The sequence below is a fragment of the Ischnura elegans genome, chromosome X (assembly GCF_921293095.1).
Source record: "Ischnura elegans chromosome X, ioIscEleg1.1, whole genome shotgun sequence".
Lineage (NCBI taxonomy): Eukaryota > Metazoa > Arthropoda > Insecta > Odonata > Coenagrionidae > Ischnura > Ischnura elegans.
In genome coordinates, this window is record NC_060259.1 from 26,519,631 (window position 1) to 26,591,719 (window position 72,089).

General features: G+C 36.8%; 2 protein-coding genes across 2 annotated transcripts; both read left to right on the plus strand.

Annotated features, from left to right (window-relative positions):
- The first annotated feature begins 23,700 nt into the window (after positions 1–23,700).
- On the plus strand, positions 23,701–39,304 carry LOC124171579. The gene is made up of 4 exons (XM_046550758.1): positions 23,701–23,902; positions 24,393–24,589; positions 27,406–27,620; positions 38,876–39,304. Exons 1-3 carry the CDS (start codon positions 23,848–23,850, stop codon positions 27,559–27,561), a joined length of 408 nt encoding a protein of 135 aa, XP_046406714.1. The 5' UTR covers positions 23,701–23,847; the 3' UTR covers positions 27,562–27,620; positions 38,876–39,304.
- Positions 39,305–66,323: 27,019 nt separating this feature from the next.
- LOC124171794 lies at positions 66,324–70,797 on the plus strand. Its single transcript, XM_046551114.1, has 2 exons — positions 66,324–66,882; positions 70,686–70,797. Exons 1-2 carry the CDS (start codon positions 66,445–66,447, stop codon positions 70,770–70,772), a joined length of 525 nt encoding a protein of 174 aa, XP_046407070.1. The 5' UTR covers positions 66,324–66,444; the 3' UTR covers positions 70,773–70,797.
- Positions 70,798–72,089: the final 1,292 nt, after the last annotated feature.

Genomic DNA, 72,089 nt, shown 5'->3' on the forward strand with positions numbered 1-72,089 from the left:
TTATTATACTTTTAGTACCTATTTTAGGTAACCTATTTGTTTTGATAGAAGAATAAGGATATTCTTTTAAATTCGTTGGCTTAGTTCAATATTTAGTTGTTTATGTTTATTTAGTAGGAAGTAGCTCATTTTGTTTCGAAAGTAGAAAATACTCCTCTCGTTGTTATTCATGTTGTACTTTCCTAAAGACGCTTTCCACGCTTTGAATCATGGGAAAAGGATGCACTCGTCGTTTCCCAAATCTGGCACCCAAGGTGAGTGTACTAATCCCCTTCCTTATGCTGCCTAACGAATTGCGACACATATCCAAGATGGCGTCCTGCCCAAATCCTGGATTTGGGGTACCCAAATGGCTAATTGGGACACGACTTTTGCCTTCATATTCTCGGAGAATCACTCTCCTCCTCGTCTTTGTCTTTTCTTTCCTCCGCTTTTAACAACACGTCCACCGATATTTCTCCTGCCTGAATTTGTTGCTCAAGTCCAGCGGTTCTCTACCTTTTTTTTCCTCCCGTACCCCTCTATATGTATGTAACTAATATTCTACCCCCAAAAATGTAACGTGCACATTTTGTATACATATTTCCCGGTTAAGAGATACATAGTTTCTGTCGTCCGCCATTTCCGATTATTTTCGTCGTCCCCCCAACTGGCTCGTCGCGTTCTCCCAAGGGGTACGCGTACCACCGGTTGGGGACCGCTGCTATATCTCATGCAGTAGACTCTCCATTCTTTTTATTCCTTCCTCTTGGCTTCCCTCTCATTGTTTTCCTGTCTTAGCGCCCGCTCGCAAGAACTCCTGTCCAGTTTTTGCTGTCTTTTGATACCATCTCCTCAGAATTATTACCAACGTGAAATATCAGCAAGGAAATTGGCTGTTTATTTTTCGAAACGTTTAATACACACGAATTCAATAAAGGGATCGAGTTGGTGTGGTGGTTAGAGTGTTGGCTTCCCACCTCGTGGACTCGGGTTCAAATCCCGGTGGTGGCAGAGAATTTTCAGACACTGCTCAAGACCTGCTTGAATGCTGTGTGGAGGATATTTCAAGTGCAACACTCCGTCCGTTGGAAAGGACGCTAAGCTTTGGCGCTCTTGTTGTCTCTCGTTAAGACCTGGCTTTCCTGGCTGGGAAACTTAAACTTGAAACAAAGATAACGTTTTAGATAACGTTAACGACATAAATATTGTACACTGTGTGGAATTTGAAGAGTTTAGTTCATCATTTGTTCCAATAATTCCATATTTCTCTTGTTTTTCATTAGCTTCGTGCCCAACAGATGGCAACCCTTCCCTCGTGGAACAAATACCTCAGCTTTCAGTGGCCTCCTTCAAATACCTACCTACGAGTTTAATAACCTTATTAAACGGTTACATATAAGAGAGAATAGACAAAAGTATCTCCTTGAAGAGCATTCATTCGGCAAAATTTATAGGGAATTACTAAATTTTTATTCATTTTTAGATTTTCAACCCCTTCCCCATGAAAGGCCATGGAGTGAGATGTGAGGGTGGCCTTATTTTGGTTACTTTGGTGGGTTTCTATAAAGATTAACTACTCTTACAACTTCGTTTTTTAATGGGCCTTGTTTCGAAAGCGACAGAAAAATCGCCCACAAGAGAGAAAACAGCAACGGTCCTCGTTGATACACGACCCTGAGGAGTAGCTACGAAGTGGTGAACTTCTCGGCTTGTGCTTGTCACGTCATTAACTTATCTTCGAAAGGGAGGTGAACAAGCTCATGTACAAAATATAGCACCAAGCGTCAATTGTTGGCACTATTAAACCTGGTCCTCTTATATCAAGAACGGTGATGTAACTGATTTTTCGCAAGCAACCGCAAGTAAGTATAATGTTAACACTGTAAGAAGGCAAGTATCGCACACCTGATAAATTGCGATGCACAGCAGGCTTGACAGCTTTGCACACGCTTTTTCTGTAAATAGAATACTCATATGTTTCAAAATTTTGAAATGGAAAACTTAAACTTGAAACAATATGATTTTGAATAAAAGTGCTTTTATTAGAGGAGGAAATAAGCTATGTTTTCGTTTCTATAACGCTTAACGCCATAAATCCTCTTTTCCCCTTCAGCTTTTCGTGCTTCTACAAACCCTTCTGCCTTTCTTTACGCTCGCTTTTTTGTTCCTTCGTATGTTGATGATTCGGTTGCGGGAGATTCTTCGAAAGGAAGGCTTGAGGAGTACTTTGCTGAGGAAAAAAAGGAAAAATACAGGTCTCTTTATTTTTCAAACTCTACCACGTTCGACTAATTAAAAAGTTGATGAACGACCTCAAAAAGGGTATACATGATGTTAAAAAGTAGTTCCTGTGTGAACAAGAGAGGCGCAAGGCTGGTTCGTTAACCAACATTTACAAAGAACAAAATATTTTGTATAATTATTGCTATATCATATACCAAGACCCGGCGGTTTATTTTCGTGCTGTTGTTCATGTAGAACACTTGGATTTTCTGCTAATGGATGAAGTCAGCAATATACCCAGTGCTGAGAGGGTAGAGGGAGTAACAACGAAAACGTTGGAGTAAGAGTGACGTTTATGGCTTGTAAAGCGGGAGACGATCGAGGGTGGTAACATCTGCCGCACGGGAAGCGGCTGGCATTAAAAATGCACACGATGCAGCGTACGGAGTTGAGATCTATTTGGGAAGTGCTAAATATGGTTAGGCCAAATCCCATTACATTGGTCCAAACACGTTCTTTTATACAAAATTGGAAGGAGCGGCAAATTGATTGAAATGAAAGTTAGAAGTGTACGCCTTAAAGCCAATTAAAATTAGAATTCGTCTATTGAGTGTAATCTTGCGATGAATATCTTGGCGACGACAGACTCAATATTTAATATCATTTTTTAGGCGAAGATCGTGCGTAATTTCGGTGTGTTTTTGTTTCATTTTTAAGTTGAGCAAAATTCCCATGCGACTTGCGCAAACTTTTTACGACGTTGAGGTTGTTTGGTGCTTTGATACGCATGAAAATGGGGAGGGTTTGTTGTTGCTTGAAGCCTATGTCTTCTCTTGAGTGACTCTCTTAATTTTAAGTGTTTGTAATATATTAAGTTCGAAAGGGTGGATTGCCATTATGAGACGAAATTGGCTGCTGATTAGCTGAAACGAAATTTTATTGCTTATGTCCTTAAGATCAGATAAAATAGGTATTTTGGCCCCCCATATTTCATGCCATGAGATTATTCCCATATTTCATACCTTGAGAGATGTGCTTGATCAACAAGCCACCGTACAGTGGGCTAGAATCGAAAAAAGCTGGCCAAAACCTCAAAAACGATTTTTTTCAGCTAGGAAGCTGAAACTTCGCATACATATTCTCAAACAAATTTTGCATAGCTTACCGGATTTTTTCCCTGATAAAAATAAACTCCTCCATTAAGGAGAGGTTTACCCTCCATTGAGGGTACAGGAAGGATAGGTGTACCCTTCCTGTACCCTTCAGCAAGGGTACACGAAGGGTATTTTAGAACATTGGTGGGTACGCCCTCTCCTTCCTGGAGGGTACGGGAAGGGTTTGGCCAGCCTCAATGAAGGGTACAGGAAGGGTAGGATAAAATAAAAACTAAAAATCCATAAATTAACATAAAAATTTAAAAAATCGCTAATAAACTAAATTAAACGAATGGGGATGAGTTGCAACAGTGATTTCTAAAGTTATAGGGCATAAAAAAATTAGCCTTCTCGTAGTCTTGAACCCATATTCCAGGATCACGAACTAGAGATTTAACAACCTCGGCTATCGAGGTTTCTCAACGGATACTACAAAATCTTAAGATGAGAATCGCACCCGGGCCTATGTGGAAGAAAGCTGTGACTTTTTTCTACCACACCTATTTCGTTTCAGAAAATAAGATCGGCATTCTAATACTGAACATCACTCTAGCGATGTCTCATTGTCAGCCACACAAATAGGTTACATCCTAAAACGTGAATGGAAGAACTTCTAAATGAGCTTTTTTCACACAATTACAGAAACTATTGTGTACAGTGGCGTAGTCAGGAATTTCGTTTGGGGGGGGTCCAAAACCAGGTGGGAAAAGTTTTTAAAAAGAGGATAGTAAGTATTGGAATTCAACTTATTCAAACACTTTTCATAATCGAAAAAACTTCAATAGTCAAAGAAATATTTTTTAAATTCATTATTTTTCAATATTTTGATTTCTATTATGAAGGAAAATGATTGTGTTTTTATACTTCGGAGGGGCGGAGGGTCCGAACCCTCCGGACCCCACCCCTGGATACGCCACTGAATATGTACGTTATTGTTTTCCTTAAGGAAATTTTAAAGATTAGTTGTGTAGCCCGTCTATCTTTGCTTTCAAAGACTGCTTACGTTCTTGTACGGAACTCAATACTCTTTAGCAGGTGAAAGTAGCTAAGGAGACTCTTTCAGGATATGTTTTCTTCAGTTATAAATGCTAAGTCCCAAGGAAGGGTAAACGAAGGATTTTTCTCTCCTTCCCTTACCCTTAATGGTGGGTAGAGGAAGGGTTGACGGATGGTAAGGGAAGGAGCTCCAAGGAAGGGTACACGAAGGATTTTTCTCTCCTTCCCTTACCCTTAATGGTGGGTAGAGGAAGGGTACACGGATGATAAGGGAAGGAGTTCCAAGGAAGGGTACACGAAGGATTTTTCTCTCCTTCCCTTACCCTTAATGGTGGGTAGAGGAAGGGTACACGGATGATAAGGGAAGGAGTTCCAAGGAAGGGTACACGAAGGATTTTTCTCTCCTTCCCTTACCCTTAATGGTGGGTAGAGGAAGGGTACACGGATACTAAGGGAAGGAGTTCCAAGGAAGGGTACACGAAGGATTTTTCTCTCCTTCCCTTACCCTTAATGGTGGGTAGAGGAAGGGTACACGGATGGTAAGGGAAGGAGTTCCAAGGAAGGGCACACGAAGGATTTTTCTCTCCTTCCCTTACCCTTAATGGTGGGTAGGGCGTGGGTTGCGCAAGGGTAACTACCCACCATGAAGGATGCCACCCTTCCTGTACCCTTCCTGTACCCACCATGGTGGAGTTTATTTTTGTCAGGGTTTTCCTGTGCCCTCACATTAACAGTATATTTGAGGTCAAAGTAGAACAAATTTAGCGAAAAACGACCACCCTAGATTTTTCCTGAAAATAGCCAACTTTATCCTCGTGCACTGGTTTTATGAATAAATTCATTGACAAACTGTTATAACATCTTAATAAACACTTCTTTTTCTTCCATTTAGAGGGCTTCTAAAGATTTTTTTTCATTATTAATCATAGATATATAACAAAAATGCGGAGCCTGTTTTCAGCCCCTTTTTTACATAAACGGAGAGAAAAGGTAGATACTTCCGCCGACTTCCGCCAAGTGACTTATGCCACTTAGCGGAAGTCGGCGCCACTTATGCCACTTTAGGTCGTTCCATAAAGCCTCTACATTGTTAATCTATAGTAAAATCTTGCACCGACTTGCAACCCCGGATTTTACATCGTTTTTTCGAGCGTGCGGTCGACTTCGGTTCTGAGCGGCGGCTGCGGAGAGTACGGTGACGCGGCAAGCATGTGGATGCGAAATGGCCACATTCACTTTTATATCTGGATAATAGATATAGTATTGATAGAAAATAATCACCAGAAAGCATAATTAATGAATATTTCTAAGGATGACTCTTATAATGCAAGCGCCGGGGACTGCAAGAGGTACACTGAAAGGCTTCTTCCTTTGAATGCATTCTATATACTAATACGGAGAATAATACCCCAAGTTTGAAGTGAAGTTTTATTTCAAATTATTTTCGCAATTCGAGCTTGGAAGGTAAGGAATAGCCGGGCGTAGGCACCATCCCCACAGTATTTAGGAAAGGTTGCAAAGATTATTTGGGATAGGATATCTGAATTCAGTGGTATAACTGGCAACGTTTTGAAAGAGGACTGAAAAAAGTCAAGGAAATTCCTAAGCGTACTACCATGGCATTGATAATCGTAGCAGTCATTCTGGAACACAAACGTGAGTAAATAAGTATAGCAACACATTTGAAAATCGATTTAAAAACCCATATATTAATTCGAACTAAAAATAAGAAAACAGACCACTCTGCCTTGGTCCCAAAGACCCACGCTTAAGTTTAACAGATACACGACTGCCGGTTCAAAAAAAACGTGGTTGCTTAACAGGACTATTAAAAAAATCCATTATTCGAATTAAATAAATTGATTAGACCTGTAATTAGTAATCCGAAAAGATGCTGCATAGACTAAAATATCGTAGACTATTTTTTGATCTATTTTAGAATATTTAGTTGAGCCGGAAATATTGAAAATGATCCGAGGAAAGTATTCCATTTATTTAGAGAATGACTGCGCGAAAAATCCAGAACAGAAGAACAAAAGTGAAGACAAAAAATAAGATAACAATGAATAGTGCATGGAAAAATATTAACGATATACCTAAAAATATTGACAATGGCAGAAGATTTTGGATGTTATTTAAAGAACTACTAGTCGCAGAAAAAATTATCATCACAAATCTGGATATCCGGGAAAAACCTTCAAGCTGAAAATATGAAGTTTAATTCTAGATACTTTCCGATTTATTTCGTGAATGAATCGTTTGACCTCGAATACGGTATTTGGAGGTGGCGACCGATATCTAAGGTATATAAGGTGAAAGAAGAATTAAGAGAAACCTAGCATTGCAATTAGCCTGTTCTTAACGAAAGTCGTCTAGGGGACCACGGCTTAACGTCCCATACGACAGACAGTGCACTGTGCTTAAAGTGCCCTCCGTCGGGTAGTCCATAAAAAGTCTCCGCTACCACCAGGATATAAACCCGGGCCCAAAGGGTTCGAAGCAAGGACTCAAGCTATCACACCGACCCTAACCCCGCTTGTGCTCCGCATATTTTGCATAGGGCCTAATTCGGTGCAAATTTCATTAATAGTCCTATATACCCTCACACAACAACATTTTAATGATAATAAAGTGATGATTTCCGCAATAGGGTGTTAATATCAGCCACGATTTGACCATGTTGCGCGAATTTGCTTTCAAAGAGGCATTAATTTCGATTTTTTTTTATCTTCTTTTGCCCAAATTTGCATTCATTCTCTCAGGAAAATCGTGTAAAAGAGAAGCTTCGTGGCGCGTTCGATGTATCAGGGTAACAAGCTAGAAATAGACTTAAATCAACTCTTCATTCCGGGAATCCGCGTTCGAGGAAGTTCACAGCTGAAATGTGAACTTCCCACGCAATACACATTTATGTGTATTTAGTTTGGTAACCTTAAGACTCAAAATGGTCAAATTTTTCGTAAATGTGCTGCGTGTTTTCCACAATTGACATGCGATTCGATTTATAATTAGAGGTCACAACCTCGATGACTACGCCGTAAACGTCTTTCTAGGATTTCTTCAACAATTTCCATTTGTTTTCCAAATTTCATAATAATAATCTGTCAAGTGCCCCATTCAATTTGGCGGTTGATAACGCTGGATATTTTTTTTTTTAATGTGTACACATAGGTATTTATAAATATGCATACATGGTTTTGGCTAGACTGTGACAAATTGCTCATCAAATAGGATTTGATGCTTTCCCGTTGATATAATGCAATGAAATCTTCCCAAACTTCCGACCGGGTTATACTCTTCAATCTTCCGACGTTGTGATCGTACATCGTTATCAGGACTGGATGGCCGTAGAGCAGTCGGAATCGAGAGAAGATTTCATTTCAAATGCTCATCGTGCTTAATAGATCTGAGGGAATGAAAGGAGTAATTTAATTGGTAATATTGAAGATGATAGGAAAAGAATTAAATTTTTAGTTCTAGTGGAGCCCATTCAACCAATTACTCACTATTTATAATCATATGACTCTTTGGATTTTGTGTATTGAGAGAATATAGGATAGCTGAGAGGGAGAAAATCATTGGCTGGTTATTAATACACCTGCTTATGAGTTAGAATATTTATATTTCTCTGCAGAAAGTGCAGAATGCCCGCTATTACTAGCTGCACTGGTGAGTCCATGATTGAGAGGAAACTTAAAATTAATCTAATGACTCGAAGTCAGAAACAACGATATAGAAACAGGACAATTTTACAATGATATTTTCAAGATCAAATAGCTTACATTGGATTCATTAATATTACTGTCATCAATATTTTTACTTCATTCTGTAAAAGCTATTTTAATTTTTTTGTTTTTTCAATCACCGTGTTTAAGCAATATTCATCATTTTTAATTTCTTGTTCTTTGAAAGTTTTTTGAATTTATAATATTTCTGTTGTTTTGAAATGTTAGCAAGCTAATGATACTAAATTGCCGTTTTTTACCTTTATTAAAAATACACAATTTACACGAAGTTAAGCAGGAATATCTGATAGCCTCCGTTAATTGGCTGATTTTTAACGTAAAAGCCAAAACATTTGCATGCACAAAGAGAGCAAGAAATCAAAATTATTTTTAAATTTTGCTTACAAGGACTTTGAACACATTTTGATTCGTCAATTGCACAAGACGAGAAATTCAGTGTGCGTTAAAATGTAATTAAACTTTAATATTTCATACTGCTTACCATGCCAAATTTAGAATTAAAGGCAATACCTTTTGAAAACAGCAGTATTGTTTATTTTGCTCCCTGAAGATATGAGAAAGTGAGTTTGATTTTGTTGAGGTTCCCATCGCAAGTCTAATAATTTAGCCCCCATTATTTGTTACGTGAATATATATATTTTAAGAAAGTTCATGGTAGATCTTTTTACGCCGAATAAATTCGGAGTGGTTCATCAAAATGCTGTTGATAATTTCTCCACGTTGTAAGACTTGCAAGTTTGTTTATTTCTGACAGCAACGCGGCAAAAAAAACTTGAAATAATTCTGAATTTCCCAGTTTCCCTACATGGTAGGCATTATTTCAGTGCCTTGATTACCAATTACCAATACCCAATTTGGTTGCTACCAAGGTAGTGCGCTTCAGTAGGATTTCGAGAAAAGTAAAATTTTAAAGTGAGGATTAAATTGTTTAACCCTGTATAGATTTCTATGCTTTTTCCATGGTGATTACCTTCAGGCACGCTAAGGTGGCCGAGTCCTCTATCAGGACATAAAAATTTGATTTTCCTCGCGTCGTGAACTTAGGCAAACCAATGTACAGCTCGAGGGGACCAAAATTGAAGGGTGGTTTGGAGAAAAACAGGAATGCTGAAATATTGAATTTTTTGCATGATAATAGCGGATAAGCTCCTTTTTTATCGGGCTGGGAATGAGTAGCATATGATAAGGAGGGTGATTTTATCTGTATGTATTCGGATTAATTGTTCCATTATCCTACGTAAAAATGATACCATATATTTCTCCAGGTTAGTATATTCATATGTTCATGTTAGCAAAGCACCTAAAATAAACATATTTACAAGCCATTTTTGTTTGCACATCGTTTTTATCTCCTTCATATTTATTGAATCAGGACCGTTGATTCGATTGATCTGTGATTGGATGGAACAACAACCATGTCATACAGATAAGCATAGTCTAAATTTCATTCCGTAATAAAGGCATTTAGAGCTATTCTTATATAAAGACACAGTAATAAATTTAGGGGAGCATTATTTACTGCATTAAAATGCCAAATTTTTTAAACGTTTGCAATTTTTATTTCATTTTATTTCTGCATTCACTAATTCACTCACAATATTTCATTGTATTAGTTCAACGGGAAAGCATCAAATCCTATTTGATGAGCAATTTATCACAGCCTTGCCAAAACCACGATTACGAATTTCTAAATTACTATGTGTACACTATAACACATAACCACAAGGGCGTACCCAGGATCATAACTGGGGGGGGCAAGCCATGGTCTCGGGGGGGGGGGGGGCATGCCATGGTCTACGGTGGGGGGCAAGCCAATTTGTGACATTTCAGCACGGAAAAGATGAATGACACCAACATTTTGAGAAAATTATAACAGCGTTTTATTAGTTTATGAGATTATTTCTCTAAAAAAATAGGTTTAATTTAGTTACATATATTATACTAATACATATCATTTTTCGTGGGTCTAAAGAAAATTTGTTGAATACTTTCTTTTCAATTCAGTGCTGATTTTGCTTAAAGACTGCGATTTTTGCTTCTAGGAGGGGTAGCTGCCCCCTCCTGCCCCTCGCTGGGTACGCCCATGCACAACCAGTCGACTGATAGCGGCCGAGTATGGAAGCCGTTTTGCAGGACTCTAGAGGCGCTCCACCCCGAGAAATTTATCTATATACTTATATAAAAGAGGATGCCTGTTTTTCTGTCCGCTATGCGTTTCCATACGGCTGCACGGTTTGCAACTAAATTCAGTACATAGGTGCATCTCATGCTCTCAAACCCCGTACTGTTCCTTTGCGTCGTTTTCTCACTACCGTTTGTTACGTCACGTCACACAACTTCTGCGGTTGGATCACACAAATCCTGCCCGATAGACATACCTCTTGACACTTTCAAAGGGAAAATATCGCAAAAGATCTTATCTTATTAATCCTCTGGGTGCAAAACCTTTTTGCTGGGGTATGCGTTCACGCGACATTTTTTTGTCTACCCATGTGCATATAAACGCAAGGCTCCATAATGTGAAGCGGAGTTTTAAGCTGATCTCATGCGCAGTATACGGAAATCGATACCGATACACCCTCACCATACCTGCTTTGTTCCTTTACCTAGAAATCCTGCTATGTGAGTATGAATTCCAAGTGTCCCTCTTCTATGGGTAACATCTTCCCCCAGAAACGCCGGGTGGGCTGCTGGAGCCGAATAAAGGAGGAGGAATGTGATTGCAATGCCAACGAATTGCCCATTATTTATCGCAAAGCCCGCGGGCTCGTAAGAATACTTATTTACATCCCTTTTAGGGCCATCGCCGTACAGAGCGAGGGACAACTACTGCCTGAGAAAAAAGAAACACCTTTACAGGATTTGGGATGGTAGAGCGCCTTTATTGTAATTTTTCCGGTGCAGCTCTTTTCTAAACTTGTATAATGGCCTAAATTTATGGAAAAATGTAATATGAATTAAAAATGTTTATACGTAATAACAAGAAGAAAAATTAGAACATGAATCTATAACGATGAAATGGATTGGAAATGATAGGCCATGCAATTTTTAATTAGAACATTCCTTTATTCAAGGTCTGCAAATAACTGGGAAAAATTGGACATGAACTAACACTTTGAGCCTCGATCGCTGGAGTAAGATAAATCTCGGCATCCACTGGCTATGTGATTGCATCTTCGCTTAAAATTCATTAGGGATTTAGTATGGTTTCCAAATTCTAGTTGGCTTCTGTGTCGGGCAAATTATTCATCGGGATTATGAGAAGCATCAACCCCTTTCAACCCGTCTTTTTCCGTGACGTATCACCTGTCTTAACCTACGCTATCATCTTAAAATTTAAGACTACGCAAGGCTCATGAAAAATTTTTCCTGTATCTCAAATTTAAAAATATTACCTGCGGATGTTCTCAGATTACAATTTTTTAAGAAATGCGACACAGATAAATGTAAAAAAGAATATTATCTACGCATTTAGAAATTACCTACTGTTAGAAGGTTTCAAAATTATAGCGAATGTTTGAAGCTACTAATACGTCACTAAGAAATGGCATTAAGATGACAGATAGTGTGGAGATTGCAAATGTTTGTAACAATTTCAACTCACTCGTATTGTTTTAAGGTATATTCATTCACTGGCCAATTTATTTAGTTTTCTTTTGATGCACCACTTAATGAGCCAGCAGAGGACAGGAAAATAAAACAAAATACATGGGATATTACAATTATCTTATTCTTACTTAAATTTGTATGGTATTCACTGTATAGTCATGAAGAAAAGAAACGCTCTCCAGAAACGTGATTACAGCTGGCTGTCACGTCGAAAAACAAACATTTGTCGATCATTTGTGTTGAGTCTTGTGGTAAAAAGTTAGTATTTTAACATAAATATAACGGCATAAATAAATTCTTATCCTTAAATAAATGTATCACAGAATAAATTAAAATACTGATTAGGTTAAAAAGGTAATACAACAACGTAAATAAATTGGTATCCTTAAATAAAAGTATGACGATATAATGGAATACTGATAAAATGCAAATACTCCATCCCGTGCCTAGCTCATTAGGTAGCCACACAAAGGCGGACAGGGACACCAGAGGGATATTTTGGGCAAAGGAAAATCATTGTGTACGTGCCGGTTTTTCTCCGTTAAAACACATTTTTTTGCGGCTAAAAGTGGGAGGTAAACAGTTGGAGGGGTGTCTTGAAGGAAGGGAATAGGGAAGGCTAAGGGGTGGTAGAAGCCCACTCTATGCTAACAAAAGCAAGTCATCTTGCATCATTGCGGTGCCAGAGGAAGATCGGCGCGGAGCGCTGAATTTGGTGATGGAACAATACATTCTGGAGTGAAAGGTAAAAAGATATTTACCTACTTTTAGAAGATTTTATGAACTCGAGGCACTTTTATAGAGTATCCAATACAATTCCTTGCAGTGACTGAGTGACGAAAAAAGTGACAGTGAAATGAGTGGCAACATGGAGACTTCCGCCACCGGGAATGGATCTGACCTCATCGTTTCCAAGGCTGATGTTATGGAAAGTCTTCCATTCACCTCAAATCTTACAGACCAAGAAAGGGTATGATTAGTGTTAAAATAACTGATATTATTAGAATAATTATCGATCCAACATCTTTTTGAATATTCAGTTTCGGTCGATCATTGGTGGAATGTCAAAACTTTGTAATGTTCCCCAGCTATTTTATTCAACCGACCCGATTCATCCAGTTGATTAAAGCATTAGTCATTTAAATTAGGATACTTCTAGTTGATTAATTTTACAGTTAGCTTCGTAACTGAAATATTCATAAGTCTGCATTTTTACATATTTATGTGCAAAGGCCTGGTTACACGTTACATTAACACGTACAAGTTAATGTACGTTTGCGTGAACGATTTTGGTGGAGCGGAACGGAACATGTACGAATGCATGAACCAAATTAGAACAGGTTCAATTTTCCGTTCATGCATTCGCACAATTTGGTTGATTACACGGTGCATTTTCGTCTTCGTTTACGCGCTTATACATTTAGACATTCACCCGTACGTGTTAATGTATCGTATAACCAGGCCTTTATAGTATTATTTTTCTTGCTCCATATGGTTTTTAAACCGAAAAATTTTATCTATTAAATAATGTATAAGACGTGCACCTCCAGCATGCAGATTTGTATTTTGTTCTCGATTTTTTTTTTCGTGTTATTAAAGATTCTTCATATTTTTGTCTAAGACTTCGTTTGCTAACTGATAAAACTGATACTAATGGAGCACTATTGAAACAGAACCTATTTTCTAAGTTAAATTAAGAAAAGAGCTAACGGAACATCTTCCTCAACCGAGTAATATTTCAGTAAAACACTTTAATTTTATGTCGTGAAATGCATTTGTAAGGTGTAACGTCAAGTAAAGTTAGCACAATTTTTTACGATATTTAGTTCAAGTCCCAACTCTTGGCTGCACGCATGAGCGTTGCTTAGGTCCTATGAGAGGATTTAAAAGTCATAGTGTTCACAAATTTCGCTATATGACAGCTTTGTTTGCGGGTAAACGTATTTTACTTTTCATTTGAGAGTTGATATCATAAATATATGTAATGAAAGAAGGTAGCCATTACCCTTGAATGCAAATCCAACTTCATCAGAGCTAATGCCGTCGATAACTAATTGTAGGCACTTCATAGCTCGCTCAGAAAGTCACGTATCCAATTTACTTTTCCCCCAATTTATTTATAAACCCGCATGACTGTAATGTCTAAGAAACAATTTTATGAGGTACCGTCTCGAATACTTTCTCAAAATTTTAGCATGGAAATCAGCACATTGGCATAAAATATTAAAATCACCTTGTACGCGACAAGCATGTTCATCTATTTAAAAAAGCTTCCACTCAGAATAGCACCAATATAAAAAATAACTTAACATAATCTTTCATAGAAATGAAACATCTCACAAAGATGGACTTTGCAGCTCTCAATCAGAGCAATTTCCTTCAGAGATCACACGATCAGCATGCTGAGATAAACCACAGTTTCATAAGTTTTTATCTTCAATAAATGCCATAAGATACTGCTAGAGCGAGGTCTATCGTTTATAAATACCAAAACTCTAAAGGTTAATGGTGTTTTATAGCTACGAGCTCGTAATTTTCAGTTTTTCAATCTAATTTCAATACTTTAAGGAAAAGTAATATTCTCACAGATACAACATTCCCATAATGGCTAGTTATCAGACACAAACGGGAAAGTGAGAATATGTTTTGACCCACCCACTTTCGCTTTACTTTTTTCAAGCCTCATTGCGCCCCAATAGATTTGACAATAAATAAATGCACTCTCTTTTTTCTTATGATCCAACTTCTTAGCTAAAAATTTTTTTCATCCACTAGCCTGTACCATTCAAACATTTAACGAACGAAAATCATCTCGTCAGATTTTTACCTAATGGTTCATCAATATTTATTTCCAGTGTTTCAATTAAATAGCTATAAATGAAATGAAGAAAGATAATAAATAGAGCCTCCCTTAATTTTTTGATACTACATGGTTCTGAAGGCTCTTGTATACACTCGTGAAAAGACGCTTTTACGGACTATAATGTCGTTACCGATTGTGAGTTTACTATCAGCTCTACAGTGTCCGGTTTTCATGGATAGGTGGAGAACAATTGATTGAAAGAGGTGAATCCATCAATTATTTCGTTTAGGTCTAATTAGCATAATTAATAATAATCAGCTCTGAAGCGACTTAAAAAAGTCGATTTCATCCTGACACTCTTGCGACGAAGACATCAAACACTAAATAATTATTTCAATGGCCTTAAATGTACATCTTTCTTCTTAACAATTAAACAAACCTCAAATTTATAATATATATGACTTGCAATCGTGCACTAGGGCCTTCTGCCCGGTGCACGATTTCTGTCTATTCCATTCCTGCTGCTTCCTTCCTTGCCGGCACTGCTTTCTTGGTGACGTCTCCCCTCCTGACGACTCTCTTTCACACACACTGCGACGCCTTCCGCCTCACTCCAGACGCTCAAGGCCTACATCGGCCGAAGGTCGTTTTTCTCTCCATCTTTGCAAAATCCAAGAGTGCAAAATGAAGGGCCTGGAAGAATGAGTTTGGTTTTCTCCTCTACAATGGATTTTCGGGTGCGGTACGGAATCCAAATCTGAGATTTGGTAATGAGATTTTGCCACCATGTGGCAAAATTCATCAATTTCTTCAATTGTTGCTGCGTACGAAATGATAAATATGGAATAATAATTCTTTATCACGGCAGTGGCTCCAAATCTGCCACCAGTAATGACATTATTTAGTGGAAGTAGAATTGTCTTCAGTGAGAGATTCAAACTGATTATTCAGCACAAGATCTGTGATCGATTAGTAATTCTGAAACTTTGCAACAATCTGATGAAGGACAGATCCGAGATACACCAGATCCGAGGATGCAGAGGATCTTACAGAATTTGTTTTGCGTATGGGTTGCACAGAGAGAGATAGAAGATAATAGGTAGGTCATTTTGTTCAGCTCCTCATGAGCTAGAAGAATTATAATTTTCTTCTACGATTTTTCTACCTTCATTTAAAATCGAGAAGTTATATGTGAAACGCTTCCGAGTAGCGAACAAAAAACCAACCATTTTTCACACATCCTTAGGGAAAGAAATCAAAGCTAACCAAAATTTCTCCGTCCAAGGCCATTTTTGAGCAAATTTTGATTGCTCTACAACATAAGAGGAGATATTCAGGGTGTGTATAAGTGATATCGTAATATTAATTTCATAGCATTTGCCATCCAAAATTTGGAGCTGAACGCAACATCTTCCTCGAGGAGCTATATATTTACGTCACTACGTCATTTGAAACAATGAGAAACTGCGTTCGTTTTATACTCCTGAAGTTCCGATGGTAAGCCCTTTCTTCTGGTATTCCGATTCTCAAAAGGGTCAAAAGTTTTCAACGGGAAGGGTAAAGAAATGGAATGGAATCGATACAGAATAAATTCGCATGATTTTGGCAATTACCTTTCATCAAAATGCCCATGTTTTCTTCTCCACGTTGTAACGCTCGCAGTTTGTTTATTGAAGTCTATAAAGCCAAAAAAAGCTAAAAAAATAACCATTAATATCGCATTTACATTCAATCGCAGGCATTGTAAGATTGTCTTTATTCCCCATTCATGTTTCCAATTTTTTGCCAAAGAAATATGTTGATGCAGCCTTCTGAGAAAAATTAAATTTTGTAAGGAGATGATTATTTTAAAACACCTGTATCTCGCTATGCTTTTGATATGTAACTAACATTTGAAGCCATTTAGGTATCCGAGGAATTTATATCGGAACAAAATGTAGGAATTCATTTCCCTCAAGTCATAAATCACCAATTTTCAGCTCGATCGGACCAAAATTGTGGAGCATTTTGGAGAAAAAAAACAGAGATAAGGACAAGCAATGGCTTTTTGATGGGATTAGCGGGAATACACGTTGAATTTTAACGGAATGAGAACCTTTGAATGAGACGGAAGGTGATTAATGCAGAATACGGATATCGCCATTATTCCTCGTCACAATACAAATAGGAACTGGCCTTCATTATATAAATTAAAACTAATGTTTATCCAATTGTCGGTTTATCCTTCTTCCAGATCTACAATTTTGATTAGATTGAGCTGAACTTCTTGGCGGAGAAATAGTTCATGGCAAAAATAGTCGAAGTCTAAATTTCATCCTGCCATTGAGAACCAAAGTGTTAATCACCACAAAAAAATCATTGGAATCAAGGCAGTGATTTTTGCACTTAAATGTCACTTTCAATGCTTATTATATCGAGGGCGATGTGGATATAGTGGTTTTTAATTTGCTTCTTGAAAATTGTTTTAAATACATAATTAGTTCGGTAGTACTCATTTAAGCAGATATAAGAATAAAGTGAATCAACCCGTTTTTCGGTTTAAAAAATGAGATTCTCATTACTATCATATTTCGGTCATAATTACTTTTGCATCAGTCCCCATTCTGAAGTATAAACCGATATTTTTCATTAAATACTGGTGGAAGACATTTTTTCTAAAAAAATCCGATTTCAGTGCTGACTTAGGAAGGACTTGTATTCGAACATGGACAAAGAAATTAAATTACTTATATTATAGAATTGGAATGGACTGTTCGCGAAAATTACTTGATTTTTAACTATAAATTCGGTTCTCACACAGAAATAGCGATATGTGTTTAAAAAAACCGTGGGTAAAAGTAATTTATTTGCGCTATAAATTTGTGGAAATAGCCAATTATAGACGGCGCAAGCCTCGTCTTCATTTATGCTTTCGATTTATTTGCTTATATGACGGCTGATCATGGATCTCCGCTCTGAAGAGAATCGAGCAAACGGAGAATAATGCGAATTCCATTCAAATGAGATAAATGTGCTAATACTTTTGCATAATGTCCGTGAACTCTTGCCTTTACGAGTAAGAGCTTTTGAGTGCGCTTCATCGATTTATTTTGAGACGCTTCTCCCGATGAGCCGAAAAATATCGAGGGATAAAACTGACTGAGAAAAAAACAATTAGCTCCTCCCAGTTCAGAACTTTTCCATTCCTCCTGCAATATGACACCACTTGAAAGAATTCAATTTCCCTAAGCCTTACTCTTGCTTTCTCTCAACTGTTATACGGGCGTAAAGCGTTCATTATTTTATATGATACCACTTCTTATCTGCATTTTTCCCTTCTGAGAACCAAACTGCTGCTTTGCAACAGCTACATAAAACGATTCTATCTTATGCCTCTCCGCATGGCTTCACGCAACGGCAAGCCTCTTTGTAATAAAAAGACCTTACATGCCACCCATAAACTATTACATGCCAATCTTCTGATTATATTTGTAACTTTATTTCATTTCTCTTTCCCATTATATCCTTAAACACTAGTATCCCCGCCTTCTTCTCTCTTTATTACGCTCAACATTTCAAATAAATTTTCAAATTCCCTCCAGCTATATTTTTTTATAATTTTTATAAAATTGCAATTTACTAACTGCACTTAAAACAAAAATTATTGAAGCGACCTCAACTCAGGTGTTGAGTAGAGTTTTCTCCCGACAAACTCATTGCATCGTCCTCTTAAAGTACTTCCTACTATTCTCATCTAAAACTCTCCCGTGTCTCATACAAAATAAAGTTAAGGTACAAAGCATTACGATTCTAGATCTAGATTGATTGATCTGCGTATTTTTGATTTTATAGAGCATACCAACTGATTCAAAGTACTGAACACTCACCTGAGTAAAAATAGAAGAGTCTACATTCACATCATTTCCAATAATAATACTTGATGTCTGCAGAAACGTTATCGGCATCTATACTGGATGTCATGCACTTTAGCATTTATGAAAAGTAAAAAATTACAAGAATCCTACTCATCTTGAAAGCATAATTTTTGCCACATCTTTTGCGAATCTACTTATTATTAGTTTCTACTAAAGTTAAAAAATGTATCTTAAATGAAAACTACAAGCGAAATTCTCCCATTAATGAACCAAAGTTATTTTTAAATTTCGGAGAAGAACGCTGCCTGTTCTGAATACATAAATTGCTGGTAGATATACTGCTTGGTTTTTAACTGATTGGAAAGCACAATGACGTCAATATGCCATTATTTTTTATTTCAGGCAGCGGCATATAACCTATCTTTGATTGTCCTGGGCTACGTGGTGGTTGTGATCCTAGGAGGCATCGCGATAGTTAAACTCTTCCAATATAATTGGTGCAGAAGAGGATACGTAGAAAATACTATCGACCATATTGATGAACAAACCACCAAATTGTGAATACACAATGCCAATCATTACATTGATATTGAAGATTTGACAGAGTGTCACACTTTCATTGAATTCCTACATTTAATTGAAAGAAATGTTTACTAGATGTTTAGAAATGTTTAATGTTTAGTTTGCTGCTAATCTCCATTTTTAACACTATATTTCATTAAATGGCTTAATATAGACGAAATAACTGTTAAATATACTTGCTGTAACCTCCCTTTTTAACACTAGGATTCAACTTCAGAGAAATATTACCAATGACGGCTCTGATCAAATCTGTTTTTAAAATAATGGAAATAAAATGTGTTTCAAAATAAAAGATTCTCTTATGTCTTGAATGTAGATGAAAGAACTGTTTACTATACCTGCTGTTAATCGCCATTTTTTAACACTGGGATTCAACTTTAGAGAAATATTACCATTGACAGCTCTAATGAACAATGTATTTATACAGGAATTGAAATAAAATGTGTTTCAAAATATATAGTACTCTGAGTAACTTATCAGGATTCTCTTATTTCTGAATACTAAATCCATTATTTCCTATCTTTTACGGTTTGACTTACTCAAGATGGGTGTTAATATTGATGAATCACTTGTTTCTCTAGCTCTTATATCTGCGTTTACCATAATATCCTCTTGTACCGAGGCCATGAACTTTTTACGGAGCTCTTTATTAGATGATATTAAAATAAAATACACCGACACGGTCCACTAAAAGATCTAATTGTTTTGGACTGGCCTCTTGACTACATGCTAAAATCTCCAAGTATGCATCTGCGTTTTCTTTCCTGCGAAAACTTCCCTTAGCAGACATCAAATTCCGGAATTAACGTAGGAGTTGACGTGACCGTAATAATATGTCATCTCGTTACGGACATAGGTCACCCAGCTCAACAATGTGCCATGCTTATAGCAACCTCAGGAACTGCAAGCTATATTCAAGAATCCAGGCAAGGGAGACGTCAATTATCGGCCGAATTTGGAAGAAATTCTCCGAGGATACCAAGTAATCACCCTAAGAGACCGCGATGAGAAATCATTGGCATTTTTGGGTATTTTCTGATTTCTCATGTTATTTTGTTAGTATTTAGCTATCATGACGTCGTGAGTAGGTAATATTTATCTATTTATATTAATGTTTCATTATATTATTATTACTCCATTTTTATTAATGCATGATGGCTTTCGGTTGCATTCATTACTACAATTCATCATTTATTGTGACGGTGGTTTGTGGGTGCAAGGCGTATATGGTAACGAACTTATTACAGTTTTTTTTCTATCCAGCTAATAAAAGTATTTTTTAATCGGAGTCTCGCATTTCCCATCGCCGGCATTAGGAAACGCATGAATCGGCATTAGGAAACCTTTTAGCAATCTCTGTGAGCTAGTAGCCGATAATTCAAATATAATTAATGACTTCCTTAATTTATTGCTATTTTCGTTGCCTCTAGGAATCGAAATACCTCCTAAATACCAAGAAATATCTTCCTGGAAATTTTCTACTCAATTTTTCGCAGTGGCTCGACGATTCCTCCCACTAAAATTACACAAATGCTATCTTCACAACAGTATACTTGATGATTCGGTCATAGTGCCAAATTACGTCCTTGCCTTCAGCTTCGCCATCAATGATTTGAGTCTTGATTTGATGATGTGTAAATCATAGATAAATGATAAGAAACCTTTCACGTTAATTTCGTACCCCAATTACATAGCCAACATCTTGCGGATTGGAGTAAGAAGGGTGAGCAGTAGGTACATGTATGGTACAAGCGAAAGGCAACCTTTTAAACTTCCACGGGTGGTGAAGACTAAATCAGGTCTTAAAATTTGTTAGAGCAGAGGTTTACTTTTTACAGTATAGGTATTTAGATAGAAGCATTTGCGATTTTATTTACGCCTGGTTAGTAGAGCTAACCTCTATTTTTGAACTAGAAGAAAAATGGATTAATTTGGATCAAAAAATACAATGAAATAAAATTTTAAAAATATTTTGAAAATCACGATTTTCAAAACACAGCATAATATTGACTAAAAAGTAAAAAGTGTGCTTTTCATCACTCGGACGATAACTCGTGGGTGCTGATTAGGAGTAGTCGAAATGAAAGTGGAAGATCCTGATAGGTGAGTACGAATTGGCACCCATGCTTTATTATCCGATTGATGAAAATCTTATCTTTTACTTTTCATTGAATATTATGCTTTTTTGAAAAAAAACGTGTTTTATAAATATTTTTTCTTCTTTTTAGTTATGATATTAATTTTTTTATTTTAGTTAATTTCTTTATCTGTTTTAGTTTTATTTAATAAAAATGAGGCCTATAAGACTTACAAAAACTTCATGTGGAGTGCGGAATGACAAATCCTAAAACGATGGAATACGCGTAAAGTTAAATTGCAAACAACATTAAAAACATAAGGTAAATAATAGATTATTCCGGGATTCTAACCTGTAATTTTTGGTTCTCAGGCAATAACCGTTGCGCCATATGAATACTTGGCGTGAGAAGATTGAAATCATTAATACTTACCATGAACCATAGCGATTGATACAATTATCGAAAGAGGTAACTCATAACGCTTATGAAGACCTACCAATAGTGTAACAATGCATTGTCATTATGTTCTCATCTGTACTGAAATTTTCGAGTCGATCCGACATTGGAAAGTGGGTTAAGAATGAATTGCCAAATTCCATCGGTGAAACAGGCAAACGAAGTAAGTTAAGAAAAATCGCTTAAAATTAGAGAAAACCGAAACTTATTGAAAAACGGAACCAATGATTTTTACAAAATTTCTTTTCCCATGTCATGATAGGAATTTCATTACATCGTTTTGAAAGAAAGTTACGTAAATAAGCAAAAATACAGCTTCGCACGAACTCAATGCTATTCTTATGGGAGCCAAATAGTTAACACAAGATGATTATTTAAAAAACTGCTAAAATTGTTTCTCCCAAAAATCCTTTCTTAGCGCGCCTACACATTTCACAAGGGATATAATCTGAAAATTTCATCGCTCTATAGGGCAACTTAGGCATCTTTAGTAGTAATCTAATCGAATCTACTATATGGGCACAGCTCACACTACTGTAGGCACGCTTAGTGAGTGAGTGAATCTGTCAGGACGCGTTGCCCTATACAGGGGGAAGAAAAATTGTATCGCGAAATTTTAACCCTGCATAATTAATTCCAGCTGATGAGGACCCAGGGTGGGTACTTAGAAAGGTACAACGCACGAGGGCCGGGAACCAAGTACTAAAAACTTATTCGCCCAATCATCCTCGCGAGGGGTTTGGAGAGGAAGGAGAAAAAGGAACGGAAGCGACGCCGCGAGTTGAGCCCGACAACACCTCCGGCACGGAGTAGAGAAATTCCTACTCTGTGCCTCCCGGGTAAGTATAGTGGTGGAAGGGACAGGATGGGGAAACCCCACGCCTTCGTCAGGACGACGTGGGCCACTACTAGCGAAACCACGATTTGCTTTTACTACAGAAATGGAAGAATATTCTATAAATAAAAATATTCCACAGCTTTTCCTGTAGATTGATAGTTGATGTCAACAGGAACCAAAATTAGTAATGACGTTTAGGACGACAACGCACCATTTTTGAGCTACAGAAACTTTGAGCCAAGCGCTCCGAAAAGAGGTAAAAACAATGTTTCATTCATCATCAAATTTTCGTATAAAATACAACATGGTAATCATACTTCTCTCATAAAGTCTTCTAAACATATTATACGGGATATTTCCAAAACTTAAACATTGCGTTACTTGCAAAACTCAATCGAGCCTTCGTTTATAATTATCTCAAATCATGATTTAGACTTTGAAACATATTCATTCAGTTTGCTCAAGTGAGAGATTATACCAATCATTTAGGTGAGTTTTTTGATAAACTGATAATATTCATTGATCAATGTTTAAAATTGCCCGCTAATTCAAATAACCCAAGTAATTCACCCAACTAACCACACCAGAATTCTCTTATTGTAATTGAAGGTACGATGGGAAAAGTACGAATGGTTTATAAGTGATAGGAAGAATTCATGGTATGCATGTGAAAAATAGTATGCTATTCTCATTTATACTTTTGATGACGATATCGATCGGTAGGAATTATTAATAACCAACACTATGTCGACTGTTCCACGAAATCGTGGTAGACGAATAAATAACCCTGCAAAAGTGTACAAAGTGTTTCTTGTCGGTTCAGCATGAATTAAAGATTCCACAGAAAGTTATTTAGTTAAAGCAGAAACCTACTTAATGCTAATATATAAAATTTGGTAGCACTTTTCCACCGTATTTTAATTCGTAATACTTTAAATTGACTCTCTTGTACCAGATGATGGCTCTGTGAGCCGTACGCATTAAAATATTGTGGAAAAGTGCTACCATATATCATTTAAATATGTCGAATTTCCACCAAATAATACCTGAATCTGTTGAAGTTACCTATTTAATGATTAAAAATTTAAGTATCGTTAGTTTCTCTGAATGTTTTGAAGTTAATTCCTTAAAATATAATTCCTGTGTAAAACGTATTGTTTCACTCTGCCTGAAGCATGAGCATCTTGCAGCTAAAAGATGGAAGGTCAAGGAAAAAGCTGCATACAAAAATAACGCGGTCAAAGTTTTGCAATAGGCGCGTTTGTGGTGAGGGGTGGTATGGTATTTCTAGGGATGAATGTAACACGTGCATGAAGGAAGGGGTGAGGCGGAGAGGAACAAATGGTCGAGTCATTCGCGCTGGAGATTTTGGTGCGAACGGTGACTGCTCCTTGGGTGGCTGCGATTACATTGTCCCTGCTTGAAGAATACTTTCGCGGCAGTGATGAATATGTGAGGATAAAATATCGCTTATAGGCTTAGTGGTGCTAATAAGAGAGCAACATCACTTGAAAAGCGGTTTCAACATGAGGGTGATAGTTATTATGATAGCTTCCATTCTTGCTGCAACGTCCGCGCGAGGTGCGTATCCGATATTAGACTATGTTAATCGTGAAATATATATCTTTTTCCCGGCGAAGGGCTGACGTGAATAGTTCTCGGGTGTATCCGGGTTAGATCCTCCATCTCCATCCCTACCGACGTTTCGATGAATGAGTAATTCATCGTCATCAGGGCCGTTGATGCCGATTTTCGGTGGCCAGGTTTACATAGTATGTCTCTCAGGTAGGGTCGGTTCCTACTGTTGTATGTACTTTTGCTTTTTCCCGCCATTATCCGAAAAATGGCGGGAAGAAAAACAAAATACATCTACCAATTGGAATCGACCTCACCTGAGAGAGACACTATATAATCCTGGCCACTCGAGAAGCGGCATCAACGGCCCTGATGACGATGAATAATTCATTCATGTAAATGTCGGCAAGGATCTAACCCGGATGGAGACCCAAGAACTGCTTATGTCAATCGTCTCTATGAGGTACGGAGTTATTTAGTGCATTTATCCTCACAGTCGGGGGGATTGACGTCGATTGGGATGCCAATGATCTCTCATGTCACAAAGAGGAAGCCGAGAAAAGCGGACTCCTTGGCCGCTGTACACATGACAATCCACACAGGTGTGGCACTGCGAAACGCATCTGTGACGCGGAATCGACAACCAGGTCACGCAGGGCACTGAATGACGCGGCCGCACTTGCATCGAAAAAGGTGAGTTGCTCTTTGCTTTGCGCGCATTGTGATCTTGATAAGAGGTGTATCAATGGGATTAGGGAAACAGTCTAGTTATCGAGGTGCTCTTTTTGTTTTGGGTCGTGTTATCAAGGTTATTTTGGTTATCAGTCGTGTTATAGAGGTTAATGTAATCATTATACCCCTTCCTAACGTATTCTTTTGGATAGAGTCACGCATAGTGTCGTGTTATCGAAGTTGACTTCTCAAAACGACTTGTCATAGAGGTTCTGAGTTGTTTTGAATTGGAAAATGCGTGCTTTTGAGGCTGCTTATATAATTATCGTCGCGTTATTGCGGTGAATTAAGCGTCATGTGTTATGGTAATCTCAAGGGGATTTGAAAATTGCACTTGTAATTGAGGTTGTCGTGCCATTGAGGGTCGTGTAAGCGATGTTCTATAGTATTACTATAAGTTGAAAAGGGGTTCGGGTTGGTGTGGTGGATTCACACCCCGTACACCTGGGTTCAAATCCCGGCGCTGGCGGATATTTTTCAAACTGCCCAACCCCCTTTAAATGCTTCGTGGAGGGCTACACCGTCCGTTGGGTGGGACGTTAAGCAATGACCCCTTGGCACCTTACGCTAATGGCAAGCTAATACCGACGCTAGGTTTCTCTCCAAATTTCCTTACCTACCCTTCCCAACGGCGTAAATGGCCTTAACTGTAGGTCGCCTCATTCAAATACCATAAGATACCCAAGTCTAAAAATTGGAAAATGGAGTTCATGCTTCAATACTTTGCTTTCTCCAAAAATATGCTTACAATATTGAAATAAGTAAGATTAAATTCAAGTTTTTCGGTTAAAAATACCTGATGAAAGTACAAGATGCGAAACTTGGACAGAAAATTATTAAATTTAGTTTTGGCCAGCTTTTTTATCATTTTTTTTTTTATTTTAAAGATTTTCAACGCTTTGACACCACTTAAAAAGCAGCATCGTAATTAGTACTCATCGAATTGTAATAATGTTCTTTTCTTCATTACGTATCGTAATTAGAGCACTTTCCTCATTCTCTCCTCCTGTAACCCAGCTCTTGTGGAATCAATAATATTTATGGTATCCAAGTGCTCCTACTATTTTCACCATATATAATTATAGCGAATGGCACCGCTTGAAAAACAATGGGTTATCTTAAAAGTAAGCCATTATTGCCAAGCCAAAGCCAGCCTAAAATTGAAATTCTGCCGGCATGAATATCATTTTTTTGACGAAACCATCGATAAGTGTTTTAATCCTCTTTTGAATTTGCTTACATGCAAGTGTACTCCTGGTTAACATGGTTAGTTTCTATTATTGAGATCGATGAAAAATTGATAAATTTGTATCCTAAAAATGCAATAATATGAAAAACTAATGATATAGTACAATTTACTTAAATAATAAACTACAAAATGCCTTTCATCGCCTGATGATACGATTTTCACTCAATATTTACATTGGAAGTGATTTAAAAAAGTGAAATTTGGCATAGAAATCAATGTTATTTTAAAATATGTCTAAAAGTTAACATTAGTGAGGTGAGAATAATCCCAACAATTGATTTTCTCGGTGATTAAAATACTTTCTTAATGCGCTTACACATGGCACTAGAGTATCTTGAACATTTCGAGGCTGTACCTTTAGTGGTGTGGGCTGGGTGAATCAGCCTGACACGTTGCAGTATGTGCGAAGTTAATGATGTGGTCAAACTTGATGTGCATAACCATCAGTTTGGAAGATAACACAACTGCTGTCTTGGTAAATCTTAGACGCTTCAATACTTGCCTCATTATTGCTATTCACTCCTGGTCTCTGTTATGAGTTCAACTTGTAGGATTGTCTGAACAAAATTAAAACAGGTTCTATTTTCTGTTCAGAAATTCATACATTTGTACTACATTTTGGCGTGGTTGCATGGTGAATTTTTGCGTTCATTCTGAGATTCATACTTTCTCACATTATCAGGCCTTTAACTTTCATAACATTCTGAACCGTGAATTCTCAGTTTTGTTCGAAGTAATTATTTCAAATAAAGCGCTCGCTTGGATATTAGAATTTACATGAATTTCACATCATTAGGCTTTTATATTAGGAAGAAACAAAATAATAATTGAAACATGTGAGATTTCAAATTGAAATTTCTATCGCAGACTCGTTTAGGTATGTAATTCGAATCGAATATCCGATAAGGATTAAACTAAATTAAATCCGATAAGGATATTCAATTCAAAGTATCTAATTTAGCATCCGATCAGGATATTCAATTCAATTTTTATAAATTGGGCTAAATTGCAGCATAAATATAGTAAAAGTAAACAAATATTTAAGTAGCTAGACCTCTAACCGCTTCAATTACATTCTCCACAAAAACTCCAAATGTTCGTTTTGTCCTTTATTTTTAATGAAGCCGAAGAACTTATAATAAAAAGATACATCAATACATTTATAGCAGTCGTAAAAATATATCAAGGATAGGTGTTTAAAATTGAATCGACTCTCAATATCAATTCACCATTGAATGTATGTAAATGTGAGAAAATATCGTTATGGTCATATGTATTTTCTTTTCAACCTCCAATTTTCATACTGCGGAAGAGAGACATCACTTGCCTATCTAGAGGTCACTTGCGACAACTGTGGGAACGAGCCAATAATATTTAATATAGCCTTTGATAATTTAGCCCTCCAAGCCATTGACAATTGCGTTTACTTAATATTCCATTTCCACAAATTTTGATTATAAATTCACCTAAAATTGCAGTTTCACACTGACGATGACGATGCTGACTTGATTTATATTTTTATTTACAGGTGAAGAGGGATGACGCCGGAATTATGGTTATATTTTATATGATAGTTGTGTTTTTCATCTGGTACTTAGTACTGCAACTTTGCAAATGGTTGAGAAAGCTTTCTGCGATGGTCACGGTGATGCCCGAGGACCTTGGACCGGAAACGGTGGTGTAATTACACACTGTGTCTCAAAACGTTGAGGCCATGCCAACGGTGACGCCAACCATTCACAGGTATGTGAAGGAGGAAAGGAGTGTGACTTGAGTGGAAAGAGGTCGTAGTAAATGAGGATGCAATGTTGACTTGAATCAAACTTTGACTAACACTTGAAAAACTGCTAACACAAAATGGGCCGTGAATATGCAATAATAATAGACGAAGAGGAAAATCGTCGTTTTGGTGGGCGTTTATCGTCTTTTTGATTTATTTTAATTAAGGAGAACAATATAAACATTACCTTACATGAAAAGTTTAGAAATATTTCTACATATAGCACACGTAACTTCAATATTCAGATACTCTCATAAACCTCGGAAATTGAAATCTGCCTTTCGGCCATTTTAAAAATCAAGGAATGGGTAGAGGTTAATTTTAAAAAGCTTTTTGTAATTCAAAAATATCGTTCTCTCTATAAAAAATGCAATAAAATGCACCAATCAAATGTTTTGCCCGTGACAAGATGAAGAAGACGACCGTTTCACCGTTTTCGTAGTTTTTCGCATGTTCTTCTTCACCCTTTCGACCGTATAAGGTAAAGATTCACGTTTAAACAATGTTTAATGACTCATTATTGAAGCCGAATAAACAATGAGTGAAACGATATATGACACGACCCTATGGAGCTTCGGCAGAATTTCGTACAAAAGCTTCAGTTCAGCGTTCTACCTTTTTTTCGGCGATAGTCCGCATCCTAGAAGATACATTCTTTTATAGGGGTTGCCATTGAATCAAAGTAAGACAATGCTCGCCAGTACTTTTTACATAATAGTTTTAAACAAAAGCAGCATGTATATAATTCATCATAGTAGCATTTGTCCTTACATAATGAATAAAATTAATAAAATTGTAGTCACATTAAATTTTAGAAAAATTAAAGTGTGTACGCAATTAACATAATCCGTGGAACCCTTGTTGAGGAAAATCAAGTAATTGTCACAATAACTAAATTAGGTATACTTAATGCATCCACTATCATTAATAAATTATTCTACCGATTAAGGTAAGTTTTTGCGTGGAGTATTTAAGAAGTATTCTGGAAGTCTTCTTGGACTTCCCTCTTCAATTTATAATAAGGCCTCATCCCTTTCATTTTATCTAAAAACCCTATTCTCTCCCTCCTCTCCCTCGTTTACTCAACATTTTTCACGCTAAAACTGTTTTCGACCTCCCCTCCTCGGTGAGCACTTACCCCATCTATGCCTTCTGTTTCCTCCGTAATTCTTCTAGAAGCTGCCTCTCCAAACCCACCATTGCCAGCACTGCGTGGTTTCTCCTCCTTTCCGTCCACTTCACCTTCTCCATTCTTCTCTACACCCACATCTCGAACGCCTCCAGTCTTCTTCCGTCCTCCTTTCCATATGTTCACGTTTCCACACCGTAAAGCACAACACTTCAGATCAGACTCTGCGCAAGCCTTTTTTTTTACTACTACGTAACGATCCTCTCATAACCTCCTTCCTGTTCATGAGCGCCAACTTTGCTAACGTAATTCTCTTCCTGATTTATTTACTGCTGTATCCGTTTTCTCCCAATGAACCGTCTAAATAGTTGAATTTTTCAAACTGCTCAAGTTTTTCCTAACCAACTTTTACCATAAGTCTCACATTCCTAGCTCGCGATATTTTAGGATAAACGCGCACTATCACTGCTAAGAACCAAAACCAGTAGTGGTCTAGAAGAAGCACGACCCAACCTCAACCGAGACAGTATAGATATCGAGAAATACAACGGTCAGCAGCGAAATTTCATCCCATTTATGCTTCTTCATTATTATATTGGCTTGATTATCGGACGGCAAATCCCATACACAAGTTCTCCCTCATGCATTGCATCAAACCTCATGCATCAAACGTTCAGCATCAAATTCGATTGATGAGGCAGATACTTTGTGGAGATCCATTATGGGATATGAAGTGAAACACTTTGCACTTTCCACATAAAATTTATTAAACTACAGTCGACATGTTTCGCTTCACTGAGTCTTGATAATGCTGCAGTGCAGCGAAACATGTCGACAATAATTTAATTAATTTTATGTGGGAAGTTCAAAGTGTTTCACTTCATATCTCGTTCAGTGTCAAACACTGGTTCTGCTGCCATTTTACAAAATTGTCTACTAAACTTGCTCACAAACAACTCAACCGCACAGCACAGCCTTCCCCAACTACTCGTGGTCGCAGACTGGCCGTAGACAATGCACGTTGTCCCATAACAGCTGATGGCAGCCTGGCCGCAGCAATAAGCGGCCCTGGCGCTTGGTCTGTGAGCGTACGGCTGGGGTCGTGCGCCTATCGTGTATCGGTTTTCCTTGTGCGCGTTGCTCCACAGTACTCCATGTTGCCCTGGCTGCACGTACCTGGTTGTGGTCGCGGTCTTGCTCTTGGCCGTGCTAGCGTGCGTTTATCCTTACAGAACTATATAATGTAATCGCTGCCGAGCTGAATTTCCACGCAGTTGGAAATGTTCTGAATCACAATTAATCATCTCGGGTGAAGAATGCATTTGATATATTGAAAGATAGAGAAATTCCGAGCACATAGAAAAATCGTGTGTCTACTTCATTTTTGTGTGTCAATACGATTCTTCGCATTGGCGTAAAGGACCACTACCCCAGTTATGTAAATCAATCTCTGCTACGGATTTATTTCCCATTTTTAAGTCAACTTTCGGTCTCTCCCCTATGAAACCTGATGAATTTACTTATGCAACCTTACGATATAATCAGCTGACATGGATTGGGAGAATGTTTTCATGGCTGAATCCCAGTTTCTCCTAGGACAGAGTAAGGATTATGCGATAAGCTGTGCTAACTGGGAAACGTGGTCTTTACCAAATTTAGGAAAACTTTGAACTATATTCGTGGAGAAAATATTGGCAATAAAATGGTATTTATCCCCTGGGACAATATACTTGTCTTGCTTTTTCCAAGATCCAAAATAGCTGTAATTTCAAGTAAAAAAGCTGAGAACAAGAAATGTGGTTTCAATAAAATTGACTGATTTACCTGCAATATAGTGAATAGTTCAATCACCTGTGACTTCCACAGACTTAATCTAAAAAATGTAGTCCCCAGTAATTAAAGCACTAAAAAGTTTCTTCACTCAAATTATAGACAAAATAATTTCTAAGTTTGGTCAATAACTAGTTTCCTAGTTCGTACAGCTGATCACATAGGTAATCCTTGCTATAACCTATAAGGAACTAGGATTTTGGCACGAATGAATGGGGCGATTTTTTGTTAAACATTTGTATTTTGAGTTGGATTAAAGTTTTTGGCATGGTTTAACTTGAATTAATCCTATTCTTGGGTGGCAGTAATTCCGTGAAAAATATTTATGACGAAAAATATTTTGGCAAACTGTTCATATTCATTTACTAGGATACCGGTGCTATAGTTTTACAGCGACTTTAAAAAAATAACGTTAAGGCCTTGGTGTTTTCCGGAGGCAAGCACTGACTCAATCATAAATTACAAACTGTATGTTTGAATGATTATGGTTACTGATGTAGAGAATTAGAAATTTTCACTTATTAGCGCTAACGGCAACGAAGTCTCGAAATTTGGCTATGAAATAGTTTACCGTCTGAATTTATTGTAATTTATTACTACGCCAAATACCATTTACTTTACCATAACACTGCATATAACCTATAAAACACCAGTGAAAATGAAATTATGATACATAATCATGATGTATCGTAATTTCAAGTAAAAAAAACTGTTCCATTCACTTCGTAATCAATTTTCAGTCCCCCCAAACAGACTTCTGTGAGTCATTGCTATTCGATAATGGAAATGAATAACTGGAGCTTATGGAGACTTGCAATATGTATTGCATGAAATCGCTTCATTTCTTAAAGGCCTTTATTAATTCTTTAAAATAATTCTCCATAAAAATATTTCTAATCAACACTTTTAAACGTCCATCTAAAAAAAAAAACTTTTTTTCCCGTCTCTAGCTGAAACCAACTGTGACCATTTTGTTTGTCAGGAAACCCTTGGGATGAAATTTTATTCACTTCAGTAGCTTACGTATCACGCAAATATTTTTCTCGGCAAAAAATGCGAAGCTTATCATATTAAAAGTGAACTTGAGAACAATTGGGGTGAGAACTCGCAATCCTAAAGCAAGGAAATCACAGAAATATGAAATGATACCGAGAAAATAGAGTATTCCTTTGATCTTTTTTTTTAATTTTACCACATCGTTATTCACATGATAATTAGAAAGTGTGCTCCGTCTTTGAGGTAACTCAGCTCGGCTGCGCTATTCTTGCTAAAGCCCGATTAATACGAGGCACACGATTACAAAATCTAATATAAACATGAATTTCAAAATTCCTGCTGCAAAGCCGTGATTTGCGTGAACACAACGTAAAAAAATATCCCTCCTCCAATACTAAAATAATGCACGCCCAATGGAGGAAGGGAGTCAACTTGAAGATGTGGCATTTCGTGCCTCGTGTAAAACAGACTCAACAGACCTTCTTGTCCTGAACAATATTGGTGTTCTCTTCTTGTGGCGAACCAAAATTACTATAATAATAATATGATTTGTTGTTCTTGGACTAGTATATTAAGAGCATAATGGAGGAATAAAATACAATAGAGCTCATAAGAAACAAATATCAAAAATTTGTAAGAGGAAAATATAGGGATCGATGGATTTGTTATAGCGAAAATAACATGACAACGTAAAAGAGAAGAAGAAACAACAGAAGTTATGCCTTTTCGAGGGTTTGTACACAGCGTAAAATCTTTGCTTTGAAATAGACAAAGTGACAGAACCCTTCAAATTCTTTGGAACACTGTTCCATAATCGTGCTCCGACAACAGACAAAGATTTTTCATAAGCGCGCCGAAAATATTTTAATGCTCACGTACGGTATATATGAAGAAGAAATTTTAATGAAAAAATACACCAAGTGGCTCTCACTCTAACTAAGATATTTATTGTAAATGTAGGCAGAGATCTACCCAAATTAGTTGAAGAATTTCATACAATCAAGAAAACTGGGATTATGTTACGTAAAAAGACAAAACATGATCCATTGAGCGATTGCGATGCGTCTCTTTATTTCAGATTTTCACGGCATCATTCGGAAAGTTATAACATCTCCTTCTTCCATCACATCCTGTTTCTAAAAAAAAATTACTAGAGAAAAAATAACCCATAATCGTGAATAAAAAATTTCATAATAAATTCCAAAAATTCCATAAGAATTTCCAAAAATTCTTGAGAATCGTAATTTAATTTCTTACAAGAAATATCCATGAGATTTCTTATGGATTTTGCCTTGCTACCTTTAAAAATTCGTACAAGCCATTTTGAGACTCATAAGAGATATATTTTTATTTATATTAGAGCGTATTCCATAGATTCTTCGTCCTTTTCTATTCAAGGAACATTTTTTCTCACCCCATGTTTAGTCTATTGTACATAACAGAGTTCGATCATGAGCAAGAAAAGGAAGAGGGGCTCTTGCTTTGAAATGTTGCAGTTGCCGGGCTGGGGTGCGGTGAGGCTTTTATTAGTCTGGAGGCGAAAAAAGGGTAAAGGGAGGGAGATGGCTGGCAGGGGAAGCCGGCCGGCGGTGGCTATTCTGCCGCCATTTGCGTATCAGTTTAGCCCCAGATTCCACTGAGCACAGTCATACTGACCTGAAACGTTTCTGCAAGGTTCCAAAGTCAGGGCTTCGAAGATACTTCGGCAGCATTCTGTAAGGTGCTATCGCCGTAGTCAACGTAGGAGTGAGCACGTTTCCTTTAGCGAAAGTTTTGGCTCATAATAGCATACATTTACGAAAAAAATGAAGACCTTCTCCATCGTGTTGGCATTGTGGATGTTTATAACGCCCGTGGAAGATAGGTACTTGAATGTTTTCGATCGTACGTCTCAGTGGGATAATTTTGACGTCTTTGGCAAGGAGGGAAAATTGGCGCCAGTGTTAGAGACCTCATCAGATAGAAATGATATGGGCGGTGCGGGCGATCACACTGGAGCGGAAAAAGGCGCGGTGGAAGATATCCGCCGGGATGGTGGCGAGGGAGCCGCGTCGCAAGACCACGTGCTCATAGAGTTGAGTGGCGGCAAGAGCCGCGCTTCCACAGACCACCCTACCAGAGCCACTGCAGACGATACACCCAGGAAAAAGCACCGCGGCTGCGCCAAAACTACAGGGATGTCACTGGTGAGTTCTACTCCTTCAAAACTTAACTGGATAGCTTTTACAATGGACGTTTGCCACCGCTAAAGACTTTGAGAATACATTTGACATTCGATTAACCATGTGGCTAATATAATTGAAAGCCAATTTAAGAAAACAATTCCATAGGGCACCAGTTTGTGCATTACATTAATTAATCACTTTTTCTCACAAGTATTCATTCCCTCATATTTGTTTTGATACCTATTTCCTTAAGCGCTACATAATAATTTATTTTTTCATGCATTATCCTCAAGTGCGGCATCAGGGCTAAGACTGTGTTTGGTTTAAGTAGTTTTATCAGTTGTTATACTAGTTTAAGCTTAGCTAATGATTCTTTTGGCCCGTCGTCCAAGAATTAAGCGACTCATGACTTGAAAATATTCGCATTTATCATTCCAGCGATTGATAAAGGTGATAGCTATAGGGTAGCTATTTCCATGATATGTATTCGTAAATATGCTATATAGAGTTGAATGGAAGTAGAAATATTTTTGCAGTATTACATTAATGCAACACCTTAACTCACAAATATTTTTTTACGATACTCTTACAGAATGAGGTCGTTTGTTCAGACCCGGAATATGAATGACCTCGTTGAATATATTTGGAAATACTTGAATATATGTTAGGAAAAATAAGTTGCTTTCCACTACTTGTGTAATTTATGTTCATCATGATCTCTCGGAATTTAACTGTATGTTATGCACGGTCTCCGGAGTTACTGTGTGGAACTGCTTCACTGATGATAGCATGATAAATTTGAAATAAAGTGTCGAATATAACAAAGTACTATTATTTTAAACTCAATTATATGTTTCTTATGCCACTTGGCCTGTAATGCAGTGCTTGCAGACTTGATGCACTGAAATGTTGAGTCCTTGACATTGTAAAATTCCATTCTAAGTAAGGAAAAATAACAAATTTTCTTTCTATAGCTGAGAAAGTTTTTCTAGTAAGTTTTAGAAAGTAAAGTTTCTTATTTTTCCTCCCTTGAAATGGAATTCTACAAGGTTAAGGGCTCAACAATTCAGGGAATTAACTTTTTATCGTCGATGTCTAGCATACTGTTCCGTGTTTTGATCTTATCAAACTTATCAAGGTGTTCGGGGTGAAATATCAACTGGCCTACCCCTTCCGCTAATAAGTTCCCTCAGGCGCACCATACCATCATAAACATATTACGCATACTAACAAATTATACTTCCATATTCATGCAAAGGCAAAATTTGCCAAAAAATGTCAAAATTTACTACCCATGAAGCTAGAACATGCAAAGTATGCTATAAGAAATTAAAGGAAACGAGCGTGCTGCGCCCGCTCCCAGCGGGCTTCCCCCGCTCTTTTCAATGCAGGTCCACAGAGCGATAGGCGCGTTTCTAATTTTAAAATGTAGAAAAAAAAGGCAGGGTCTTATGTACAAATTTAATTTGAATTTTCATGTACAGGTCAGAGGACCTCTTTAAACACAACATTGGAAGTAATTACACTATCCACTGTTAAACGCACATGATGACTCATACTCGCGTACCGACAGGAGACTTGAATGTGGAATCTGCCGCATTTTGATAAAAGTTATTTAAAGAATGCGAGATATTGTTGCAAATGAACAAATGTATCAGTTTGTACGCCGTTAACGTCAGCAATATTTACCGGTTTTTGTTTTTTTATTTTTGTTTTTTTTTTATTTAAAAACCAATTTTAGGAAACAATAGCAATAGTTAGGAAGTAAGATATGCCATCGCATGTTCTCTGATAAATTCTGTGCATTTTTTTACCTCATTTGTAGAGTTTGGTTGCGTATAAGTTGAGAAAAAGATATACAGTAGAAATAATTTAGAAGATTCATAAACATGCGTTAAGCGATACGTATCTACGTTATTTATAGTCTCTTGTCGATGGCGGAAAAAATCATTAATCTATCTTTTCCACAGTCTATTTCACATATTTTATTTTTGTTCGTCGCCTTTAACACTCAAATGAGCGATTCTTTCCGTCATGCCTCCGTGTTGAGGTATCTTTGCAACTTTTGCAGCAAAAATAAGCTGCAAAGATCGTGCTTTATTACACTTTAATGTATTTAAAAATATAAATATCACTTGCTTGGTGTTAATTTTGCCAAAAAAAACTTGATTGAGTGAATTTTTCAATACCGCAATTTTTCAATCCGAAATTTTTCAATCCGCAAGAATCAAAGCCTCTGGTAAAACCCTGACCGCCGTCAAGCCATGTGAGCGCTTCGTTGGAGGATCTCAGTGCCCGGAGAATACTATTTGTGTGAATTCTAGAGTGCGTGGGAGAGAGAGATAGAACAACGCAAAACTTCCAAGCGGCGTAGGCGTTCTAAAGATAAACATCGCCTAAGAATAGTCGCTGTCAATGAAGTTAGATTTTTGTTCCCACTTGGGCGCATTGTAATCGGTTTTCAAAAATGTCCGCAACGTGACAATGAGTACTGAGCCACAATATTTGTTGTTCATAATAGTAGCAGTATGCTATTTGAACAACAGTTGAATCGAACTTTTCCATGAAAATTAGTTAACATGAGACGATTAAAATATTTCCTCATGTGATAGTAGTGAAATTAAGCATGAATTGATTTCATACCATTTCAAGTAAGTATTTTAAAAATATACTTAAATTTATAACGTAAGGATCCAAAAAAATACAGATATATAGTTCTAAGCATAAAGGTCCTGGAGATGCTATCACAATCTTTCTTTTTAATTTTGAGTTAAACCTACCTACACTCCAGTTGATTACCAGCGTTTCTGTTAAGGGATGCTGTTAGTATTGACTATTTTAATTCGCTCCTCAACAGCTGACGCATTATCTCGGGAACTTTAAGGCGATATATGATTAGGCTTATCAGAGTTATATATTTTTTCAATTTATAGTTTTACTAAACAGTTATATTTTTAATGAAATCTTTGCGAGTCGGAAAAATTATCATGCACTAAATTAACTCAGGGTTACTTCAGACGCATATTAAAGGTTCATTTTTTCCAAATAGAAGGTGATATTACTGTAAGCGCTTGTAAGTGAGAAATGACAAAAAATTTCCTCATGTTTACCATAGATTATACTGTGCAAGGAAGAGATCATTCAAGTACATATGTTTCTGGTACAATACACCACTTCTCTCTGAAAGAATTTCCAAAAATTTTGATATTTCTTCGGAATATAATCTCCGTAGAAAATCTGATAACCTTGCTCGCGGATTATATTCCTTGGCCGCTACACAAATAAATTTCTAAGCAGCCCATCCTACTCGGTTACTTTTCTATTCTTCGAGTCTATTTTTCATAACCAGTTCTACTATATATTTTGACTAATCAATCAAGAGCTTTTGGATGTAAAATCTGAAGGGAGCTGATAATCATATTCAGTGCGGTAAAATTATTTTTCCTCTATGATGCTATCCCAAACTTTTTGCGTAGCAATAAAGTTATCAGATATGAAGTGAAACACTTTCCACATAAAATTTATTACACTATAGTCGACATGTTTCGCTACACTGCATCATTATCAAGACTAAATCAAGAAATAAACCATTATAAATAAAACATTATACACTCGCAAACATTTGAGAAGCCAGTCCCTTCCACCCCCAACTTCTCAAATGTTTGCGAGTGTATAATTTTTTATTTATAATGGTTAATTCCTTGGTTTAGTATTGATTATGCTGCAGTGCAGCGAAACATGTCGACTCTAGTGTAATAAATTTTATGTTGAAAGAGCAAAGTGTTTCACTTCATATCTCATAATGGATATCCACAAAGTGTCTGCCTCTTCCATCCAATTCAATAAAGTTATCAATAATCCATTATACCGAAATTTGAAATGTATGAAGGAATTATGTAATTATTATTAAACATATTCCACTGAATATAGTAGGTTTGCATAGAGTATTTCAGAAGTATTCTGGCAATCTCCCCTACCATCATCGACGTCTCTCTCCAATTCATAATAAGGGCTACTCAATTTCATTTTATCTAAAAATTATAATTCTACCCTCTAACACTGCCTTAGACTTCCGCTCCCCGCTAAGTAATCGCTCTATCCATACCTTCTGTATCCGTTTACTTCTAATGTGCTGCCTATATAGTTGAATTGCTCTACCGGCTCAAGCTTTTTCCCACCAATCTTTATCTTTTATCATTCCTAGTTTTAAATTCAATCAAACTTTACAGAACCGCATAACCTTAGTCAATTTGTGATTAATCCTCATGCCACACTACTTAAACATATGATTTAAATATTATTTCCTCCACTTTAATTCTTTACACCACTAATCCTAGACTCTCTTACCGTCTTCTCAGCGTACACGTTAAAAAGCAACGGCCATAGACGACAGTCTTACCTCGCTCCTCGGCCAATTCTTGCCCACCCAGATTCTCCGTCCGCTACTCTCCCTTGCGCATTCTGGGCCGTATACAAATTACAAATGAGTCGCCTATTCCTCCTGCCTCGCCGCGGCGCGCCGTTTGTTTAAATTATGGATTAACTCATGTGCTTCAATCATAATAGGAGCAATGATGATAGAAGAACAAAATTTTTTGATTATCCACACTTTGCACTCGAGCAAAAATGTTTGTATTCTTCCCTTACCATCATAATTTAAGAATTCCACCAAATTAATCCTGAGTCTATTGTTTATAATTGGAACAATAATTACATGTTTTATTAGTTTCTGGTGGTATTTATAAGGTTCGGTTCAAGTCAGCAAAATATACTCAATGAATAATGTAATAACATGAATGAAATTAAATACATCAAGGCATGATTTTACATGTTTGTTGCGCTACCTACCATAGTTCAGGAAGAGGAGCTCAGAAGGACCTTAGAGTTAGGCTAAAACTTCATCTTACGCATCTTTAACAAGATTTAGATTTAAAATTATTAATAATTCACCCTTTATCGAATTAATACAAAAGAGATACGTACTATCTTCGCCTATTCTCTTATTTCATCGATAACCTATATGCGTGGACGGCTTTCGTCCTCATTTTCATGTTTAATATTAGCCATTAATATAGATATTTTTCTTTTCTGTTTTCAGGCGAAAAGACAAGAATCTGCGTTGACTGTCGCCGTCTGTACGGTGTTGTCATTGTTCGGATGCATCATGGCGGTGAAACTCGGCCGTTGGTGTGCGCGCAGAGACGCTAGAGCTTTAGATTGAGTCCAAGGACTGACTTAGCATGTCGCCCATCACCTCAATTATGATACCATTGAAACAGTGTCAAATGCTGGACAAATTTTTAAGATTTGATGGAGCGCATAGTGCCTAATACTAGCTAGCATCATGCTCTTTATTAACCCATTGGGTAAACTTAAAAATAGCGATGTCACTCACAACTCGATGGAAATTTATTGCTAATTAAATCCATCTTAATTGAAAAACTAATGTATATGTAATTTTCTGCTTGACTTACTGCTGATTTTGGGTCAAAAAAGTCAAATAATAAAGTATTTATGCTCTAACCCATTTTATTGGTTATCTTACTTTTCCAAACATTTTCCCTCGAATGGTAAGCGCCCTCGATGAAATACCATTCACCTTGCTGATTAGTATAGATGTTGCGAAATACAACAAGCCAATTGTCATGTGAATATAATAATTTTCCTTGCTCCAACTATCTTGCCTCCCAACTCAAGACCCATCACAGTCGGAAGATCCAGCCCAACCATCGCATCAATTGCGATTACTTAATCTAGGTCTTATGGACCTTTACTCGGTCATTTTTAATTTTCCTGGATTTTTTCCATATGCCCGCAACGCTTTCGAGTGAAAAATCCAATTAAAATTCATTAATTCTCCTTCTTTGACCTTTGTTTCCTGATTTTATATTTTGAATCAATATTCTCTTAACCACATAAAAACCATTATCGTTATGTTTTTTCGGCCACGTTAAAACTCGCTCAAATGAGCTAGGCACGCTGAGTGGAGAGAGAAAACTGCTAGAGGACACAAAAAGAGTCATCTACATCTACATTATACCCTGCCAGCCATCTCTAGGGTGTTTGGCAGAGGGTGATCAATTCCCACATGCACACCACACGGACATAAAAATATTAGGCATACTAACAAATTACACTTCCACATTCATGCAAAGGAAAAATTGTCAACTACTCATTACTAGGAGTCCAAGGTACGAGTGAGGAGTGGATGTAAAGCGAGTACTAAGTGAGGATTGGATGCTTAGGAAGTGGTAAAATGGTAATTGTTGGAGGCGTCCGACTACTTCTAGGACATTTGCATCACAGGTAAGGGTAGTGAAGGAATAAAGGAGCAAAACCCGGCGTTGGCATCAGCCTGCTCTTAGCGGCCTATCCGACGGACGGAGTGATCCACTTAAAGTGTCCTTCACACAGCATTCAAGCAGTAATTAGGCAGCCTATGAAAAATCTCTGCGACAGCAGGGGTTTGAAACCGGTCCCACGGGTATGAAGCCAACACTCTAGCCACCATACCAACCCGACCACAGTGCTTAAAACTGCATGAAGGATATTAGGTGAGCGGGGAAGGGGGAGGATTAAGATAAATTGGTAGAATAAAAGGGAGAAGTCCATGAGTAGTTATGAATTGAAAAGGGAAGCCCAATTTGGTGGGACGGACTGGCCGCGGTGATTCAGATGTTCATGGTGTTATGTCCTGCTGTCCAGTAGCGCAGTACCGATAATTTTCAACCCAACCTTCTCTTTTATATTTTCCTTACGCAGTCGGGGAAAAATGAATTTTCATTCCACACGACTTCGGTTGCTTGAACGTCTCTATTTTTATACAACAATTTCGCTCGAAAAACACATTTTCACAACAGCTTGACGACAATAAATTACTCACATAAATGCAACACATAATAAATAATAATATATAAGTAAATCAATAATGGCAAGAGTGCGGCGTAATAATGTAAACCCAATTTCAACGGCAGAACCTTGAATTTTTTAATATTTCAGGAGGTATTATTTCGTCAAAAGTAAATTATTTCTGCAACAATTTTGCGTGAATTCAACAGCCTAAAGGAAAATGTAAAGCAACTGTAACTTCTGGAAGGGAATGAAGGTATTTATAATCTGCATCCAGTGGAAATGGTGCCCTCCTGCGAATAGCAGCCACGGATGGATTCAAGGTAGGTGTGGACGGTGGCGCAGCGAGGGGGGGTTTTGGGGGATAAATCGCCCCCCCCCCCAGAGATAAGAACTTTTTTAAAGTTTCATCCATTTTACTTAATTGTATTAATATTACTTACAGAATAGTGTAAATATTAATAAAATATTCCTCCGAAAGCCGTAAAACTCACCATTTTGAACCATTTATCTTGAAAATTTTTTAAAGGAGTGTCCCCGCACCTTCCGCTTACCCTGGCGTGTATTCCACACCCCCAGACACCCACCCCTATTAGTATTAGTTGTGCCTAAAACCCCCCAGCCTTAATTCCTAGCTGCGCCCCATGGGTGTGGATGCGATTTTAAACTGCCAGCGAGGTATTTAATTGCTATGACTAGTATAATGGTCATTCGAAGACTACCTCAATGAGTAATAGATGCTCTCTGGTTTCCGAGCTACAACCGCGTTATTTCATGTTTAATGACGATAGTTTCGCCGGCAATATTTTACAGCTTTCTCTCTCGGAAGCATCTTCAGGTCGAAAATGGAGTTTGATACTAAATGGACCTATTTTATTACACCGCAGTCGTCATGGTAGCAGTTTTCAGTCAAACCTGATTTTCAGTCAGGTCCGATTCCGATTGGCTAATATTCTGGATCTGATTGATTAAAACCCAATAACGACTTCAGCCAATCAGAGCATCCCTTGCCGAAAATCGACTACCACCTTAATCACTTCGGCGTATACATATTTCTATGCCCATTTCACATAAAACTCCACTTTTGACCTGAAGATATGGCGGGAAAACTGGAAAAACTGCTTTTATCAGGCATTAAAAAAGTATAGGGAAACCCGAAAACTACAAGAGAAAGACAGTAGAATGACTTATTGTGGATTTGCAATTTACCAAGACGCATCCGTTTCGATTAGAATATTTTTCGCCCACGGTTTACACCCTAACAAAATAATAATCACACTGACATTAATAAAGTACTAATCGAGTTTCATGTGTCTGGAATTTAGGTTACTAAAACAATGAAGACATTTTGAAGCATCGGTGGGGCGCATTAACTGTAGTGTGACAACTATTCGTGAGGGAATACCATCCGTGAGAGTATATCAGCCGGGATTATTCCGTTCAAATTCATGTAGGAGGCGCGGGGTCACCATCTGGAATATTTCTCAAAAATATATGTTGTACGCCTATATTAATGATTCAAAAATTGGCCACTTTTAATTTCCTAAAATAATTTTTCGTGAATTTATAGCCGTAGTTTAGAAAACGCCATAAACGGCCATCGTGGCGACATTGGGAGGATAGTCAATTTTCAAAAATCTTTAATTTGGTAAATATTGAGACTAGAATGTTATTATTTTTTATAAATTGATGTATTACTTTTATAGATATAAAAAGTTTTACATTGAATGGAACCCTCAGTATTGTTGCATCTTTAATAAATATGACCTCACAAAATAAAAAAACCAAATTTTTGTATTTAAAAAACAGGTAATTTCTCAAAAAAGCCATCTTTATAAACTAGCAAAATCCGCTATAAGATAAGAGTAAACGACAAAATTGAGGATATTTTAATATAGAGTGAAATATTTCTATTATTCATATAATTTATTACTTTCAAAGGGACGGCATGAATTTGAATGGAATGGCCCTTAAATTACGACTGTAGGTCAGCAATCATGAACTACTCGTTGAAATGTTATATCTTATGCCCATTTTATGGTATTTTAAGACCTCTACGTTTCAACCTTTCAGTCATGCATACATTGACACAGTAAACTTTGATACAAATAGACAGGCAGGAACGTTCAAAATTGCAAAACGAAGAACTACGATGAAGTGTGGTATGGTATTGGGGGGAGGTGACCGATAGTTGATATTATCTATGCCATAGAAAGGGTGGGAATAGGAAAGTCGAGAGAAACCCGGAATCAGATGCTCTAAACAAAAGGCGCCTAGGGGACCACGGGTCAACGTCCCTTCCATTGGTCGGAGTGCTGTACTTTAACCGCCATATTAGGCCTTGGAACCGTTCCTACAATTTAGTGGCATGGTCTGAGCCATGCTCAAAATAGTAGGGAGAGAATCGGTATGCTTGTAGATAGAGTTGGTCCTACAAACGGAGAGATACGTTTCAAAAACGCTTAGAGGTTCACTTCCCACTAGTAACGCGTCATACAGGAAGAGTCGTTCATCTGGGAACGTCTTAGAATACCCTAAGTGTCATCCGCGAAGCACTTGAGCAAGGATCGAGCAGTCTCTGAAACTTTCTGCCACAGCCGAAATATAAAATCGGATTCACGGGGTGGGAAGCCTACACGCTAGCCACCACACCCCCATCTTTCAATTCAGTGAATCAACCATCAATAATCGTTTCTGCTATAAGGGAATTCAATTCTGGGTGGCAAAATCAATCCCGTTTGTATGAAACAGCTGCAATTTTCAAATAATTAAAATTTCAAGTTAATTTAAGATAATACTTTTAAGCGTATTTCTAAATGATCACCGAAGCAATTTTCCCGGTACATGTGCTCACTATTTCAGCTGTATTTTTTATCTTCAGTCAAAATTCCCCGCATCGTCACAATTTTAAAACAGATTACATATGTGGTATTCGACGAAAGTAATAGCCACTGAAAGAGTTAATACGTCCGTAATAATAAAAAATGATAGTAAAAACTGAAAATTTAGCGCACCAATATTACGTCTTGACATTCCATATTCGCATATTTCCAACGCATAAGTACTCATCTGCTGAAAGACAAGAATTGAAAGTAGAATCATATACTAACTCGATCATGAATGAACGAGTAAAATTAGCGTTCGACATTTTGGAACGTAAACGCTCATTTCAACATCTATGAAACCAAGTTGAAAAAATTCAACAACCACATCAACATATCATACCATTTTTTCAAACCATAGAAAGCGCCAGCAGTTACTTAATTTGTAAGGTTTTCTAGGAAAATTGAAAATCGCAGTTCGTTAGAAAGTTTTCTTATGTTCGCATGGCTTCATCGAGGTAACGGTGTATGCACATGCCAACTGACATCCATTTTTTAGACTTCAAACCAATTTTTACTATTGTGGATAAGTTCATGGTGCCTACTTCGAAAAACGTCATTTTATTATTTTTTTCTGTTTATTCGATTTCAGCCCATTAAGCGACGGAATGAAAAACGGTCAAATACGTGTCCCTTTATTTTTCCAACTTCAACGTAATCCGAAAGGAAAAGTATTGGTGAACGCGCCCACTAGCCTATTAGGGTCACGGCCATGCGTAGCTTTTTATCTTTAGCTGACTCAGCGGAAAATTCTTTTCACGTGATAACATCCTGACATATATGCATACGTCCCGTCGTCAGTAAAAGTGTGGGTTGCATACCCTCCCAATGACAACATCGCGATAACCCAAGCACCAAATTCCAAGAAACTCAATTCACTCCTAAAATAGACAGGTAACTCTTAAATTCTGATTCTGATCAAGCTTTCAAAAAAAAACAATCCCACTTTTCCGTTCAATAGTCTGTCTCCTTCAATTCGCGTTATCGCTGAAGAAACATTAAAATGCTTACACGTTTCATATAAAGGATAATGAAAATTGTCGCCGGCACTTCCTGTCCGCTTATCTCGGAGTTTGGCAGCTTTCCGCTTCTCTTGCTGTTTTAAATATTACGATGACAGTTTTATTTCCCGAGGTCAGCGTCTGAAGCACTGATAAGTCAGTTTACGAGGGCAAAGTACGAATATGAGGAAATAAAATAGGATGAATAAGAAGAATAATAGTAAGCGAATATAATGGCCACTGAAAATAGATTTCCAAAGCATAAAACTAATTGAATAATTAAATTGCGAATTACGACAAGAGTGAGAAACAGATCATTATACCTTGCATCTAATCTATTCATCTCCCTGCACGACGGGTATATACCATGTTTCTGGACGCTCTTTATGATGGCGAATCCCTTTTTAACATTTGTCGTATAAGGCTAGGTTAACGAATAACAAGACCCAAAAAGGTCCTTTTTTATCTACATTCTATTTGTACCTTTTGTTTTTATACTGTCGTCAATGTCTACATTCTATTTGTACCTTTTGTTTTTATACTGTCGTCAATGTCCTCAGGGTCGTCATCATTAGAAACCCTTGCAGATACTTATAAGCATTAGCAGCATTCAAGAAAGAAGAAAGGAAGACCTAGATGATGGAGAAGAAGAAGGCAGAAAGGAATATAAGGAAATGGAAGGTAGGGTCAATGATGAGGGGGTGGGTAAGCTAGAAAATATAAAATGGAAATGGAGAGTATTAAAATTAATAAATTTAGAGGATAGATATCTTGGGACTGAGTAAGTGAGATAGAAGTGTATTGGGGACTACTGTAGTGTTGGGTACAGGGTTATGTAAAGTGGTGGGGAGTGAAGTCAATGTGGAATGGCTCTGGTATTAAATAGAAAGCTCGGTAAGAGAGTGGTAGATATATATGAGGTAAGCAATAGGACTACGATGGTATAAATTGGGGCGCGATCCACCAAATATGCGATGATTCAAGTTGCCACCCAGCCCATAGGGGGAAGAAGTAGAGGAGGTGTATGAACAGCTAGAGGAAATAATAAGGCAACCTTGGGCAGTACAAATTTAGAAGTGATGGGTGACTGGAACGCCTCAGTCGGGGAAGAGAGGCAAGGAAACGAAAGAGGAACATTTGGATTAGGAATGTGGAACGACAGGGGAGAGAAAGCAGCAGAAAAATGCCGAAGAAACAAGTTATTCATCAAAAACATATAGCTCAATCATCATAAAGAGCATAAGTACATATGGAAGAGGCCAGAGGACACAGGGAGATCCCAGATTAACTACATCATGGTAATACAGAAATTTGTTAATGGTGTAAAAAACTCGCGAGGCTTCCCTGAGGCGGATGAGGATTCAGATGACAACCTCGATCTTTTGAAATGCAACGTGAAATTCAAAAGACTGAGATTCGAAATCGCAATTGATCTTCTTAAATAGTGAGTTTATGCCAAATGGAATACGAAGAAGCTATTGTCATGAAATGAAAACTGCGCACATAGTCAGTTCTCTACGCATATTATATACCCAACGGCTCTTTAAAGGTATTGAACATTTTTTCCCATTTTTTCCCCAAATTTATAGATGGATAGAAAACTCTACTATCCATCAGCAGGAGGCTCTTATTTCGCCACTCTTTTTATTTTCTATACCTCCCAAAATAGCACTATATTTGGCTTTTACATTGTTTTTTTAGCAAGCCAACAATTGAACGTATACAAAAATCCATGCCCTGGATAAGGTCAACCTAACCAGACGGGACTCGAACCCGCGACCTCTTCTTTAGCCGACCAGGGCTTAACCTCGCCGCCACCGAGGCCGGCTAAGAAATCCATACCAAATAATTTATGGTCATGTAATGACACAGATAATAGCATATTCCGCGGCATCTCCCTTCGTGGCATGCAATTTCTGAGTCAATTGTTTACTGATAGCTTGGCGGCGGGGATAAGTCCTCGTTTTTCATACCGAAGGTCACGGGTTCGAATCCCGCCTGAATAGGTTGCACCTACCAGGACATGGGTGGGTGTGTTTGTCTGTTGTTGATTGTTTAAAACTCCCGATGTAAAGGCCTCATTGTGCTGTTTTCGGGGGTAATGGAGATGAATAAATGGAAATAAAGTCCATATACATCAAATATATCAAGTAAACTTAGAGAAAGCAATGGTATTGATTGCGCATTTGTAATATTCAATAATAATAACAGTATAATTTACTTACTCCCAAAATTTTGATTGTACAACTCGCAGTAACAAAGGGGAGTGAGCTTTAAGTGGTCTCCAAGGTCATAATACCAAAATTTCGATCCACCATCTAATAACAAAAATGTATGTCTCTAAATTACATTAACATTTATCAGATACACTCAGCAAATTTACTCGCGGTACAAAACCATTTTAATACTTTAAATAAATAAAAATGCCTTAGTGGAAACAATTTGAGGGCCATGAACAACGGAAATTAGTTTTTATAACAATGTTTGGACGATATTACACGATTTATCTTTTTGCAAAAAAATAAATAAAATAAGGCGAGAAAAAAGAACGGCCATGTGCAGCATAGGCGAGAGAAACAGTAAGTGGAGTGTAAACGATTTGAATGATGTACGGTCTCGCACTGTCTCTTTCGTGAAGTTTCAAAGCATAACAGTTTCTTCTGCTTACCTTAAAGGATCCAAAATATAATAAAGATTCATTGTCTAAAAGTAAGACCATTTTTTTACGTAGTGATTTGTGTGGTATCAACGTAATTTCTTCTTGAAAACCAAAAATATTACTTCCAACTAATATATCTGTACAACTTTGCGTATAACGTAGGTGTTATTATATCCTCACTTATACTTATTGCCCCCATTTCATTATTTTCCTTAAAAAAAATAATAATAATAATAAAAATTTCTTTGTTAATCCTATGTAGCAAAGATAAAAATATTTAAAAATACTTCAAAAAGACCAAAAAGAATTAGCAAAAAATAATAAAATATTTAAAAAATTAATAAAAAATAAACAACCAAAAAATGATAAAAATAAATAGTTATAATTTAATAACATTGATTGATACCAATGTGATGGCTATAAAAAAGCCAATTTTCCTGTTGTAAATATTAGTTATAAGTTTCTATTTCACACAGACGACACATTACACCCACAACAGTACACGTGCACCAATTTTTAATTAACAAATTGTTAACTGGCTGGTTGGGGTGAGCCAAGGCTCATCGGTACAGCAAGAAATCGCGCCTTCGCACAGTGGTCCCAATCGCTAATCCAGCGGGACAAAAGTCAGTTTTGCAACTTTTAAAAATAAAGTCGCCGTAAGTGTAGCGATATCCGCAATAAAATGCTTCATCATGATTGGTAACTTTTACAACGTTTATATAAGTTATAATAATGTTATGCTGCTGTTAAGTCACGCGTTGAGATTGCCTACCCTCCGCCTACACCCAGACGGTAGCTGACTCGCTAGCACTAACACGTACCTGTTAGACAGAAGTAACGCAAGGAACCACAATGTCTAACGGGACCTTATAGCCATCGGTATATAGCATTATTTAGAGTGATTTTTCTTCAAATATAATTGCTTCCAAATACTAGATTTCAAATGAAAATCTCTGTCTTTAAAACCTCGTTTTATTATCGACTTCAATTGTTTAAATTGACTTATAAAAATATATGTCGAGGTAAGATTGCGAAACCTTCAAAGACATGTGGAAACGTCCTTATAGTTATAAATATTTTTATCACATTTTGTGCCTACTTGCGCTTTTTGACAATAATGCCCTTTTTGTTTCATAAGGTTAACAAACGAGAGCCGTTGAGACGCGGGCCCGGGGGAATTTCCTCGGACGACGCCTGAAATATAGGGATAAATTACGCTAGATAAGAAATATTTTTAATTTTAACTATTGCAGTTTTGTACGGTATACATTTTTATAAATACTTATGGCATTACTATTATATGGCTTACATTTTTTACAGTTTTATATCGATAGGGAAAATCATGTCGCATTCAGAGAGATTCAAGGTACCGGCGGTAAATCGCATGGAATTGTTATAATTGCTGAGGAAGAAAAGACTATAGATGATCGGTTAAATACGTGTAACATAAATTAGGATTTGAAAGTTGTAATGAAGATACCTCAAAGGACATCAGGAAAATTAAGATGCTATTTAAAAGTAATTTTGATAAAAAGTGGAAACAGTGCTCCAGAAAATACGACAGATTTTGTTAAATGTGCAGTCTCTTTTGAAGGACATATCGAAAGTAGAACGTTGTTTTGCAAGCCAGATTTCATTGCCAAGCTCTGGATAAAAAGATGCGGCTGCAATAAAGACATAACTGAAAACATACCAAAGAGAGCTACCAACTATAAGAAGGCTTAATTGTCTTCACCTTTGATTCCAATACCACATTCATCATTAGAAGCTTTGTCCTTTTCCATGGAAAAAAACCTGCGTGCGTAAACATCATAAGAGAGGCCAACCAGAGACGATACGATATTTATCCCTCATACAAGATAAATTTGAACTCAAAGTTGTCTAGCTATTCCCCATCACAAGAACTGACCATTACCGATACTTCGGCCGAGGTCAAATTACTGGCTCTAGTGAATAAAACTATTTTGGCTCAGAAAGATGTTGTCGCCGCTTTCCTTCGTTCTGATACTGAATTCAAACTAACGATGATTTTTAAGTAGGGTTACGATGGGAGTAGTGGGCACAAGCAATATAAGCAAAGATTTGTATTTCGGAAGGAATCAGGTCCAGTAGACGATTCCTATATGTTTTCCATTTCTATGTTGCCTCTTCAGCTAAAATAAAATGATATAAACAACATATTATGGCAGAATACCAAGCCATCTTCGATTAGGCATTGTAGACCCGTTAAATTATTTCTGGAAGATGAAAGCTAGGAGATAACTATGAAAGAAGTGCAAAAGATAGAGACATAGATCTTTCCACTGATGCCCTTGGTCATCGAAATAAACAAGAAGAAATTGTACATAGTATCAGAATTTTGACGTTAAAAGAATCCTGAAATTTCATCAGGCATTACTGGAGTAGAGGTGGATTTATTTCAATGGTTTCGAGCAATTCTTAAGCCACTTTCCTGTGGTTTCTCCATTAGTACAAGTGAATTTGAGAAGTATGCTCAAAAAACAGAAAAAATATACATGCGTCATACTCATGGTATTATATGCCTTTCACGGTACATGAAATCTAATTCATGAGACAAAAGTGATTCATTGCCCCCATTGCATTGCATTAGTTCCCATTGGAATGCTTTCCGAAGAGGCCCAAGAAACAAGCATATTCGGAAATTCAAAGAAAATCACGCGCTAAAATACTCAATAAAGGAAACAATGAGAGATGTTTTTAACCTACTATTAGTCACATCTGATCCTTATGTTTCCAGTATTAGTTCGTTGCACCCAAGGCATTGTTATTCCCTCTCGATGGATATCAGACTGCTTCTCAGGGAAGCAATATTACCTGTTCCTAATGAAATGAGTAATGTCAAAGAGATAGAGGATGTGGAGTCGGTAAATTTCGGAGATGAAGGGAGTTTGGGGAGTAATAATGACGAAGGTGACCAATATTCCGCAGTTCACATTCTGTGAAAAACGATTTTATGCGTAAATCCTTTATTTAGGAGTATATTTTTAACGACATTAGTTCATTAAATTAAGAAAAGCGCATTACTATAGATTTTTAAATGATTTTCTGCATATTCTTCTAAGTTTTGAGTAACAGGAAATTATTTTGTAAATTAAATTTTAATTTTTTTCATAAAAACTACCTTGAAAAGGCCTATGGTAGTGTTATTTTGTGTTTTTGTCTATAATTTGGCAATTCTGAATGTATTCACGACAAAAGCTCCAAGTTTTTTGGGAAAAATAATTTTGACCCGCAGGATTCGCAATTGGGACCACTGTGCTTCGGCGCGATCAGGACGTGGATATATTTTCCTTAAAACCGTTTTTAAAACTGAAAAGCTATCACATACGGCATAAACCAGTGGTCAAAAGTGGCATTTCTTAAAATTGTAGACTTATCATGAACCAGTAATTTTTCCGCGGAGTCTGGCCAGTGATTACTTTAAGATGTGGCATGATATTTTTTATAATCACATACATCTCCCATGTATACTATGCATATTACAGTATTATCTGATTGGTCAATGCTGGAAATGCTGAAAATGCTGGACTTTAAGGATCACGTTAAGACATAGAAGAGAAGATTCTACTCCACCAATTATTGCCAGCCGTTTTCCAGTATTTTCCTGTTGAGGAATATTTCCCGTAAGATTAATATGATTTACCATTACATCAGTTTATACATGTTTATTTTTATTTTTACTCTAAATTTTCAACCCTTAAATACTAAGGTGGCTAAAGACTATGCTGTATTACTCGTGTAAAAATAAGACGCGTTTTTTATTAAAATTATCTCAAGTAAAATGTTGACATGAAATATATAATTAGAGATGAGGCTTCTATATGTACATCAAAATTTCAATGAGCACAACTTTGGCAGGTTATCAAAAGCGACGATACCTATATTAATGAACCGAAAAAATCCCTAACTCCACGACTAATTTTACAAAAAGAAAGAGTTACACTAGTAAACAACTAATTAAACAATTACATCAAACACAATTTTTCATAGTTTTTCGCCATGGAACTTATTTTTAAGGAGAATGATAAGAACAGAGAGATAACTATTCCAAGAGTTTTCTTAAATGCAGCAGTCTTAGATAGCAGCATGCTGCCGTAAACACATTACTGCATGTTTATATTTATATGCGGCATCTTACAGTATTCGCTTCGTCGACCAATTGCTTTTAACTTAGACGAAGCACAATAAGGCAAGCACAAGACAAAACAAAAGACAAGACAAAACAAAACAAAAAAGGGTCTATTGAGAGTTGCGATAGCTGAAAAGGGAGAAGCCGTTCGTATCGCCAGTGCAGTGTTGGCTTTCTTGGCTGTATCACGCATGAAAAATCCGACGTGACCTCTCTACTCTTATACGGCCTTCTCCACCATCGTTTGGTAAGGTATGATTTTCGTAAATATTAACAGCAATTCTCTTGGATTTCAATTCATAAAAGCGTGTTACTGATCTCAGAATTCACGTTGTGCTATATTTTTAGGTGAAATATTGCAGTAATCGACGCACTAGGGTGACATAATGTCCACAGTGAAGTACGTGATATGCTTCACCATCGCGGTTATCATTGGGATGATTATAAACAATAACTGCGAGCATGATCCGAATTCTACTTCGGGCAACAATGCACCTGACGTCCGTAAACCTCTTCATACTTGGTTGTACCTGAAGATGGACTTCTACAGTGAGGAGGCGGTTATGTCCGATGTTCAATCTCAGAAGTTGACTGCGAACACCGAGCTGGTTTCCGCCCTTCTAGATTCGTCTGCCGAGAATGGAATGACTGCTAATCAACAAGTGCTCCGTAACGCGGTGGTGAATCCCATCTTCATGCCGGGGAAGAGGTCTGTAGAAGACTCCAAGACCATGCCGTTGGCAAGCTACAAGGTACGTTGTTAGCAAAGTTTTATTCAAATATATAGCTATTGCTAAAGATGCTACTCCTACGAAAGGTTTTTGACCTATTCTAAAACTAATTACATAAAATTCCTTTCGTTGTCATTACTGATAGATGAATATTAATATTTTTTTTTATTATTTATAAAAAAAATTTCATAGCATATTTGCTGGTTTTAGGCAAGGTACGGGGTACGCCAAGCACTCTCGTCTTTTTTTTTCTGATGTTCATGGTGAAACAAAACCCAGTACTATTCCACAAACTTTTTATTATTAGCTGTCCACTAGTTTCGACGTTTATACCGTCATTATTAAGACTAACAGAGCAATAGCGCACAACGTCCAGCCTTATATACCCAACAATAGTGTGAGGGAAGGAAAGGGGGAACTAAAAGAGGAGGAGGGGGGTTTGGCATTGTTGATTGAATGGAGAGTCAAAACACAAAGTATAAAAGCTGGGGGGGGGGAGATGCAGATAGAAGGTCAGGTGGTAACGAGGTCAATGGGGAGGATTGTCAGGGAAGAAGACAGATTTTGAAGCAGTAGATAAGAAAATTAGAACATTTGAATATAGTTTTATCGTTTAAAATTTTGGTGTTACGTGCAAGAGTGCATTTGGTGATTTCTAAAAATTTTATTTTGAGTTTTTTTTTTTATCTTAATTTTAAAATTTTTCTGGCTATTTGACATGCATTTAACATTGCTGCTTTTTGTACGGTAAGGAACAATTTTTTCGGCAATCTAATATTTTTAGGGCCTTGATGCATTGAGTGAGGCACGAAAACCTGTGGGAGGGATAATAATTGGTGTGATGTGTGCTTTCTCTGATTTCCGTAATCTCTTAATTTATACTTCAAGTTCTTCGTATTTTTCCATTTTGGTGCTATAGTTTTCCGTGATGTTGAGTGTATTAGGTACAGCAATATCTATTGAGAACGCTGAATTTTGGTTTTATTCGTGCAACATCAGATCAAGTTTATTGCTATGGATTTTTTATCGGTTATAATTAATAGTTCGTAATAAATCTCACAGAAACCATTTTCCAGGATGGTTTTAGGCGTGTATTTATGGTAAGACTCTGCAATTTCTAAGATTTTATATTTTAGAGTTAATTTATGGTGTATGATGTTAAAGATACATCTACATACAAACTCCGCCGATAAACGCATGTGGAGGGGTTTTAGGACACCAGTCGTTAGCAATTACAGCATTACCCAGATGTTAAGCGAATTAGGCTGGGAGCCGCTGGACACTCAGAGGCTACTCGCTAGACTTACGAATTCCCATATCTATCCGTTCGGCTAAATATCTCTCTCAATTTATTACTTCTGTCGAACCAGGAAATATAGTGGGGCTCTAATATTATGTTCTTCGTTTCCGTCTTAAAAATATCTATTCTCAATTGCTCAAGCAATCTAAGCATAGCGAGTAGCCTCCGAGTGTCCAGCGGCTCCCAGCCTAATTCGCTTAACATCTGGGTAACGTTGTGTGTACGCCCGTAGCAGTTCTTGAAGAACCGCGCAGCCTTCCTTTGTATTTTATTCAATTCACGGATGAAGTCTTTTTGCACCGGATCCCATATGCTCTCTGCATATTGAAGGTGCGGTCGGACGAGTGCGAAATAGCACCTTTCTTTTACTTTCCCATCCTAAAATCTTCTCACAATGCGCTTGACGAATCCTAATTTACCCAGGGCTATGCCGCATTTATTCCTTAAATGTGTTCATTGTGTTCATTTAAGGAATAAATACCTTTTTCCTTCTTCACTTCCTCTGTTGCCTTTATTTAATACTATCCAGCATAAAAATTGTCATAGTTGGACGAACTCTGCAAAAAATGTACCCCCGTGCATTTGCTCAGATTAAGTTCGAGTCCCCAATCTTGGCTTTAACGTTGTTTAAATCCGATGATAGAATTTAATGGTTAGACTTATCACTAATTTCACGATAGATGACAGCGTCGTCAGCAAATAAACGAATTTTACTGCTGATTCGGGAGCAGAGGTCATTGATGTAAATAATGAACAACAGGGGGCCGATTACGCTTCCTATTGGAACACATGATGTCACTTTTACCACATCAGAGCTAATTCCGTCAAGAACTACTTTTTTACGATCACTCAGAAAGTCGCGTATCTAGTTTACCATTGCTTCGTTTAATCCACATGATTGCAATTTGAATAAAATATATTCATTATTTAAGTTGAGATATGATTGTGCCTGCGCCGATATTTTTTTTGGGATAAGTTGGAGATGTGCTGCATTGTTTCGGAGGCATTTTTTTAATTTTCTGCATTTTTCATCCGATTATTTTAGGTTTGTGATTACATATATTTCATAATTTTGTTTTCATCACCTGGCCATGTATTGCCACCATACATCCTTCTGTTTCTGGGAAGATTTTCCCACGCTTGAGCCATCTTTGTCGACTTCAGGGGCCTCCAATGCATGAGGGAATTGACATTTCATTATTCTTCATTTCATTACTTTCACCGTGAGGGATTATTAAGGAAGGAATTTATCTTTCCATATTGACATTTTATGGTCAACGGTGATAATGGTTTAACTAACTTGCTCACTTTCGTCAGATAGATTTAACGAGGTGTATTAATTATCTGCCTCGCTGATAGTTCTCAGGAGATCCGAGGTGGTACCCCTACGAAGAAAATATTTGGTGACGACGCTGTCATACATCGCGAAATTATTGATCACTCTGGCTTTGATATTCTATCATCGAATTAAACAAGTTAATGCGTGGAGTCAAGAGTTGCGACTGGCACATAATCTGAGCAAATCCACGGTGTTAACAAAAAGACGATAGATGAAGTGGATTATCAGGGAGTTTAGAAAACTTCGAACCTTTCGTGTGGAACTTATGTAAGAAATATTTGTGGCAGAGCCCTGAAGAAGCTAGGATTCGTCAAGCGTATTGTGGGAAGATTTTCGTACGAAAACGTAAGGGAGAGGTGCTATTTCGCACTCGTCTGGCTACTCCTTGAATATGCAGCGAGCATATGGGATCCGGCACAAAAATCTATGAACTCGATAAAATACAAAGAAAAGCTGCGTGATTCGCCAAAAACTGATACGGGTGTACAGAAAGCGTTACTCAGATATGAATCAAATTAGGCTGGGAGCTGCTATAAACTCAGGGGCTGCGCACTAGGGCAGCAATTGAGAATAGATATCGTTCATGATATAGGATATAGAATGTACTACATTTGAAATTTGCATATTTAAACAGGCTCGTAGGGCAATACTTGTCTACGCATTTGCAAAATGAAGAGTCAAGTAAAATTATAAGTAATGTACATACAAATAAAGCTAAAGTAAGTGAAACCGTAGTTTTCCCAGGATCGGTTTTTAAAAATCCGTTATAATTTAAGAGCAGCGATAAAATTGAACATACGCTCATCCTCGGACTAAATTTTGAATGATTATCTGATAAAATCTTAAACTGATCTCAAATCACGTTATTCAAATGAAAAAGGCGTAACGCTCGGATCAAGTGGTTTATAAATTTTTATACTAAAAATGTAAGTTTTTAAAAATTTTCCTCACTGCGTGCCTTAACATAAAATCTCTTCCTCAATGAGTGGCGTCTGAAATGAAATATTAATAAGAATTTTTATTCACGATACGAATACGGCCTTCACAGTAAGAATAAGAATCTAGCAGTCGCGGTACCCTTCTTAATTATCATTCTGTAATTCATTAAAAAACTACTTCCCTCCTCATTCTGCTGAAGGCACACCACGATTCTACTGAAGAAGCTCCTCAAGGAAACTCAATGCATACCGACCCTACGGATCTACGAAAAGGTTCAACGATGGACGAGTACATTGATGGGACTTTGAACACTCGCGTTCTCCGCGGTGACGTGGGTAAAGACGTCACTGAAGAGGTCAACCCGGAAGAAGTTGTCTTTACGGACAGGATAATTGAGCTCATTCAATTACGATTTTCCATCCCTAACGGAGTGTATGGGACAATGTTTTACACATTTCCAAGTGAAGAGAAGGACTCAGGAGCTGAACTATTTTGGGTATGCCAGACAACATTTTTCATATTATAAAACTAGATATTTCATATAAAATCTTTCCCGCCAAAAGTACGGGTCATTTTCATTTCCGCCAATAGTGAGCTATCTTATATGAGGCACTTTAGTTGTTTATTTCATTTTTTAAACATAATAGATTGTTTCTAGTAATTTGGAGTGGGTCCTTTTTTTCAATCCTTTTTTCAAAACGTTTTCAATCCATTCGTTCTTTGAATTACCCCATGTTTGGTAAAAAAAACTGAAATAAGTCAATCGTGAACTTAAAACGCGAACTTTTTCATTTACACCTCCGAAAAATACGGATACACTCAATAACATTATTTTACCATCGCAAACAATTCTAACTGGCTCATTCATTGCTATCAGAATACTTTCGATCTGTAAATATTCAACTTCAGAAGCTGGTAGAAAACACCAAACGAAAATAACGTTATAACCGTACACTTATGCAAATTTTTATGAAATCTGCATATTTCGTCTACCTACCCATTTAATCCATCATTGAACAAAGAGTTCACACTATCGGTGCAAAAACACAAGACTAGCATCGTTTAATTGTCAATTAATAAAATAGTGCAATTTTAAAGCAAAGACTCAATCAAAATTACATTTCCAGGTCCTTAGAGCAATTATAATTTGAGAACATAGACTATCCAGAAAAAAATTCTCAAATCCGATAGTCAAATCAAATTCGATCGCTCAAAGCATTCAATTACTTGAAAAACAGAGAACTTCAAGGTTTTTTTCTGCGTATTTTTATGTTGCGGTAAAAATAAACTGGTTTTTGTACTCTCACAAACTTAAAGGAAACGTTAAAAAACGCATTTTCGCAAAACATTAGTAAGTAGCACAACCCATAATCAGTGAAAAGATCGCTGTTACAATTTTGTTAAAACTGTACCAGGGATCGTTTTGTTTGCCTTGGATATTATTCGTTTCCAAAAATCCAATGCATATACACTTTCATATTGGCATCACTTTAATATCAAAAAAATAATATTATAATATGGCCTACGCGCATCATTTGGAGTGGGTCCTTTCTTTCAATCCTTTCTTTCAAAACTTTTCCAATCCATTCGCTCCTTAATTTGCATATATATGGCAAGTAGCAAACTGTGGCAACTGCGGAAGCCATTCATAAAAAGGCAATGAAATTAACGTTAAATTCAAAGAGAAAAATGCCACCTGCTACCTTGCAGTGCTACCTTCAGCATCCGGAGCAATGTTATAACGCTCTCTGCTTCACCCTTTATATGCTTCTTTGATGTGGAGAGAAATAATCAATGCAGAAAATTCAAAACAAAAGCAACTAGTGATTAATAATTGGTATAAAAGCTGAATAAGGACCAACTTATTTTATCAAGAGATTAGCAAAAGCTTTAACGACTGGAAGCTATGAGAAATGGCTGGAAAAATCGATTTTTCTCTAGCCTTTAAATCGTTCTACTCATTTCATACTATTAGCATACCTATAACTAATAAAAAACACAAAGGTATATTGCTCATTACTAATACAATTTCCGAACGAGACACTCAAGTGCATAACTGCAGTCTTTACATTCATACTTTCAGCTGCATAGAATCCTGAGCTGCGTTGGTTATTTGGTGCTCGCAATAGCTGGATATTTGCAAGCGAGAAGACTTATGAGACGTACGACTGCAAAGCATCCTGCAAGCAAGCTTCGGCGATTCAGGCCAAAGAAAAGGTAAATTTCAATCCTTTAATGCTTGGATAATTTACATGGAAATATATCTTTATTTGGCAATTTTTCCCATGCGAAAATTTTCCAACAAATGCATTTTTTCATTACTACCATTTCTTCTGACATCTTCGATACGTGAAAATTCCCACTCCTGAGTACCACTTTTTGCAATACTCGCGAATATATTTTTATGTATGGTATATTTTCCTTTTTCAGCAAGTCCAGGGTCAAAATAATTGGCTGATCGACAACCTGTCTGGGGGCAGGAGTGTTCACCATATGACCCATTTTGTCATCTGGCAGATTTTACAGTGGTCTGGGGACCTTTATGACGGCCTCTAAAATTACTAGAACTTAAAACAAAGGAACGGATAATTGCGAAGTGGTGAATTTCTTTGGGTCGTACCCTTGGGTGAACCTGTTTCTTGTGTAACTTTTTCAGTGCCATTAATATGGATTTTCACAATGAAGTTTAATTTACCAATTTTAAAGGATTTTTTATATATTTTTAATTTTTTTTAAATTTTTGATTGATGAACGAAAACAAACCGTCCAACTTTTTAGTGTAGCTCAAAACTTATTCATTTGGTATACAAATTTAAGAAGCTTATCTTAGAGAGTAAGCACAGTCTAATGAGTACTTAGGAATAATTTTCAAGTTAATTTAACGATGAAATATCAATTTTGCTGCGCATACTTTTGCAGGGTGTTATGAATGATGATGCAGATAAGAGTGAGTTTTCTCAGAGGAAATGTTAAGCATGTCAATCCTTTTCGCAATAAAAAAACTGCTTCAAATAATTTCATAGCATACCATTACTCTATCCTTATTTTCAGACCGCGGCTGGAATTGCAAGTTCCACTAGTGAATTGGTATATATTTTGCAGCTCCGGGCTAACAAACCTAATAAAAATTCCAATATAGTCATTTAAAACTTATTCTCGTAAACGTTACGGTAAAATACAGCTTCACGTCAATATTATGTCAAAAAAGCTCTCCATTACCTTAGAGTCAGGGAAAATTAGGGATAAATAAAGATTTACCGTGACGTTGGGTTTTGGTAATGGCTTCCAGAAAGTCTTTATTCTCTTGCTTTGCCATCTAGAATTGACCGCAAGGGCTAAGCCTATGGTAACATGAATCTTGGTAAATTACGATGAGAATCAAGGCCACTGGATAGCGTAGTGCTCCGCACAGTGGCCCGCAACGGTTAATCTTGTTGAATTTGGCACTCTGTGTAAAAAAAAGTAAACCTGCCTTTCATCCAATCCCTTCCTATGCCCAACTCCTTAACTTGTCCACTACGATACAATGAGTAAGATACAAATTATTATTGTAGTGGCCGACGCTTGCAGCATCCCATGAAGGCTATGCTCTTTATCACCGAAAAGTAACGGCAATTTACGAAATTCCTCCCAACATTAATAATTAATTACAGACAGCATGTTTCGTTGCACTGCAGCGTCATTAGGACTGTATAAATATTTGTAAAACGTTATCAGAGGATAGATTACCTTGAATAATTTTTTTGATCGATTGAATAAACAGAAAAATGTGATGACGCCAAAGGGAAAACTCTGAAAATAGGACAAAAACATTATGAATGATGAACAAAAGGAATTCATGTCACATTTTCATTTCTAAACTATTTATATTATTTTTCGATTTTTTAACCGTGAATGATTTTCTATCATCCAAATTATAGATCCAGTTTTGATGATGCTGCATTGCAGCGAAACTTGTTGAATGTAATAAGTAATTAATAGTATTGAGTGGAATTTTGAAAAGTTCGATTACTTTCCGGTGATACTAAGCACGACAAGGAATTCATCTTATTAAAATGTAATTTTATTATCGAAGGATGAACAATTTTCAAAGCATACGGAGATGATTTCGATAAAATTTTATTAATGGAATCAGTAGTAGCGAGGATTCCATCACCTGCTTCCACTGGCTGCTGGTCCATTGGACTCCTTGCCGAGCGAAGCACGTCCCGCCAGATAACGCCAGATGCCGCCTTATCCTCGTGAAAATACCCTCCGATCATTTCGAGGCTGCAGATAAGAAATCACAGAGCAGCCTCCGAGGATTTGCTATCTTCCTCTTCCTATCATCCTCAACGCAAACACGCCTTTGCCTCAACGCAGACCACCCGAGGATAATGAGATGATACCTCCCATGAATAATATCAATTATATCACTTTCATTCTTTCACTTCCGCAATCGATACAAGCTGGCCACCCAAGCCGCTGGAGTGAAAACGGTTCGTTTTTTCATTTGATGCGAGAATACTATCCATCTCTCATACCCGATTTGACTCTGCAATATAGCCCTTTACTCGAGTCATTGAAATTCGATAAAATTCAAACGCAGGAGATTTTCTTAAGTCCCCAAAGTATATTACAACAGTCATATGTACATCTACGAGTAAATACTACCCAGCAATCCGCCGCAATAAGCATGTGACGGTGTTAGGACATCAGCAATTAGCAATTAAAAGGAAATGCCCTAACTAAATTACGCCTTGCATTTCTTATGGTCCTTCGTCATGCGGGAGAAAAACGAATTCCCATACCTATCCGCTAGGTAAATATTTCCCTAGATATATAGTAATATATCTAGGTAAATAGGTTTAAGTTATCGTTTCTATCAGTGGGGTTCTGAAATGTAGTGGAGTTCTGATATGAAAAGTTCTCCGTGTCATTTTAAAAATTTTAAAAATAATTTTCATTTTAAAAATGTCCATTCTCAGTTGATGAAGCAATTTAAGCCTATTGCGCAGCCTCCGAGTATCTAGCGGCTCCCAACCTCATTCGTTTAACATCTGAGTATCGCTCTCTGTACGCCTGTAGCGGTTTTTGACGAATTGCGCAGTTTTCCTTTGTATTTTATCAAGTTCAGGGATTAAGTCTCTCTGCACCGGATCCCATATGCTACCTGATGCTACCCACCTAATTTATGGGCTTTATTCATTTATTGAAAAGATAAAGACTTATGTTTTCAATACCATAAGCTTTCATCTGCATAGTCAAAGTGTGGCTGTACGAGTGTGAATAGCAGCTCTCTTTTTTTTCTCGTCCGAAAATCTTCCCGCAATACGCTTGATGAATCTTAGCTTCTTCAGGGATCTGCCACAAATATATTTCTCATGCGTGATTCCCAGGATGGATACGAAATAATTTAAGCTCCTAGTTACTTTTTTGCTATTTATTTGTCACTTTTATGCTTACACCATCCACACCATGTACATAGGGATACTTGGACGACCTCCGAAATTAATGTACCACCGTGTATTTGCTCATATTAAGTTCGAGTATCCACTCTTGGCTTCACACATGAACGTTTTTTAAATCCGATGATAGAATTTCAAAGTCAAAGTGATCACTAATTTCCCGATGGATAGTGTCGACAGCGAATAAACTTATTTCACTGTTAATTCGATAGTATAGGCCATTTATGTATAAAATGAACAAAAAATTGCCAATTATTGCAGCTTGTGAGGATTAAAAATTAAGATGATGCACGTGATTAAGTGAAGCTAGTGAGTGCGATGAAACTCTCTCGTTTCCTACACTCCTCCTCTACAATTTCATCTACCATTCAAAAGCAAAATTTTAACCCTTTCCAACCCAGAGCTGTTTCTGGGAGAAATCAAATTTAAAGATTTTTCATTTTGAAAATTTGAACATTTAACACTCAATGATAATTTTCCTAGCAGCTAAATATTTCGCCATTAAAGTCTACACTACAGAATAATATTTATTTTAGATATCTCCTTAATAGAGCTGAAAGTTAAAACATTTTTGATGTTGCTTAGAAGCAACATTGGGTTATAAAGGCTAAATAACATTCTGCCGAATAAGATAGACCTCACTCCATAGAAAGCTCATGAACATATACGTGAATCAAGCATGGAAACGTGGACTATGGAAAATCTGATCCGGAGGAGAGCTCGGGAATAATTCCTATAGCTTTTTCAAAATTTTCGGTGACATTTATGTCTTTAAATCCAATAACGAATGTACAGTTAAAGAATTTACCTAAATTTTTCTCGCATTTGACCGAAAATATTTAGGATTTTCAATGTGTAATTCACCTTGTATTTTTTCTTGAAACTTCACACAGCACACATATATTTGAGCTATTCATCGTTGCGCAGCGTTCATTTTCAAAAGTTCGTTCGGTTTTCACCTAATTTATGGGCTTTATTCATTTATTGAAAAGATATATACTTATGTTTTCAATACCATAAGCTTTCATCTAACAACTTACGTATTAGCTGCAAGCAGAAGAAAAATTTGCCAAATTCCGCAAAGAAGTTCACATTATCTTGTCTTGCGAAAACTTCATAGTTGAACTTTCCTTATGTGCGGCTAAGGCCAATTATGATAAACAAGATTTAGTAGAGTAGTTATAATATTTTTTAAGCGTAGGTTAGGCGAAAAAATGCAGTTTTATATCATTGATATAAATCAAAATGGATGACCTTCTCTACTTGCATATTTTCAACGTAAAATTTCATTACTTTCACTTATAATAATAATAATAATAATAAATAATTTTTAATAATAAATAATTATAAATCATAATCAAATTCAGCAAAGACATGTACAAAGTTAAACGCTCCTAAAAACTTACATGCGGCAAATTAGAATAGAAGCATTCATTGAGTAATATACTATTTTAAATATAAATGAAAAAATTGTTGAATGAATCGTCCGACATCACGACGTAACTTCTATAGTGAGACTCTGAAAAACTTTTTCTGTGCGTCGGAAAAGTACATCCGGGATATTGAGCGATGAAAAATATAACGTCAGCTTTTTTATGATGGTGTCTAGTCTGTTTCCGTCCAGTGATATCGGAAAATAAAACGACGCTGCATGTTTTTAGATGAGAGTTGCGAAATATGCGGCTGTCCCATTCAGATATTCCAAACATGATTTCACACCCTTTCAAAATACTTTCACTGGATGAGATTACGGAGGATTATCTGGAGCAAATGTCTTCAACCCGCGGCCGCGGAATGTAGCCCGCCGGCTAATTTCTAGCAACACCAAGAGGATAAAAAATATTGTATCGTATCGACACACTCGTCAAAAATTAACAATGTCAAAAATCTCATTGATTCATTGAACTTTTTAGCCAATAAAGATTGCTGCACGTTGAAATTACATGTTGTTTATATTTTATTGATGTGGTGGTAAATTAACGTGGAGTTTTGTGGTCCTCCGGACGATGTGAAATCGACTTTTTGGCCATTGTGTTAAAAAAGGTTGAAGAACCCTGATCTAGAGGTTAATACGTTGAAAATAAATTTTAATGAATTGGTGTGAGCTTAGGGTAGGTTTTAGAAAACAACTTACAGCATTGGTTTACCAGAACCGTCGCGCGCATTTCGCTAGTATACTTTTTTATCTTTAGATCGAATTATCCTGGTATTTAGGCAATGCGAAGTTATTTCTATTCTTCATAATTATCCAAGAGGGAAAAAGCCACACCTTCATCGATTTATAGAGAAGAAAAAGAACGCAGAAAACCTTTCGGGAACTGATGGAAATAAGTGGTTGCCTTAGTGAAGTTCTACTTGGTAACCACCGCTATTTTCCATATAGGGCGAATTGCCGACTTTTAACAGACTTTTTAGAAAATTTCTGGGATCTTCTTCACGTCGAAATCACAATCTGAAAATTGTATCAATTATCTGAGACATTGCTTTTCTTATACAGATTAATACCAGTACAAAGTTAATGAAGCATCAAGCAGGTATTTGTAAATCGTTATTGGAATGACTATGCAGGGCCATGGAGTCATTTTTAATCGCCTTTGATTAAAAACCATATTTCCAAAAGTTCAACGGTTACTTCAGCACTGCTCGCTACCGAATCAAAAATGTTTTTATTGTCGTTTCAGCTCGGAAGTCTCTTTCGTAGATCGCGCCAGCCGTCACGGCAAGCTTTTGATCGCCTTCAACATCTTCACTTCCTCAGCGGAGATTTTTTTAATTCATCACAATTTCCCTTTCTGTTGTTTCAAGTTAACCTTGGTTAACTTCAAGTTTTCAGCATATTCTCAGAAATTCTCCGCACTTGCCCTTTATCATGAAGACTTTGATATTGAAGAAAAATGAGTTCCCCAAATTACGTGTGTTTTTATTTATTCCTGTATAGCCGAAAGCAGAACCATTTGCCTTTTACAACGCGGTTTCTCGTGCTTTGATGCACATTTTCACCTTAAAAATAAAAATATGTACCCATAGCAAATAATTGACATTTTCTTTCCCATGGAAACAGTAAGGGGTAGAGCATTATTAAATAACAGGCTACCGTGTGGAGCATGCGAACGAAAGTTACTTCACTAATTGAATAAGTTGCTACACTAATGTGTCCATTCTACAACCTTGCGTCAATAAATTCAAAGCACCTTTTTTTCATTGTACAGAATGAATTGATCACTCGGATTACCCTTCATTCTTCCTGTCAATGTAGTGACCACTTATTAGTATTTTCCTGTCCTATCCATTACACCATATCGGCTCTTTATTCTCTTTGAAAGGTCAATCTTTATCTAATTATTTATTCAAAGCCAAATCATGTAATTGAAAATAACCTATTCACAATCATTTTCAGTTTAAATTTAGTGCTAACGGTGAAACATGGTGGAGTATTAAGGGTTACAGTTGTAACCACTTTCGAGTCAACAATTCCTCCAATTGTCTCACCCCATTAATCACGCCAGCAGATGACTGATATATTTTAAGGATATTTTTCCTCTCCTGTGCATGTTAAAAAACTCTTCCGTGTATTACAACGCAAAAATTACTATTATAGCCTCGCTAAATTACCATTTTCTATTTTCCCACGGATGTGGCTGAATGCTTTTTTCCAACCTATTGAGAGGGCGTTAAAATCTCCATCAAATAATAATTTTCATCCATGTCCCAAGATATGACCATCGTTATTTATCCCACTATATCTAATATGAACTATATTTTGGCGATGGATTAAATATGGTCAATAATTGCTCTTAAATAAATGTACACTAACTGCTTGCAGCTTCGAGAATAGGACCACAACACTGGCCTAACTTTTGAATAAGTGATCGTGGACAGTGAATTTTGGCTCCATCGCTATGGCTTCATTCAAACCTCGAACCACCATAACGCCTTTCCTTCACCCACTGAAGTACTCTGGAAACATTTATATCCTAAGAGTGCACGACGTGAGTAAACTCTCCGTTTCAATATCGATACTTGCTCCGACATTGAGGAAAGGGATATGATAATCCAACATTTTAACAACGCTTTACAAATTTAAAACTACATGAAAGATGCTTTTGTTGGTCATACTCGACTTCAGATAATGTTAACTATAAAGTCATACTTATTAGGCTGAAAAAAATAGGAGCTGATTCTAAAATGATTTAAAACAACTTTTTAGAGCCATGATCCTTCCCCGTAGCTGCACAAGAAAGCCATTTAACTGAAATCAATTCAGAAGAGAGTACAGATCATTTGTAAATGTTTACGCGATGTTATGTTTGAAATTTTCAAGGGGAAATTATTTCTGTGGTCAAAATAAAAAAACCGCTGAGCCGCTGATAAAAGTGATTGGTGTAGTAACTAACACACGTGCATTAATTGTGAGGAGCACAACCACGAGATCAGAAGTTACCCATTGTATGGTGTAATTCAAACGATTATAAGCATCTGTAGTCCGCATAAATGCCTCCTTTAGAAGATTTGGAGGCGAAATTGCTGACGAATTCTCGGAGAAATAGAGCACAGGTCGAGTGTAGTCTTAAATAAGCCGGCTACAAATGAGGATCATAATTCAAATAAAATCGCTAGCCCTTCAGATAAATAAATAAGGTCACTAGCCATTGCAACATTCCTGGTTTCCTCTTTTTTTTAACAAATCCCCCCTCGGTAAATAAAAATCAATTCTTAAATAATGAATAATATCATTGCCCTTCTCTTGATGTGTCCATTGATAAATTTTGGCCAAAATCAGAAAATCCTGTCATTAGCCCTAGAAAAATTCCTGGTTTCCCCTTTTTTATCAAACTCCCCTTCAGTAAATAGAAATAAATTCTAAAATGAGGAATAATTACATTGGCATGCCTAGACGTGTCTATTGATGACTTAAGGGTACAAAAAGAAAATCCTGTCATTAGACCCACATTCCTGGTTTCCTCTTTTTTAACAAATTCCCCTTCGTTAACAGAAATAAATTAAAAATTGATAAATCATTTTATTGGCCTTTCCTTTACGTGTATTGAGGCCACAAACATCAAAATTAAGCAAAGTGGTATTCCAAGATTATCTCTTCCCTGAGGTAGGGGGCTTTTTCGCCGGCTGGAACTGATAACGTCTGCATCATCGTCTTCGGAGGGATGACGGCATGTCTGGGCCCGCGGAGACGGGGGGCAGGGCGTGAGCAGCCGAAAAGAGACAGCAGTAGTGTTTGGGAGCTCAGAGCGGGCGCACGGTCATATCGCGAACAATCATTTATCACGGTGAGCGACTCGCTTCAAAGTTCAAGTTAGCGCTGCTTCGATATTCGTGTGAGAGCAGTTTTTCTCACCCAATCGATCCGAAATGAAGTTAGTAATTGCGTTTATTGCCATCTCATTGATTGTGGTGCCGGATTGGGATCGTTTGATTCCGTCGGAGAAGGAGGAAACCGAATTTTCGCCAGTGAATGGAATTCCAACGAGTGTGTCGGCTCCTGAAGAGGTCGGAGTTGGCTCCCAAAATGAGGTCAGCAGTGCAAATGGTTTTCTAGAACTCATCGGGGTCAAGAAAACGCAGCACGCTTCCCGTGATCAAGAAGTTCCGGTGTGGGTTGACGAGGAAGAGGGAACAGAAGCCTTCAGTGACGCGCAGTATGAATGGGACTTGAAGTACGAGCAGCAGTTGATGGAAGCCGGGCGCGGAAATTCAGGCGAAATGGACACAGAGAGCAAGGACGAGAGAGAGGATACTCGAAGGGGCAATAACACACGTCACGTGACCAAATTTTCGTTCGGAGAACTGGTAAGCAGAGTTTTTTAGTATCCATTGCATGAAATTGAATGAAGTATTCTTGATGCCATAGCAATAGGGAACGTCCATCGGAAATATGTTTTTTTTAGTATTGAGGAAATGAGTATATTTGTAAAATAATTAAATTTTTAAATTTTATTTATATTGTAATTTTTTAATGAAAATTCTTTCCATGCATACTTATCGTTTTAAAAACAAATGCTTTAAAATACAATAATAGCGGTAAATAATAAAAATCTGATGAAGGTCATCGTCTCTGATTAAATAATGATACATTTTGAAAAATTAATGATTTGTCAATCAGTTATAATGTCTATTGCACGCCTCAAAATGTTTAAAATAATAGTTTTCAATGCTCAATGTAAGTAAAATCGCCGATTTTGTTGATGGTATGCGCCTCTATCTAGTTTTTGTTTTAATATACCTTTTAAATATGCAGTCTAAGAGGCGTGTTTTACATTATCACCAGGCTCCCTACATACCTAAAATCGCGGATGGGGCTTAAATTTCTCATTTACAATTTAAGGTGTTCCTTGCATTATTCTAAATGTTTAAAACTGGAAATCAAATTAAATTTGAAATAATATGACTTTTGTAAGAGAATAGTGAATCATTATCCATGTTTAAATGCTTAAAAAATTAAAATAATTGCATTTTACCTAACGGGCGTTTAATAAATAAAATTTCTTCCGTTCAAATTGTCAAATTCCTATCTAGATATCCCGTCTTCAATCATGATGAAGCAGATTTGCGCGGAAATTCATGAGATATTTCCATTCTTTGCGGAAGAAATAGTGTGGCAGCATCTTCAGAACAATCAGATAAAAGTAGCAGAGGCGATGGTGGTGTATGACTGTAGTGCCTAGCAGTTTTACCGCTTATTTAGAATTTGAAATTTTTTCGTTTAAAAGATATCAACATAAAAATTATAAAAAATTAACAAAGCTAACCTTATTTTCTAATAGTGAATATTAAGTTACAATCGATGGACGTTGAGGAAATAGTGATGTCTTCAAGGGTGCTTACCCCGTAAATACCTTAGTGTTTTTTTTTTTCTATTCTAGAGGTGGTAGGAAAAATCAAAATCACAACAAATTCTTTTCGCATTATGTTTCTGAATTGTTTTTTCATAATTCCCACGGGGTCCATCAGGGATCATAATAAAAAAGTGATCTTCGCTGTCCCGCAATACTAACAAGCACAGATTGAGTGCAGCTTGGGTGTAATTCTCAGAATTCAGTGGTTAATCTCGAATAGTTCCAACTTTCGACTATGTTTATGTCTCAGCAGATGCCAACTTTTTCTTATTTTTAACATTAGTGGTCTGTTTTTGCAAATAAATCCTCAAAATTTACTATATTTTTAACGTGATAGCCCCAAATGGACTTTTCAGTTATCTATATTATCAAACGTATTCGTAAATAATATTTGCACCGTGTGAAATGCAAATTGTAAAATTAACCAGCAAAATAATTTGGCTAAAATGTTCAAATCAATCTAGATACACCAAATTCACCATGAAAAAAGAGGAAAGTTATCGCAAAATATCCAATTAAATCCATGTACCACAAAAATATCCCACACACAGTTATCCAATTATCTACGTATACAGCTATACAGCTATCTATGCATTTCTAATATATAATAATTTTTAAGAAAAATGGCGGCGGAAAATAATGTGCAGTTCGATTCAGAAAATAGTAGTCAAGCCTATTGTAATACATAGTCATGCATTGCCTCGACATTCAATGCATTGATGTAAATGAACAAAAATGTACATTTTTATTCTTCTGCGTGGTTTTGTATAAATAACATGTTAATTTTCAAATTTTACTCTACAAGTAATTCAGTATCATTGATGAAACAATTATGCTCAGTAAAAAAAGCTGCATATAGCAAGTGACTTGGTCGCAGTCACGCGCAAGGACTTAACTTCTTACATTTGAAAGGGTAATAATTCGGCTAAATCTATTGGGTTCACCATAAAACTATCCGTTTTTAGATTATAAACCCCCTTCCCGTAATAGGTAATGTTGCGTGGGTCAATGATTGACTTAGAGACCTCTAATATTTGGGTCTTATTTTGAATTAGCTAAACAATTATTATTTAATGAGCCAGGTTTCCCAGAAAAAAAGATCAATTTCTTCCGATCCATCAACTGAGCTTCGAATTATTAAACGGATTATTGTTTTTATTGTGGATTATTGTAGATTTTCATGAACATAAGAATAGAAATAATGTTAGCATTAAAATCTATTGGAGTGCTGCTCACCCCAAACTTGGATCTAGGCCACGCAACGTCTGCCGCGAGCGAGGAGCCCACGTGAGCTGGCATTCTATTGGTCGACGATTTAAATTCTCAATTACTAGAATTATATTACAAACGCTAGATAGTTACGTAGAAACATTATCCCATCATATCCCAATGTTGCTTCTAAGCAACATCAAAAATGTATACATTATATGTTCTGTTTAGGAAATATCTAAACTACTCATAATTTTTTGGTGTTAATTGTAATGACGAAATATTCTGCTGCCGCGATAATTATGATTGATTGCAAAATTTTCAAGTTTTCATAATGAAAAATATTGAAATTTGAATTCTCCCAAAAGTAGCTCTGGGTTAGAAAGGTTTATGCAATGGAGAGGAAATTAGCTACCTAAATACCAAAAAAGCACACATTCAAGGATAAAAATTACAAATAATTCTTAAATATAAGCGATTCTTTTCGTGTCTTGGAATTTATCATAAAAGATTGATTGGAATATAGCACGCTATAACTATATTCCATCTTAATGCGACACAGAGTATCCTCTCTTCTGATTTCGAAATAGCAGCTATTTGAAATTAGGTAACTTAAAAAAGTTGGTGGTTTCTGGCGATACATTGTGGAATTTGCGGAACATTTTGAATGAAAAGAAAAATTAAACTTTTTTTCCATAGAATATTTACTAAGACACTACCGGGCTTCGACGCATAACGTCATCACCTGGTCAGAAAGTCTGGCCAGAAAATGACGTTAAGCATCGGAAAAGCATGGTAGTGTCTTAATGAAAATTCTGTGGAAAAACGAAGTTTTTTCACCAAAAAAAATTGTTAACTTTTATTTTAACCATTAAGGTAACTCCAAGCCACTGACCATTAACTACAAGTTAAACTAGTTATTTTTTTAATTATTAATGATACGATATAAATGGAATTTACGGATCCTAACCTACATACGATTTGCCTTCGTTACCTGGGCAGATAATTTAACAAGAATTCATTCATTCACAACAGAGAGCAATTTTATTTGTATTGGCAAATTTTATAACAACAAATATGCGTGTTATGTAGGGAGATAAATACTAAAAATCATTTTAATAGTTTGAAAATATTTGTTAAAACCTACACCAGGCATCAAGATAGGTTTTTTGTTACCAGTTCGCAGTACTTATAAATTCGCTGAGAAACACATTTAAATTTTTATTTAGCATAAATTGAACCAATACGACGAAGTACGAACACATATCACCATGCATGGCAAAAATACATTTCAGTTCACCACATACTCCAAATTTATTTCTGAGGGTATACTCTATCAACAGTTATAAAATTAAAAAAGGAAAACCGAGTAGTAATGGCAAAAAATTCTTCTCGAAATCCTTTCTCAACAGCATAAAAAGTTACACTCTGTAAAAAATATTAAATTTTGCAAAAATTCGGGAAAATTTCAATGCGTGAAACAATTTTGAGTGAAACTTAACGTGAGGATCTGCTGTTTTTCACACGGTAATTTCTTTTCAATTACAGGTTCCCACAATACTATATGTTTGCCTGACCCTATGTCTCACCCTAGTATTTGTATGGATCATGCGAGCTGCTATCACATTTTTCTAGAAGACGCCGCCTGGCCTTGCAGCCCCCTAAGGTACGATAAGTTCCTGAAAAAACGGCCCAATTTTTATGGCTGCTAGAGATACTGCTTTCCTCATGGCTTGCAAGACCTTTTTCAATTTCATTTCTTTTTGTAATGATTGTAACTACATATACCTGATATTCAACAGTACCGCTACTAGTTGGAAAGCATATTAATTAATTACACTAACAGTGCTAAATTATTATTAAAGATAGACCTCATATGGCATAAATTTAATTTACAGCGGTAATAAAATAAACTGTTGAATTTTCGCTGTAGTGAGAAAGAAAATCAGAAATATGTGTTTTTAACCATTAACTATTGACATTTAATATGATTCCATTCCATTCTTATTTCATTTTCAGATTCGTCGGAGGTAGCATTTTTTTGTATTTTGGGACGTGAGCAAGCAAATTAAATAATAAAAAGGTTATCATATATGTTCCCTAACAATGACACAACTGTACAACTAGTTTAAACGCTCAAATCGTGATCATTAGGTACCGGCACTAGTTCCAGGTGATAGCAGTCATCACATTTTTTCGGGTGACCAAGTGAATTTTCAATTATTTTTTAATGATTTGCTCAATTTTTCGACGGGTTACATGATGATTTTTATTATTAACGCTATTGAAAAAAACCAGTATTACAGCACAAAAGTCAAATCTTTGATGCCTCTATCTATATTCATCTTACTAACTAACTACGGCCTATTTCTGCAGCTTTAGGAGAGGCAAGTTACCGATGGCAGAGGGGGAAAGTTGGGGGAAGGAATAGATTTTAGGCAAAATGAGAGAGTATGAGAGAATGGACGAGGAATTCCATCTCATTTGACGCTCTTGATTTTCTTCTTTTTTCTGTAATAATTTCTCACTGTTCAAGGGCAGCGAGCCCCTCCGTTCGAAATGTTTTACATTCGGGCTATAACTAAACTTTCTGGCCACGAATTTTACAAAATATTTAACAGTCCCCTTGTTTCTGGCCTTGTTCGAGTAGGTATCAGAGCCTTATTGGGATTTAATAAGCGTCTATACTAGTTGTGCAGTAAAGTTAATTAAAAAGGACATAGCCGATAGCCTTTTCTATTGTTTATTGCCATACTTTGCAATATCTCATACAGTTGGACTATGGAAACATGGCAAAAATGTGTTTGCTATTTCATCAATCGGTGATCAGGTGTATATCCGTCCCAGATGGTATGAGAAAAACACTCATATGAGGATGTAAATTTTCTGTGCAGGGTGTTTGAAGACATAGGAAGGTTGAAACGACTGATTATTCTATGTATTTTATACTAT

Bases quoted from the DNA above. Each gene is read 5' to 3' on its own strand.
- LOC124171794 (XM_046551114.1), top strand. From the start codon at position 66,445: ATGAAGTTAGTAATTGCGTTTATTGCCATCTCATTGATTGTGGTGCCG. The intron at 66,883-70,685 runs GTAAGCAGAGTT...TTTCAATTACAG, and splicing joins AATTTTCGTTCGGAGAACTG to GTTCCCACAATACTATATGT.
- LOC124171579 (XM_046550758.1), top strand. From the start codon at position 23,848: ATGAGGGTGATAGTTATTATGATAGCTTCCATTCTTGCTGCAACGTCC. The intron at 23,903-24,392 runs GTGCGTATCCGA...TTATCCTCACAG, and splicing joins TGCTGCAACGTCCGCGCGAG to TCGGGGGGATTGACGTCGAT. The intron at 24,590-27,405 runs GTGAGTTGCTCT...TTTTATTTACAG, and splicing joins CCGCACTTGCATCGAAAAAG to GTGAAGAGGGATGACGCCGG.